This window comes from Neltuma alba, unplaced genomic scaffold (genome assembly GCF_004799145.2).
Source record: "Neltuma alba isolate B1F8T4 unplaced genomic scaffold, ASM479914v2 tig00012720_pilon, whole genome shotgun sequence".
NCBI classification, from domain to species: domain Eukaryota; kingdom Viridiplantae; phylum Streptophyta; class Magnoliopsida; order Fabales; family Fabaceae; genus Neltuma; species Neltuma alba.
The window spans coordinates 20,458-81,790 of record NW_021637145.1 but is presented as its reverse complement, the minus strand read 5'-3'; the positions used below and the strand labels follow the sequence as shown (position 1 = coordinate 81,790).

The window sequence follows — 61,333 nt, the reverse complement described above, 5'->3', positions numbered from 1 at the left end:
GCAGTGCTGCCTGATGCGTCTGATCAATAGAATAAGAGGAAAAAATTGGAATGTTCCAAGCTCAAACTTGTTAATTCAATCCTTCATAGATATATTCAATCTGCAATAGCTAATCATCCTATTATCATCGTAACTATATACCAGCCATTCATATAGGGTGATATACAAACGTGCAACAAGAAGCCAGCAACAAGCAGACACCTCATCTAAATAGCAGAAGGTACATCCTCTCTCTATGATAGCTGATTATGTAGAATGTATAGATAGAAAAACACAAGTTAGAAGTGTAAAGCTAAGGTGCAATGCATGATAGACAAGATCTACCTGGTAGACAGCTTCAATAACAATATAACGCCTCACTTTCTGGCTCGCTTGCTTCTTGTACTAATTTTCTCCAGAGTTTCTCTTAAAGAATTCATGTCATTGTGCTTGAAATACACCACTGTGCTTCTAGAAAGATAAAGCCCATTCTGTATCCCCCAGTGGACTCCTTCATCCCTGTAAAAGACCCCCTTGTATGCAAAAGTTAAACCCTCAATAATACGAAAACTAGCCAAAAAGCTTCAAATGTGTGCCAAAGGCTGCCTCAGATCATCAGGTTTACTGGGTCAACTACACTGCCTCTGCCTCTGAATATCAGAGAGTTTATCACATTGACATTTTAACTAGGGCTTTTAACTCATGGATAGACACAATCAAATACAGCTCTTGCTTTATTGTTATCAAATCAGCATAAAGAAGCAGAAGAATTGAGAAATAAGCACTTTGGCCCAACAAAAATTTTGAGATAAACGGCTCGGCTATCACATCAGCAGTGTTTGGCTATCACTGCTCTCTATAATTGTCTGAAGAGGAGGCAAAACTGGACAGAACCATATAGCCAATAGTCAGAGTTTATGCTTACACCAACAATATTCTCCTTTTTTAGAGAAAGCAGGAATTGCACTGAACATGGTGGAAAGTCCATAAGAGTAGAGAATTGAATCAGGGGTTCCCAAAAACTTTGCTATTCTGGCTTCACAGTCAAGGTGCACGTCTGGGGAAAAAAAGTAGCACAAGAGAACAATCATTTACCACTAAAGAACTTTGTTTTTAAATTTGAATCTACTTTAACAATGAACCTTACCAATTGTTCCATAAAACCCACGAGGACCACAAGAACCAACACCATATTTCTCAAGAGCAGAAGAGCAGGAGTCCTGAAATAGAAAGTTGCAATGAGTGCACTGTGTTATAGCATATAAAAACAGAAGAAATGTATCAGGGATGCATGGAAAGTTTTCTTACAAGCAGCTTCTTATGACCTATCAACCCAAGATAGTTTGCTGAAGCAAAATTCACAACTTCTTTACCATTAATTATGGCATGTGGCCCTGCAGCACTGCAAGAAACATAACTCATCTCAGCAGCAGGAAGATACAGGTAGATAATTGGCTGTTTTTTTTCCCTGATAATCCTATATGTAAACTTACATAACACAATGAATCCACATCATGACATTTATCTGTCAAGACCTTAAATCATCTTATACACTCAATCAACAAAGCAAACAAGAAATATAAATAAAATGTCCAAACATATAAAAGGATTAACATAAATCAGATTTCCCTCAAGAAAAATCAATCACCTCTCTAGCACCGGTGGTTCATACTGCATCTCTTTACTAACATGAGGAATAAGGGGTTCTGGAACCCATTCGTCACACAGCTCATCTATTTCCTGCAGATATTAGGCATGCTCCAATAATGTCAAGTAATAAGATGATAATGAGTAAAATTATTAGATTTCTGGAAGTTTTTCCGAAACATTATCTAAATGCACGGTTCGAGGGATTCAAATCATAATAGTCACCAAATAGGTTATGTTTATCCTGAAAAATAATAATATAACTAGGAATTCCCCATGGACCATAATAGCACGATCTACCAATGTCCATCTTAGCATTGCAGCATTTTTGTTCTAAAGAGTCACGAGTACCAACAATTCAGAAGCAGCAAGTGATGTACAAAAATATGCAATAGAAAGCACAAAATATGAACAGGCACCTTCTACAAGATGAGAAGAAGAAAAAATTACAAACCAGAAGTCAAAATAAAGCACATTGAACTATTGAGGGACCTGGCCAATGAAAGGAAAAATGTGAATAGGCAGGAATTTTGAAATAGAATCCTATTCAATTCCCCCTTCGAGCTCTCAATGTCTTCACAAATCCATCAATTGTATTTCCAAGTCAATAAAGAACAAATGAATATGGCATTCAGATCTACCAACCTTATACCAGACCTAAACCTCCAATCATAGTTCAGTACATACAGATAGATCATGTCATCTAAAAAGATCACAACTGCATGAACAACATCTCAAAGCCCAATGCAGCAGCAAGCAAATCTCTGCAACAAGTTAATCCCATACTTACAAGACTCAGCCATCAAAGTATTATATCTCCCAGATATTAAAAGCAATAGAACCCAGTTAAATCACATTAAAGTTAAAGATACCATTTCAATAAACTCTTAAGATCATAAAGACAAATCACGAGGGGCCAGTTCTGCAAAGCAGATTCTTTCACAAAACTGAAGATTATCAACCTAGGAAGTTCTAGAGATCACAAATAAGATAACCCCCTACACTAGATCACTAGAACACTAAAACCACATTAACCACTTCTACATAAACTTGAAATTATTTTGAAAAGTTTAAAGCTGATAGAACAACTATTCAAATATGCAACATACTGATCCTCGTTTTACATGAACATAATGGGAGAATTTCCCTACAGTTAGTGGAGTGGCCAAATTAAATTGTTATTGAAAATCACAATTTTTAATCCTCCAGATGTCAAAAATTTCGCACACAATAGATTTGTATGGCCCGTATACACTTTACATAACTGAAACTTCAGTGGTGAGTAAACATAACTGAAACAACATTGTTGATCTAACCTTTTCTGTTAAGGGCCGTTTAGGAGGCTTGTAACTTTTCTGCGAAAGCAGGAAAAGGATGACCACCAGAAGAAGACCTTCCACGAATAAATGTCCTTCAAAGAGAAGATGGTAATAAAGGCAAATCAATTGATCATGCACTGATAAGCCATAGGGTGAAGATATTTCAGTCAAGGATGTGAAAGATTACCGCCATATGAAAACCAAAACCACAGCTCGAGCAGAAGGAGCGTCTAAAGCCAATGTCATCCAATTTAACGTAGTGTTTAAAAAATTTAGGACTGGTGAGGCCATCGTATTCTCAATATCTCAAATATCGAAGAAAACCTTGAACGTCATTCTCAATACAGCAGTCCTGGGTCAACTTCCCAGACACTCAAAGCACTGTATTTTATGGATACTGCACCTATATGCTGCATACACCGAGACAATTACAAATCTATTAGTTTTTTTTTTCCCCGGTTGGAATTACAAATCTATTAGTTGATCATAAACACATTAGACAATCACAAATGCGGCAGTATAAAGAACAAACAAATGAGAAATTGAACATAATTTGCAGGTGATGTAATACAAATTCCAGTTGAAAAGCACAACTAGGCGAATAAACCATCTGATACCCAGAGCATTTCAAATCAAAATCCCTTGTCTCTCTAAAGGAAAGGAAGTCCAATCAGATGGAAGTTCACATATCCAGGTGAAAAGTTGCGTTCAAACCATTCAGAATAATAACTTAGATTTTTATCAACAGCTAGAATTAGAATGAATTTATAAAAAGAAAATGCTTCGTTTGGGGATAACATCTAAGCAGGGTCTGCGTGGACAGGGAGAACGACCCCAAAATTTGCAAAAACCGTGTATGGCATGACGGCACATAAGTTTCTCCAAAAGTCCACATTTTCACTAGCGCTTCAAAGTAATGCCTCCAAAAACGAGAGCGATAGGAGCATAGAACCAGCATTCCACACATCGAAGGCCAGATAGCGGCCAGCCAAGAACCATCCGCATTCATCGATATCATGATTGTCTCCATAAAACTCGAAGCCCCTATCCTTACTCAAATATGAACTACCCCAATTCAATCCATAACCATTTATCGCAATTTCATCCGAAATCGTAAGATTACGGATGTTCACGATAATCTCACGAGTTTATCTTCAGTGCGATGCATGCTACAGAAACAAGAAGGTTTAGGGATCCGCGCGACGGAACTTAGAACATACCAATAGCACGAAGCAAATGGAAACAATCCGCAATAGATCCAGTCGAACGCCGGCACTTTTGTCGATATTGAACTTACCTGGAGATTGTAATGTGTAAAACAGTGAAGGCGGCTGAGATACGAGGACAATTCGGAGTTTTCTCCTTCCTTCGATATTATGGCACTCCGATAACAGACGAGAGATCTGACCCAAAAAAAGATAACAAACGAGAGAGGAAGGGTCAAACGATTCTGATTTTGCATCCCCCGTGTTTTTCCTCCCTTAAATACGTTAAAATGTTGATGCTGATGAGGGAGGCCACATCGCCAATCCCTCAATGGTTGTCGCTGTCATGTCACCTTGCCGCTTTGTTCGCTTCAGTGCTGCTATTCAGAAGTTTGATAAGAATTCTCATCTTTTCTGGCCAAAAAAAAAAAAAAGAATTCTCATCTTTCTTTTCTTTTGTTTGGTCACTTCTGGGAAAAATTTGACATCTGTTATAAATATTAATACTTCCAATCTTTAATATAAGATCCTATTTAACTTTTATCTTGGTCCTAAATTTAAGATCTCAATCCACTTTGTCTTTCATATTTATATATATTTTTTTCAAAATAGCTTTTCTAGTAATAAGAATTCTAGTTAATACACTTGATTAACAAAGATATTTTAGGAAAAATCACCTATTTAGGACAAATAACTAACTCAACTTACTTTCTCAATCTCCTTAAATTAGTTAATTGGCTCTTATAATTAGAATCGGAGGTAATACAATATTAAGTATGGATATCCATAACTTTTTAAAAGTTATCTTTTGTCGTTTTACACTTTAACTAAATTAAAATCTTATATAAAGTTAAAAAACTAAAAATATATTTTAGCTTTTATTTTATCTCATAGGCATCTACACCTATTTTCCATGTGCTAGATGAAATTCAAAATTTATTAATAGCAAAATTTGAGATGAGCTTTGTATGATTATGATACATTGATATAGTAATAATTAATTAACAAGCTTTAATGGTGTTTTAGTGATCATTGACTTGTGAGCAGTTGATTTGAGAGCGAGGTTGGGACTTCGCGCTTGGCCTTCATTCTTGCATCGTCCTTCTCTGAGGGAGCTGGGATTGAATTTTTGCAGTGATATAGTGAGTATTATATGAAGGCTTTTATAAGAATACTTAATGATGTTAATCTCAGTGCATGGATTGATATCCACGTAAAATATGCGCGACCTTACCTTTCACGATCATTTTGTGATAAAAAATAGAACACATCATCTCAAAAGTGACAGAAACATATGTAAATTTATACAATACTTAATATACTTCTATTAAATTGAGTTAAATTACAAGTATTTTAAAATTGAGTTAATGTTTCGTCCAAAAAAAGTGAGTTAATGACAATAATGATAAAATTAATTATAAATAATGCATGAAATTACCTATTTAAAGGAACGGAGGATGGGACCAACTGTGGGTTTATCAATAAACTCCTCTGCTTTACTGCCTTGTTGACTAAGCGGAACATAGAAATAGAAATCTTTTGCTTCTCTATGTACCTATATATAAATCCTGATTGTTTTTCACTTGACCAGTTATACGTGCATGATTCAAATTCAAGTTTCCGTGGCATCATCCCCCATGGCGACAACTAATCGAAACAAATTTTTCATGGCCATATGTTTGAAATCATTGAAAACTGCTGTTTAAATTATTTTTCCATCTAGTTATTAGCAAGAGTTGAGTATTGTGAATCCTTTCAAATGATAAAAGCTTGGAGATCATGTGTCGCTATTTGCTGCCATCAATATCCAAGGTACTTGCTTTTGCTTATCAATAAGCTATTTCCTGGGATTGATCTTTCACGAGCCAACAGGTAATTATTAAACTGGACTGCTTGGAAGGTTACAAAACTCCTGTCTCTAAAAGACCTAGTTCTGCAATTGGATTTCTTTTGGCCAACCAAAAAAAAAAAAAAAGGGAGAAAAGAAAAAGGATGTCTCAAGGACTGCTCCAAGACCTCGTTCCTAACTCTGTCTCCCTTCGCAGCTTACTTTCTGTTTTGTTAAGCGTCCAGGAATGCTGCTGCAGACTGGGTTGATGCCACAGTTTCAAAGGGGGTGGACACTTCGCTCATCTCAGCTAGGGATTCATAAGCTTTTGTTTATGGTCAGCATCGCGTGGAAGAAGAAGACGGCGAAGGCAGAGGCCCATTTCTTGTTTGGCAATCAATGTGTGATTTGGTCACATAGGGTGATAATGTTATGGAATCATAATCATGGCTCTCAATGAAGCCAGAGCTCCACTTTGATGTGCTTAGAATGAGTGCACAAACACCCAAAAAAAACCAAAACAAACAAAAAACTGCTCTAAAGACAATCCAAGCTACCTCAGGTTTCCAATTGTATTCATAATAATAATGATTTTGCTTATCTTAGTTGCATGGCGAGGGATATGGCGGGAAAGGAGCTGCCACTATGCGGTAGCAATTGAAGACCAGGGCGATATAAAAATTGTTGAAAGCATAATTATTATTTACAGTATAATACATATTAGGAATATAAATTGAAGATGAGTGCAATATAAAAATTATTTAGATGTATACATGCCTACAATTCATACAAAATCCGCCACTTCCATTGCTTAAATCCTATCAATAGGATGCCATTGCGCTACTCGACTCTCTTATATCGTCGATCACTATGGTCTACAGGATTCAAGTCTCGGAAGGGGATAGAGAATGTCAAGCCGCTCCCCTAGTACCCCAGCATGACTGTTCCAAAGACCGAGGCAACGGATAGTCAAAGTACACTCGCAAGATGTTCCTTAAATTCCTCTAGCATATGCAATCATTAAAAAAAAAAAAAAAAAAACCGAAACCTTCCCCGCCTTAAGATGAAGAGACCAACTTTAGTACGGTGACGATGCACAGAGAAACAAGGCATCGCGAAGGTACCCTTTGCCAAAGAGTTAACAACACCAGTAAGCATAGTGCTCCTCTTTGCGATGGATGCTAACAAGGCCACCACACTTCAAACAAATGAAGCTACTCCCGTCTGAAACAGCATCCAATACTATTTGCGTCCTCCCAGTTTCCGCCAGTATAGATGTCTCGTGAACGTCTGGAATAATCGATGGACCAGAAATGTTATTTGCTGATGTTTCAATATTTACAGGCAAAGCTTCAGCAATGGCACACTCAGCAAACAAAGAAGCCAGTTGATCAACAACAGCATTGTCTCGCAGTTTACTTCTATACAGCTCACGAGCTCGGTCTAAGAACTGAAAGACAGCTTCATCCCCACCTTTTGTCTTCATGGCAACTACCACCTGTTCCAAAATAAAGTATTTATCAGCCAACGAAAAGACTTCCGGTTTTACGGCTTTAAGATGTGTTTTCTCTTTTGCCAAGCATTTTGCAGTTTTCATGGAAGAGTTTTGTGCTTCACGAAAGAGTTTTGTGCTTCACGAATTACAATAGGTAACCTCCTTTATTCATTTGTCTGAGTAGCTGATTCATCGTCATTTAAATTCTAGAGCATATGGGAGCCACAATAAAATTGGCTCATTCCCCAAGGCCGTTTATTGACAATGTCAAGGCTAGAGAAAGAAGACAAAGCGGCTCACAACTCATCACCAAGGTATTATATGTTTCATTTATTTGGCACCTAATTATATTTAGAGTAGAACAGGGATCTTGTAGCAGTAGTCACACACACAGCTAAAAGATAACTAGCATAATATTACTAAAATTGTTATCTACCCACAACATTTGAATAAAGCATTGGAGCAGATAGGCCCTCAGTAGGCATGACCTGATCATGCATCAGTTATTTGAATAAAAACGGTAAGTATCTAGTAGTTCTCCATCTTCAATGATGTAGAAGTTAACTTCTATAAAAGTTTAATTTTGTTTCTACTCAAAATCATATTCACGTCTAACATGTCTCATACATCTGGAAAATATGTATTTAATTAATGTTACGTTGGAAATTAAGAACTTTGGTATCTGCTCTAAGGTGAAGACTTTTGGACCCACAACAGATCACATGTATACTTAACTTTGTCATTCGTATAAGTATTTGGATATCGGTAGGTAGAATCTAGAATGTGCTATTAAGTGAACCAGAATTTTCTTCCATCCCAAATCAGAGTGTTTCCAAGTTCTCAAAATCGAAGTCTTTTGAAGTCCTCACGACACTATTTACAAGGTAGCCAGGTTACCTAAGAATGTGCTATTGGGTTCGTAGTCACTAGTCAGCCAAAATTTTGCACAAGGTTAGCATTCTAATGGTAGGCTTTCAAGATATTGCACCACATCACTTACGGCTGGCAAAACACCATCGTATCAAACAGCCTCAGACTTTTCTTGAAGCATTTTGGGCAACCCATAATTTAATAATTATTTTCGACAATTTTGTTGATATCGTAGTCACTTTTGCTCTAAATTTGTCTTGCCCGAGATATCAAACCATTACTCACGTACGAAGTCCAGTTACCAAGTTCCAAGGCTCCAAAAGCGGTGTGGTTGTATGAAGGCTATCGAAATCATAACGTTCAATCGCGAATTGAATGAAGGGGAAAAAAATCAATTCTTTGGGGAAAAATCAATTCTTTCTAACATGATAATCTACTTGAATGTTACAGCAACAAGAGCCTCGGATGTATGAAAACCCCTTCAACTACTGACTCGAAACAGCATACAAGAGCGCAATTGTTCAGCAAGAACATTAGAGATCAGATAAACAGAGGAAGGAAATTCTCCACTCTTATAATATATTGACATTGGAAGAGATAACAGAATTATAACCTCAAGAAAAAATCAAATTGAAAGAAAGTTCGAAACTACAAAAATTAAAATAAAATGAGCAGAACAATCAATCGGCAGCCAGCGTAGATTGAAAGAATAGGTAGAAAAGAATAAAGATTACCGCATGGAGAGCTTGGGAAGGCTTGCCCTGATCGATGAGCTGGCGTGCCAATGTGAGTAAATCTCGAATGAAGTCGTTCTGCCCGGAATTAGAGGGCACCGCCACCTCCGGGTTTGACGCCTTCTCCGCCTCAATCATATCGGTGTCCATTTCTGGTTTTCTAGGTTTCTCTTCAAATAATCTTGTTCCAGATGTGTGGCCTCCTCATTCAAGTTTCCGCAGAGACTGAATCTAAACGTTCTGCCCGTACATATGGTATTTTATAATAAATAAATATAATCATCATGCGCTTCGGACTAATGAGGTCATTCTAGCAGATTCTGCGCTGCCATGGCAGTTGGCATCTTCCTCCTTTTCCAGGGAAACGTGGACGATATGTATGGTTCCTTCTCCCTAGGCTTAGCCCATAATCTGGCCCAAAACTAAACCAGTTTAGCCCATAGTCTAGCCCATAACTACCCATTTTAAAAGGGAGATCAGTGCGAACCCTCACATTCAACGCATGACTCGGTGTCCATCCATGTCGCATGCCGTATTTGCGTTTGATAATCCGGGAGTGTGAATATAATTTGTGACAAAATTCTCCAACAATGGAAAATTCTTTTGACCCCCTGAAAGAGATAATTGTGGCTCATAAATTTAAGAAACAAACAACCACCAATAATTGCGTTGCATTTTTCAAGGGCGGTGCTTAAGTGGAATCAACTTACATGGGGAAAAAAAATGCTAGAGCGGTTTATATATTCACATATTCATGGTTTCCTTGGATAGTAATGTTTATAGTTATGGTGTATCGTTAGAGACAGTTAAATACAAAATTCTATTATCGGCAGCCTTCCTAAATCCTAATAGCAAGTTAGGATTATGTAATAATACCTAAAGCAAATGAATTTCCAGGAGACTAGTTTTTGCAAAGAGCAGCCACATCACCCACATGATTAATGAATAATAATATACTTCTACCCTGTATTTTTCTATATCCAAATCCAGATCATATTTCTCGTAGCCCTGGCAAACGAACAAAAATGCTCAAGCGTGAGTCAGAAGCCTAGCGAGTGGAATTGACAGAATAGAGCATCGCATGACTCAGGACATTTATGTCTATTCCCTTTGAATCTAACCATCGGCCTGCTTATACAGATCTCTTTCTCTATCCAATATTATATATCATGCAACTAAGCAAAAGCGGATAAAAAGATGACACAAGAAGACGTTAAGACGTGGTGGCGCGTAGGTCCAACGCACTATCCTCCAATAATACAATCTCTTTAATTTCGTGCAGCATCTTCAAGACCTGCCACATAGTGGGCCTCTGCTCAGGAGAGGTCAAGCTACAAGTAGTAGCAACCTCAACAAGCATGTCCATTCTGTTGTCTTCTCCTCCCTTATCTTCCCGCACGGATTTCACCCAACTCACCCTATCACTGGGCACCAAGAGAGGGTGTTCCGAAGGAGGCTTCCCCGTCAAAAGTTCCAGCAACAACACACCATAAGCGTAAACGTCAGATTTCGGGTTTGGCTGGTGATTCGGATTGCGGGTCTCGGGCGCTCTATACGCAGCGGAATCGGGATCTTCATGGAAGCTGGAAGGGTTGGCCAACATGGAGAGACAGTAATCAGTTATGCACGCTTCAAAATCAGGGCCCAGCAAAACGTTGGAGGACTTTAGATTGCCATGTACTAGTCTCCAGGCTTGGTGGATGTAGGACAGCCCTTGTGCGACGTCCTCTGCTATCTTCAAACACGACGTCCAGTGCAATGGCCTTGCCCTGCTTGATCTTGAACCTGCGTCCACCACACCGTTAGTCAACACTTGCTATTCCCAATTTGACAACCAGTCACCCGCTAATCACTAAGTTTTGGTACACATCGAAAAACCCTACACGTGCAGCAGAGATTTAAAGTCATGCGATGTATGAATAACTGAATATCATACACATGGGACCCAGAAGGATATGGGAATCCCGTTCAATGCTTGCTTGAGGACGTAATCATAATAAGTAGGCAAACTGGGTCCGCCCCTGCACCGAGGGTGCCCGTGAATTTAAAGCTCAACTCGTTGCACAGAGCTTGTCCAGCGACGACACCATTGGATGGCTCCAGTCAATGTTCGTACAATGTGAAGATTTAAGAAAGGTCCTAAGGCCATTTGTCAATGTAGTCAACAACCATGCACTAATAACTGGGAGCCCTAAGAGACAGCTTATCCTGTTTACTGGTAAGTGGTCAGGATTAGGGAATAAATTCTGACCGTGCGATAGTGAGAAAGAAACGGAGCAATCGACAGAACGATAGACGACAAGGTCCCGGAGTGACGCCTGAGTCATCTCATATAAAGTAACATTAGTCACCTAGCTTAAAATATATTCAAAAAAGCATTTGTTATGTAGCATGCAGCAAGATTCTCGGGTTTCAAAGCTCAGGTGCTATCAAATCCGAGAAATGGATCACATGTGAAGGGAATTTCAAAAGATTTTTCATGAACTCCACGTCATTACCTGTTTGAATTTTTTCGGCAACATCAACAGCACTTTTTTCAAAATTAAATAGCAACCCGCAAATCAAGGAAACAAACAAGTATGCTCTGGACTTGTGAGAACTAGTTCAATGTCGCCGAACCTTGTGATTGATTCATCTCACCGACCGGAGAAGGATGCACAGATAGATCATAGATATTTACTAAAGCACCCAAGTCGGAAATGGAGAAACTTACCGTGTACGAGGGAGAAAAGACTGCCATTAGGCTCGTAATCATAGATAAGAAGCCTCTCTTCCCGGGCATGAAAATAGGCCCTAAGGGGGACCAAATTGGGGTGGCGAAGCCCGCCTACTGATTCCATATGACTATCAAAGATTTCCTTGGTTGAGTCCGCAGCCATTTTAGTAGCATCGAGGCGCTTCACAGTGACAATCAAACGGTTATCTAAAACCGCTTTGTATGTAGTCCCCAACGATCCCCTCCCCAAAAGCTCCGCAGAGGCTCTCATAAGCTGATCCAGCGTATAGAGCTGCGCCTCCCCCGCACAGAACATTAAGCTCCCACTCTTCCCCACTTGCATCCCCTGCACCTTCTTCACCTTCTCCTCCAGCTCCTTCTCCTGCTCCATTTGCATCGCCGCCGCAGCTTCTGCCGCCGCCGCCCCATCAGAATCCATAAGAGTCCTCGAAGACTCCTTCTTATCTCCCTGTTTCCTCAAGGCCACCACGAAACAGACAAGCGAAGCGATCAGAACGCAAACCCCTGCGGAGAACCCAATAATAACTGCATTTCTGTTGTGCCTTTTCTTGTACGGTGGACGAATCAACCCGTCAACGCCGTGGACTTGGGCACTCTGACCAAGCTGCACCGCCGGCGGCGGCGCTGTCACGAGTGGTGCCGCTGGTGCAAAGAAAGGTGCGCTTGGATGGCATTCTTTGCGGATGATTTCGCCGCAGAGGCCTGGGTTTTGAGAGAAGGGGGTGGGTCCCAAACGCACTAAAGTGGGCGTAACAGGAATAGGTCCGAAAAAGTTGTTACCAGAGACGTCGAATGTTCGGAGAGAAGACTGATTGAAAGGAGGGATGGAGCCATTGAATCTATTCCAGCCGAGACGGAGGTAGTAGAAACGGTCTAGCTTGGTTAAGTAGGTAGGGATGGGGCCTGAGAGATTGTTGTGAGAGAAGTCCAACGTGCGGAGCCTATGGAGGGTGAGGATTGAGGGAGGAAAAGAACCCGTGAAGTGGTTGTTATCGAGGAAGAGGCTCTTGAGGTTGTGGAGACCGGAGAGATCAGGGATGGGTCCAACGAGAGAGTTGTTCTGCAAACTGAGCACCCGGAGCTGGTCAAGACGAGACAATGTGTTGGGAGCGAAAATACCACCGAGATCTAAACCCTGAAGAACGAGACGCTCCACTTTCTGTTTTGCATTGCATTGAACGCCCTGCCATTTGCAGAAAGCATCTCTGGAGGTGTTAGGGGAGAAAAGGAGGCGATCGTTGAGATCAGCTTTGGATTTGAATGACAGTAAGGCGGCAGAATCAGGAGGAAAAATCGGAGGAAGTGCAGGTGGAGGATGAGGCAAGAGAGGCCTAGAAGGAGCAACAAAGGAGCAAAGTGAAAATAACAGAAACGAAGACAGAAATAACAGCAAGTTTTGAACTTGAAGTGGAAAGGAGAAATGATCTTGTTCGAGCATTGCAGAAGACGGAGGGGTAAAAAGAAAAAATAATGCGAAGAGGAGTATATACTTCGCAGGAAGCAATCTGAGGGAGTCAGTATCCTCTGGGTTCAGTTCAGGAAGCAAGTGGGGATAGATGGCAAGTCCATAATTGTCATGGTTTACAGAGCTAGAGGACTAGAATAGGTTTTGTTGTTTTTCTTTTTTAATTTTTTAAGTTTGTGAAAAGCAAGATTACAGTTTACAGAGACCGAAGAGGAGGCTCGCGGTGACAGAAGAGAAGCGAGCAGTACGTGACAAAAGGGAATAGGAGCAGCTGTCTCGCTGCATTAGCTCAGAAATCACGTGACAAAGGATATCGGAGCAGCGTTCTAACCAATCAACTATTTGTATTATAATATATGGATATAATGCATTTTAATAAAACATCTTGCCGTGGGGAAGTTGCCTCCTCAACTGTCAAGCAAGTCTATAAAATTGGGAGAAAACCCACTTGATCGGGAGAAAAAGGTCTGGAGAAGACACGTGAGAGATATTTATTTAGAAAAACAAAATGGGAAAAATCCGGTCATTATAAAGATTGGGTTATTAATCACCAAACTTAAAAAGAATCTGAAAAAATTTAAAGTCTTGTAGCTTGAATTATTCCAACTACTTGAAATTGATACCTCTAATGAAAAAAAATGTAGTTTAGAGATAGAGGTGGCGTTTTAATTTGGAAAGATTGAAATGGGAATGGGATGGCAGCTTCAAAATGAACAAGATACAGTATGAGGTAATGTTGATGCGATGGTTGGTTTGGAAGGCAGAGTGTGGTTTTGCGTGAGGTTTGGAGGGTATGGGCGGTGGGGGCATGTGAGGGGCCATTCCCAGGGACATATCCTTCCAGGGCGCAGGGCGCAGTAAATTTCATGGCAACGATGAAAACTATAAGTTAACCACCCATGCTGTACGACTCTCTCCGCCCCATAACGTTTTCCCCCCCTGCCCAACGGTCAACTCCCCACTTCCCTCCCCACATATGTTCCTCTTTTCTCCTCTCCCTCTCTCTACACACAGTACACTGTACACACAGAAAAAAGAAAGAAGGGGGAGGGGGAAAAGGAGTCTGCCTAGTGTGCTACGTAAGAGGAGCACGATGTCTACCCTCTGCAGTTCCAGTCAATCATACTATTTTTTGGGACCGAAAAATCCTGACTTTGTTTTTTTTTTTTTTTTTTTTTGTTATAAATCCTGACTTTGTTAAAGATGCGTGATGCGTCCATTCACGAGAGCCACAGTTTCGAGGAAGGAATTGTTTATGTCCCATCGGTTTACTTGAGGAGTTTTGCCCTCTTCATATTGGTCCCCTTGCTACGAAAAATGTATCTATCTGGGACCTGTGTGCCCACCTTGTTCACTGGACCAAGTGATTCGCTGGGCTTTTCCCTCATATTACATCCAGCAACACTAATAAGTGAACAAAAATTAAAGACTACGGATCCCAGCTCAGCCCAGCCCAATAGTAAAGGAATAATGATGAGAAAATAACAGGAGATGTTCAGGTCAAAAAAAAACACACGAGATGTATAGCCTGCATTCGAAAGTAGAGATTGTGAAGAGATCTGGCAGTGCTGGGTGAAAATGTGTTGGAGCCGGATAGCCCACATGTGAGAGATTTGGTCTTAAAAGTGAAACCAAAAAAAAAAAGATGACAGGACCCAATGCGGCCTACTAAATGAATGCAGCCCATGGATACATGTTATGCTTGGCAATTAGTAGTGTGTTATAATCACTCGTCACTGCCTTGGGCCCAGTCCCCCAGCACCCCTCAGGCCTTCAGCCGCATATTTGGGTGAAGCTTTCCCCGATAGCTCCCGTAATGAGGAGAAGAGGAGAAATTTTCTTCTGAGCCTTAGTAAGATATATAAATTATAAAAGAAAAATTATTGTACGATCCCATATAAACAATTTAATCATTAAAATCCCACAACAAGTGAGCAGCATACAGTAACAAATTTTAAGTGAGCCGCATAATAATTTTTCTAATTGTAAATATGTTAAGTGGCCTCAAAATTCGGATCTCTGTGCTTGAGTAGCAATAAAGCATCACGTAACTTGGGCATCTTTCAGAAATTATTGCTACCGTATAATGAATTTTAAAGAAAGTCCTGCTCTTTAAAATGTATTTTTGCCCATACGTTCATGGGTCAGAGGTTTTATGTTCGCATCATTTGTAGATATATCCTAGCCGTGGGAAAAGGGCGCCAAAGTCAGGACAGGAAGGGGGGGGGTGTCAAAGTATCTTCTGAATCTTTAATCCCTTTGTCGCTATATCCTTCCATTAACACCTCTGATGCTTGATGATTTGATGCTTTCTAGAACCACATTAAGAAACCCAAAAAAAAAAAAAAAAGGCCGGAAACGAGAGGAATTTTGTTACTTGTCCATAAACATTAATCACAATCATTTCTCGATCGGCTATGGTTGTACGTAAAGGCGCCTGCCTCTAATCCTCGCAGAAATGTCATGAGGAACACGAGATAATGAAACTTTTAGTCCCGTGTCTTGGTTATATAGATTTGATCCTTAAAATTTAAGTTTTATCAATCAATTCTATAGAACCTTGTGATCATGCATAATTGATTCAAGCTGTTGAGGGTGAAAATCTCTGAGAACTGCGGAAAAAATTGTTGGTCTGACAAGATAAAATGTGAATATGAAGTCATGTTTGAAATTCTAGACACTCGATTGATAAAATAAACTTCAGGAGTGTTTCACCAAAAACAAAAAAATAAATAAAATAAAATAAACTTCAGGAGTGAACTGGTAAGTCTCTCTCTGTTTTTTTTTTTTATTATTTTTATTTGAGGGGAGGGGGGAGTTGTAGCTAAAAACGAGTATTGTGAACAAGAATTTTAGTTAGGAGCGGAACGGAAAGTATTTGAGGGTTGAGAAAGGAACCAGTGGGATGGAATGAATAAGGGAAAATTACAAATAAAGACCCCCCAATATATAAAATAGCAATCAGGGACCCTGAATTTGAGAAATTGCTCACAAGGACCCGGTCTCAATTTGCAATTATGAAATCATGGCCAAATTACCAAAATACCCCTCTTTAATTTTTTTTTTTTAAAAAAATAACACCACTACCTCGCCGGAATCCGGCCGCTAGAGCTCCGATGCCGACGGCCGGATTCCGGCCATTGCCGGCGACCTTCCTTTGTTTTATTTTTTTAAACTGCTTTTTTTTTTTTAAATTGGGGGGAAGTGAGGTTGGGGGATTTGATCCCCCAACCTAATGCTTCCCAAAATTAAGAATGACTATCGAGCCAACAAATTTTGCTAACATTATGATACAAAAAAAAAATAAGTTAACTCATTTACTCTTGTTCCAAGTGATAACAACAATACATTTAGAAATAACAAGTTCTGATTGTAAAATAACACGTCTGGAATAAAAATTTAACAATATGTTTTTTTTATAACAACACACTCTATTTCAGGTGATACCAACAATGCATTTGAAAATAACAAGTTCTGATTATAAATAACAAGTTTGGGATTAAAATTTAACAACACATTTTTTTAATAACAACACACTCTGTTTTAGGTGATAACAACAATACATTTGGAAATAACAAGTTCTGATTATAAAATAACAAGTCTGGAATTAAAATTTAGCAACATGTTTTTTAGAAAATTATTTATATTATGATTTTGGAAAATAAATTATTTATAACTTATAAAAATATTTTTAATATATTTATTTTTTCTAAAAAATAATTTTTAATCTATATATCTATACAACTCATTATAAATCAAACTACTCCTTATAAATTATAAAGCATTTATAATTAAGTATTTTTAATCTATAAATCATAGTATAAATTTTTATATTATTTCATTCTTCAAATATTAAAATTTATTATTAAGTATTTAAATAATATAGTATAATTTATTATTTCATTCTTTAAATATTAAAAATAGTTTTTATATTTAAAGAATAAAATAGTATTTTTAATTATAAATTAGAGATAAATTTCATTTATAAATTTAAGCAATCAAAAAGTATTTTTAATCTACAATAAATTGTACTCCTCCGATCCTTAATATAAGACCCATTTAACTAATTTGATTAGATTAAGGAAGTTAGGTAAGTTAGTTAATTATAAGAAAAGTGACACATTTTTCCTAAAACACCATAATCATCTTTCTTAATACCCCCTCTCTCTCTTCCACTTGATTATGGTTGAGAGAGCATCCATAGGGGTAATTTAGAGAAAACTGATAAATATGAGAAATGGGTCTTATATTTAGGACCAAAACCAATTCAACAATTGGGTCCTATATTAAGGACCGGAGGAGTACTATTTATAATTTATAAGAAGTAGTTTGATTTATAATGAGTTGTATAGATATATAGATTAAAAATTTTAAAAAAAAATTAAAAACGCGTGTTGTCATTTTCCCTAAATTTTATTTATAAATTTGAACAATAAAAAAGTTTTTTAATCTATAATAATTACACTTCAAGTTCTGATTATAAATTGGAGATAAAAATTATTTTTTAGCAAATTAAATAGATTAAAAATACTTTTTATAAGTTATAAATAATTTATTTTTCAAAAGTATAAAATAATTAATTGTTATAAAAAAACGTGTTGTTAAATTTTAATTCCAAATTTCTTATTTTATAATCAGAGCTTGTTATTTTATAATAAAAACTTGTTATTTCCAAATGTATTGTTGTTATCACCTGAAACAGAGTGTGTTGTTATAAAAAAAACGTGTTGTTAAATTTTAATCCTAGACTTCTTATTTTATAATCAGAACTTGTTATTTTCAAATGTATTGTTGTTATCACTTGAAACAGAGTGTGTTGTTATAAAAAAAACATATTGTTAAATTTTCATTCCAGACATGTTATTTTACGATCAGAACTTGTTATTTCTAAATGTATTGTTGTTATCACCTGGAACAAGAGTAAATGAGTTAACTTATATTTTTTTTGTATCATAATGTTAGCAAAAATTTGTTGGCTCGATGGTCATTCTTAATTTTGGGAAGCATTAGGTTGGGGGATCAAATCCCCCCAACCTCACTTCCCCTCAATTTAAAAAAAAAAAACAAAGGAAGGCCGCCGGCAATGGCCGGAATCCAACCGCTGGCATCGGAGCTCCAGCGGCTGGCAGCCGGGGTGGCAGAGCTCCGGCGGCCGGATTCCAGCGAGGCAGTGGTGTTGTTTTTAAAAAAAAATTAAAGAGGGGTATTTTGGTAATTTGGTCATGATTTCATAATTGCAAATTGGGACCGAGTCCTTATAAGCAATTTCTTAAATTTAAAGTCCCTGATTGCCATTTTATATATTATGGGGTCTTTATTTGTAATTTTCCCAATAAATAAGGGGAGGGGGAGTGGTTGAGGGAGTGGACAGATAGGAGTGGTTGGGATGGGAACAACATAGAAGCTGATGAAGAATTAATGCAAGTGGGTTGGGGGAGCAACATCAGCTCCCATACTGGTTGGTTGCTGCAAACAACCGAAAATACAGAATATATGAAAGAATCCTGGCAAACAAGTGACAAGGCAATTATCAACCCCATTCGATCCATAATATTTGCTCACCACCACAACATAATCTTGTTTCACGTGGTCTCACGTTCAACTATTCCCTCGTCTCCTTCAATCCCATTTAACTCACTTCACAATCACGATAATGATTCGTCTCTTCATGACCAACCCCCAGCATTATAAAAAAGCCGATCCATATAAATATATCAAGAAGATGTTTGGATAAAAACCAAATCATAATTTTAAAAGTGATTTTACAGTATACAAAGTAAATATGTGAAGGAGTTTATCTCAATTTACAGAAAAATACTTTTTAAAAGTACTTCTCATGCCATCCAAACACTTCTCAAGATTTGACTGGAAGGTCAGACATCACTATATAAATAATTGGTCCTTAGTTTATTATGGGTATTATATTGATATGATATCAAATATTGACATGAGTAATATATAAAGCTGTTATATCACTTTTTATTGTTCTCCTTTTTTTTTAAATGAATGCATTTCGCCTTTTAATTTTTGAAAAACTAATCTTAAACCTTTTTAATGAAGGGAGTGTTTGATTAGGACAAAAAATCTTTTAAAAAGTACTTCCACGTGAATAAACAATTTTTTTTTTGTAATTATTTTTTATATTATAAAATTATTTTTAAAATCATAAATTAGTTTTTCCTCAACACTCTTTTAAAAACTAACAATAATGATGCAGTTGTCAACTTGGCTCACCCTCCTTTCTCCCTGGACTTTTCCTCGATGGGTGAAGGTTGACACACTCACCGAGGCCTCACCCATATCTACCGGTCGTAAACTCCATTTATTTTCAACTGACAAGCGGGCACGGCAGCAACTTGTGTCGCATTTACTTTTAAAAAAAAAAAAATTACTACTTTTTAATTTATTATATTGTCATTCTCAAGACGCTATTTTCTTCTTTTTTTTATTTTGCCAACTCAAGACACTATATTAATTACCGTTATTTTTATAATCAGTCGCTCGTTTTTTACACTTAAGGAATGAAGATTTGAAGTCACTGTTACCAGTATACAACGCAAGCGCTCCCACAGTAACGAAAAAGACTGCACGAGAGTCGAGAAATGTGACTGACGCATCACATGCAAAATTAAAACGAGATGTACTATTTTACGATTTTTTAGCGAAAAATGTACTGTTGTGAATGTTTGTACGTGAAAGCAAGCATAATTTTTTCTTTAAAATAAGCCACAGTTTGTGACCTTGTGTTATCGATTTCATTGACTAACTTTTTATCAGTTATATAATTTTTAGGAAAAATTGTAAAAAAAGACCTTAGAATTGTAAAAACGCAGATAGGGACCCTTGATAACTTCACTTTGGGTTTTGACAACTTTAGGGCATATTATTCTTGTCAAAACCCAAAGTGAAGTTGTCAAGGGTCCCTATCTGCGTTTTTACAATTCCAAGGTCTTTTTTTACAATTTTTCCTAATTTTTAAGTCAACTCATAAAAAACCATTGATCAATCAATGCTGTTCTTTGCCTGTGGCCGAGGTTTAATTTTAATCACAGTATATAATTATGTAAACAAAATATAAGAAGTGTGCAATTTAATTAAATATCACGTTTTGTGATTTATCTGTGCCAACTACCATGTAGACATTTGCCTTCTCAATGAGTCCTGTACTTATTATTTAATAATAGTGGTTGCTCGCGCATTTTTAAAAAAATTCATTTATAAATAAATTATGGATCTGCCCAGCAATAGGAGTATGTACTAGTATTATTAAATGGAATAAAAGTCTAGGTGTGTGTTTGGACCAGATTGGACCAGGTTTGTTATTAACCTGAAATTTGGTCCAGTAAAGATGTCAGGCTAAAAAAGACAGCCTAAGGTCTGGTCTAGTCCAGTCCAATACTAACCCGAAGTCGAGTTAGACTGGACTTGGTCTTTTGGATTGCCTGGATCAGTCCAGAACCAAAATTAATTTTTTTTAAATTTTTTCTTCAATAGGAGGTAAGATTATAACTTATTATATAAAATTTTGCATATATTTTAATCCAAAGTTCATCTAATTTGATCATTCCCTTCCATTTTTCCAATAATGTCATGTTTTATTAATTAATCCTCATTAATATAGATCTTATATTGTAGAAAATATATACACATGCTTATTACTTAGGAAGTTAATTGATAAATCTTGATTATTTAAATAAACAAAAAACTTAAATAAAAAATTAAATCAAATTAAAATTATATAAATAATAATTAAAAAAAAAGGCTAGACTGGATTGGACTGGACCGGACCGGACCAACTGATCTGAGGGGTCAGTTCCTAGTCCAATCTGATCTAGTCTAGTATAATCTCGTTTCGAATCAATTTTTTCTACAGACTGAATCGGATTTGTTCGGTTTTTAGACAGCCCTATGAAAGTACATGAGCTGGCCAAGTGATATACTTTGCGTGCGTCAGCATCAAAGTCCAATTGATGTTTTCCCCGCTCCTCGGAAAACCTGGAGAAGGAGGAACGCGTACGCGTGGGGAACCAGAAACAATCTTGACCGTCCTTGGCGATCGCTTCCCTAATAATGTCACAGTACACATAATTAAATCTGTTATGGCATGTATTGATAATATTAATATTCCTCGCCCTTATTAAACTATGTCCTGATGTCTATGATTCGCACTCATCCTCGGCTTCTTGTGTTAGGTGGCTAGTGGATTATATGTACATTTTAGCAGGATTAAGTGATTAACCTCACGAAACCCATAATGATTATTCTTCTGAATTTATTTATAAGGCATTTTTAACATATTTTACACATATTAAGAAAAATTCTAAACTATATTAACTTTCTACTACTCCTCCGGTGTTAATTATAAGAGTCAGTTGACTAATTTGAGGAGATTAAAGAAGTAGAATTAAAATATATTAACTTTTCAATTTTATCTTTATTTAATATATACACATTTTTAAAATTATAATTATCTATGCTATAATAAATTAATGAAAAAATAGTGCAATAAATATCGCAAGCGAGGGTGTTCACATGCATGCTTAAGTCGGCGTTATTGGGAAGCGTGGCTTAGCTTGGCAAGGAATCCATCCTCATTTCTCCACGGACTATAACTCGATTGCTTAATTCGTTAGGATTCTTAATCTCTACGGAATTTGACCCTCCTCCCCAATATCCCTTTTCTCACCCCATGCGCCTATATTAACGCAACCTCCTTTCACACTTTGATCACCTCTAACCCCCATGCAAGGTCAGGACACCTTCGTCCAATTGGCTAGGTTCACGTCCACTTTGCTCGGTTTTCATGCCTTTGAATTAGTCACAGTGATTTTTTTCCATAACACAGGTCTAAAAAGTCAAAAAAGCTAATAATAGGTTTAAATTATAAGTTCTAGTCTCTCAAATTTTTTTATTTAAAATATTAGTTATTATAATTTAATAAAAATTTGAATCATTTTTCTCATTAAGAAACCAAATCTCATGATTTAAAATTTAATAGACTAGAAATAAAATGAGAATTAAAAAATAAAAAATTATATTAAGCCAAGTTAAGAAAGCTCGCTTCATATATAACTGCACAACGGGTAGCCTTTTTTTATTAAAAATCTTAAATTATCACATTTTGGGTGTGCGGGGAGGCAAAGACATTCTCGTTTCTCTCTCTGTGTTAAAAAAAAAAAAAAAAAAGAACGCTCAGAACAGCGTTCGATGGGGGTAGCTGAGACAAGCCTCACATGACTACCAGTTATTCTTATCAAGAAAAGACAATGAATGAAATTCGTAGAGATGCAATGAACCATTAATAATACAATATTCATTTTTGCATTTAACAATGACTTATATTTTTGTGCTCACGTCATATTTATAAAGCCATAAACCAATTACTTATATTTTCCTATTTTTGTATGATATACAGAAGTGTCTAATTTATGGGGCGTTTAAAAAAAAAAAAAACCGAGGTGAACGTGAATCTGTCATGGATTCGTGGTATTATTCAAGCGAGTGAATCTATTTTAAATTATTTTATCTTTTTGAGATAATGGAAGAAGGGCGGGGGCAGCGGTGAGGTTATGATGGCCAAAGGGGACCTATCTTTGATTTCAATGAATTAAAATTGTTTAAAGCTGCAGACTAGTGAAATATTCTCAAACTATGAAATACTTAATAAAAAAACTAATTTTCTTTTGATCAAACTATTTTTTAAAAAATGTTATACAAACTACAAAAATTCCAACCTCAAGTCCATGCGTCCTTGTAAAGCCCAGGCACAAGCAACGCAACAGAAGCATGGCGTGGGTCCGAACCCCACGTTAATAATGGCCGCAGCTCCGAGTCGAATCCGCCGAAAGAGCAAGTGGCCGGTCCCACAACCGCCCATTAAAGGTTATAAAATCCACGTGGCAAACCTTCCCTGGTGATTAACTCTCAATGTGACCGGAACATCGGATGACACGCAACTAGCTGTCGCTAGTAATAATTCAGTTCCTCCTGATGAAATTCCCAGTCTTCTTGATGGAACTGATGAGAGGATGGTCGTTGGGAATTCTTGTTGTTACTGGGAGTAAGAGCCCCAGTCAAATCACAACAAACATTGACTTTGTGGAATTTAATGTCTTTTTTTTTTTGGGGCCAAAGTTGTGGAATTCAATGTCACCCTAACAAAAATTGAGACTTTCAATGGGCCCTGAAAGGTTAGCAACTCCGCTGGGAAGGATGAAATCCAAAAAACTTCATAAATCCAGTTAAATAGTTGTCCTGTTTGTCACGTGCAAGATGCAGCAATTCCAATTCAACCAATAGAGCCATCGATATTCAGTCTGTTCCGTTCAAGGTGAGGTGGGAACCATCTGGAGTAATACTCTCTTTCCGTAATTACAGGGCAAGTCGACATATCTTTTAACCCAAGGTCGTCAATAATAGTCTGAATGCTTATGATAGCCATGTCACTTCTGGGGGTGTCCTGATTGGAGTAGAGTACGAATAGCAAGGTGCTTGACGACAACCCGCAGCTGAATGCAGATCTAAAGAAGGACACGGCAAAGAAACGAAGTGAGACAGGCAGGGTTGATGGCTAGTCAAGGAGACGGGGGATATTAAAGAGCGACGAGCAAACTTAATAGTCGGTGAAGAGGAGGGCACGGCGGATCGCACAAATCACTGTCCGCCTCCTTTTATCTTTTGGTGGAACAATAACCCAGAAGATTTAAAGGATCATCCTTCCATTTTTTACTCCCCAAAGCACTTTATCAAGAACATATTATCAAATATATATTTTTTATTCTAAATAAAAAAATGTTTGCTCTAAAAGTAATTCTATTTTGGTACAAAGGTAGCAGAGGGAAAATTTTTTTAAGAAGTTTGATTTAAAAATTAAAGAAATAAGGTTATAAATTTTATATAAACAGAAGATAATAGGATAAAAAATTAATTAAATTTTTCAATCTCATCTTTTAAATTAAATTTATTGAAAATTTACTCCTCTCCTGCTTCATTTCCCTCACGCCAAATCAAAGAGTAGGAAACCAAACTGACACTTCACTTTCTTTTTCTTCTTTTTTTTGAGTTAACGTAATCTTTAGTTTTTTAAGATTGTCTGTGTTTTAATTTTGATATCTTAAATTTCAAACATAGTTATGAATCAATTTTTCAGCAATTAGTGAGGGATGATTTATAGAATTTTGGGTTTGACGGGAGAGGGGAGGCAAACCCATTATATTGGGCCTTAATATAGAATTGCTTTTCGTGTACCTTTCTTTTCATGTTCGGCCATGGGGACATTATTTTATTGAAGCCTCCTTTTTCATTTATTTAAACTTTCAATATATACTCCTCCGGTCCTTATTATAAAGACCTAATTTAACTTTTTATTTGGTCCTAATTATAAGACCCAATCCATTTTCTCTTTTATATTATGTATTTTTTTTTCAAGATAATCCTTTTAATAATGATAGTTTTAGCCAATATACTTAATTAGCAAGGATATAGGAATAACAACACTTATTTATTACTTCCTTAATCTCCTCAAATAATCATTGGGTCTTATAATTAGGACCGGAGGAGTAATATATTTAAAATAATAACCCATCTCTGGTTTCTTAGCCACTGGCGTTGGGGTGCTTTCGCCTTTTCCTTGCTCTACCTCATGATATAGATTTTTGTTTTCTTTTTTAACGGGAAACGATAATTTCTATAACCAATCATACATTCGCATAATAACCTGACTAATCCGCACTATTATTATCTTTTTTTTTACCCCGTATGCTGGTATTATCTTTTATTTCTCATATCTTAATCTTAATATTGAAGATTAAAGATACAAATGTTTGAAACTCTCATGACAAGGAGTAGTTTAAAGATAAGTCTTAAATAAATTTTAAGAACGAAAACAAATAATATTTCAAAAATTATAAAATAATTAATAATATACTAAATATTAACGTAATATTTCTTTTTCCTATTGAATCAGATCCAGATGTACATCAGATAATTTCAAAATCATCCATACCTATTTTCCAAGGAAATTTTCAACGTAAAAAATAATTATTGGCCACCTATTTTAATATCCAATGGGTCGCTCCCTTTCCCCTTTAAATAGTCCGCCTGCCTTTCCCCTCTTCCACGGCTGCTCTCTGGATCTTCTTCCTCTTTCTCGGAAAATATCACAGCAAAATGGGTTTGTCTAGATCATCGTTGGCCATGATACTGCTGGTGTTCATGGTCTTCTCCGTGTCTTTGGCCTTGGACATGTCCATAATCTCCTACGATCGAACCCACCCCGATAAGTCAACCGGGAGGACGGATGATGAGGTCATGGCAATATACGAGCACTGGCTTGTAGAACATGGCAAGGTCTACAATGCCCTGGGCGAGAAAGAGAAAAGGTTCGAGATTTTCAAGGACAATCTCAGGTTCATCGACGAGCACAACGCTGAGAATCGGACCTACAAAGTCGGGCTGAACCGATTCGCCGATCTTACCAACGAGGAGTACAGGGCCAAGTACCTGGGAACCAAGATCGATCCCAAGAGGAGGATTTCCAAGGCCAGGAGCAACCGTTACGCTCCACATGTCGGCGACGAACTGCCGGAATCTGTTGATTGGCGGAAGGAAGGTGCGGTCGTCCAAGTCAAAGATCAAGGAAGTTGCGGTAAGTCCGTATTTGTTTTGTTTTTACTGAAATTTAACTTTTCCTGATTAAATGTATTCGCTTTTTCTTTCTATTTTTTCGCCTTTTCCTTTAAAATAAACGGGAGATCGCTCCCAAAACTCGAATGCAATCAAAAGTCAACGCTTGCGACGTTAGGATCATTAATTAATCCCAAGATATCTTATTCAGGAACTGTCTGTTTTATCACAAACTGAGATTCCTCCTGGTTGAAGGAAAAAAATCCTTGAAAAAATTAAAAAAAAAACGAGAGAATTCGTTACACGGGCAAAACTGTATGATTTGTGTATACAATTATCTCACCTTGATCTTTCGATGATGAAATATGTCAATTAAGTCTGTCACATGATCACTCTGTTCTATCTCTCAAGTTGATCCTTCAAAATAAAGCTGCTCCAGTTACTCCGACACATATTATAACTCTTCTTCAGCCAAAAAATAGAATCTCATATATTATATCTAGATTTCAGCGCTTTCAATATTTATTGGAGGAACATTTCCTACTTCTCTGATCTTACTTTTCGGCGTTCATGTTGGATATTTACACAACTTTGTTTCCAACGTATACCAGAAATTAAGTAAAGATAATTACATATTAGCCTTGCTACTTTCATGGAAGGAAAAAATCACTTACCTGGCGTGTCAGTCAATAATGTGATTTCTGTTTTCTTCTACTTGTAAGTAGCAATTAATGATTACTACATTTTGATTGCTATTTCGAAATGCGTTGAGTTATCTTTTGTGTTGACATGTTAAAGGGAAAAAAATAGAAAAGCTGCACAGTTATGAAGCTCAAAGAACTGTTACGCACAATGAATTTTATATGCATGGAGGATTGCTAGTAACTCATTGACTTAATTTTGAATGAAGGGAGTTGCTGGGCATTCTCAACCGTAGCTGCAGTGGAAGGAGTAAACAAGTTAGTGACAGGCGATCTAATTTCACTATCTGAGCAAGAACTGGTGGATTGTGATACAAAATATAACGAAGGGTGCAATGGGGGATTAATGGACTATGCCTTTCAGTTCATCATCGACAATGGGGGTATTGACACCGAAGAGGATTATCCTTACCGTGCTGTTGATGGCCAGTGCGACCAATATAGGGTCAGTCTACATTCAGTTATTATTCATGACAGAAAATTGTTACCTCTCCCATACTTAATTTGTTGCTGACATTTCTACAGAAAAATGCAAAAGTCGTGACAATTGATGGCTATGAGGATGTTCCTGCCAATGATGAGAAAGCCTTGAAAAAAGCTGTTGCAAATCAACCAGTGAGCGTTGCAATTGAAGCAGGCGGCAGGGAATTTCAGTTATATGTATCTGTAAGTCCCTCAACTATTTTTTTCCAAGAGCATACTTCATATATAGATGCATGCATTGTCCACTATGGTCACTTTAATTTTGACAAATGATTTGATCTGCCCATCATTTGAGGAATTAGCTACGCACAACATGTGACATCACATTAGTCATGCCGAGGCTATTTTAAAGAAACCTGTACTTAGGGGATTTTTTTGGGACAATTGCTTCTTGCTGTCCAGTCAGAGTCTGCACATTCTTATTAGGGTTTTCTCTATTTGGTCAGGGTGTATTTACGGGAAGATGTGGTACAGAATTAGACCACGGAGTTACCGCTGTTGGATATGGCACAGAAAATGGGGTGGATTACTGGATTGTGAAGAACTCCTGGGGATCGAGCTGGGGAGAGGAAGGGTATATTAGAATGGAGCGTAATGTGGCCACAGCCAATACCGGCAAGTGTGGCATTGTGATGGAGGCCTCCTATCCTACAAAGAAAGGCCTAAATCCCCAAACCCCGGACCATCTCCTCCTTCACCGGTGAAGCCACCCACTGTATGTGATAGTTACTATAACTGTCCTGCCAGCACTACGTGCTGCTGCGTCTATGAGTATGGAAAGTATTGCTTTGCCTGGGGATGCTGTCCTCTTGAGGCTGCCACCTGCTGTGAAGACCACTACAGTTGTTGCCCTCACGACTATCCCGTCTGTAACATTGACGCTGGCACCTGTCTTATGGTAACACACCTAAATTTCTTCCTTCATAATCAATTGTTGGCTACTATTGGATTTTTTTTGTTCATGTTAATGATATCTTAAATGAAACTCTCTGTATTGCAGAGCAAGGACAGCCTGTTTGGAGTAAAGGCAATGAAGCGTACTCCAGCTAAACCCTATTGGGCATATGGAGAGAAGAACAAGAGAATCAGTGCTTGAGCCAATGGATAAATAATGGAAGAGTGGATGACCTAGTCAAAGGAGGATGCAGGAGCCTATTACATATTCTTTTCCTTGGGACTCATCATCGTACTGCCCATTAGACGGTCATCTCTGACATTTAGATGCCAACTGATGAATGCTTTATGAAATTTCAGGATGTATTTTCCTGGTGTAAATAGCCTTCTATTTATGGTTGCATTGCTTTCGAACAAAATATTTACTTCGTGACCTTCGAACTTAAGTAGATTCTGTAATCAGTCACCGGCGGTCAATGAATTTCGTTTCCATGCACATGCTATTTTCTCTTTGCCTATAGTGTCCTTAAGGTTTAACCAATGGAAGCCTCAACCTCATCAGGTTAACTGTGCCGCCAATTTAACAAGTGACTTAATTAGTATGCCTCACTTCACCAAGGTAGTAACTGTTATAGAACATGGAGACATTGACAAATACTATTCAATGTAGGGACATCTTTTGTTTAGTGGCGTGCGTGTGGATAAGTCGGATTTCAGATGCGCAAGCCGATATGCGTGGTGCTTTAGATGAAAAGGCAAGGTGAAGAATTTTACTTATTTCACCTCCCTCCCATTCTCTTTCATTTTCTATCATGCCAGACGCTTAAATGAGGGATCCCGATGCTGAGAAACAAAAGCTCTTCCTATCTTTACTCAACCAAGCAAAACTCATTTCTATTTCCCCTGCGTGAAATGTATGGGTGGGACAACTAATCTTTATTCCTGAAGATAAAACAATACCAAGTCAGAAGTTCAAATAAAATATTACTTCCGGTCCTAATTATAAGAGTCAGTTGACTAATTTGAAGAGATGAAGGAAGTAAGTTGAGTTAGTTATTTGTTCTAAATGGATGTTGTTTTTCCTAAAATATCCTTACTAATCAAGTGTATTGACTAGAACTATCATTGTTAGAAGGGCTACTTTAAAAAAATATATATAAATATGAGAGACAAATTAGATTGGGTCTTATATTTAGGACCAAAATAAAAGTTAAAAGGATCTTATATTAAGGATCGGAGGTAGTATATTGTCAACGTCAAGACAAATTTAAACAAGATGAATGAAAATCACATTGTTCCCTTCAAATGATGTCTTAATGACGTCTTAAATTAAGGAAGTGGGCGCGCAAGAGTACGTATTCCTATGCCTCAGTTGTGTTGGGGGACCAGGGAGGGCTGAACTGCTCAAGTACTAATTGTCGCCCCAAACAACTTGATTCAGACCTCAGTTATATTTGTTTCATTTCGTTTTCTTCGCCCAGCCCACATGATGTATACCCCGCATTTCAGAGTGACAGATATTGGTGTCCAGCCCCACCATGCCAACCAGCTCATGTACGAACAAGATCTTCATTGAGGCAATATCTCTGCTTCGTGATCATAAGAGTCCATGGCAATTAGCTTATTTAAGCATGCCAACGTTATTATTTTTGGATTTTCCCGGTAAAGCTTTCCTAAACATCCATCATTCGGCCCTCCCTCTTTTTTTCCCCAATATATCTGTTTCAAATTATTAGCTTGAATGCCAGCATCAAATATTTTCTCTGCAAAGAATGATAGGCAAAGTTTGTGCACAGATTATATTGCAAAAAGCAACCGATTCGCAATACTAACATCCCGTTCACAGATGGAAACTAACGAGGCATCACTATGATAGAAAGTCTGAAACACACAGACATACCACCTAAACGCAAAAACCAGGTAGTGGGAGAAACATAATCTAACTTCCATTTCGATTAAGAGCCTCTTGATTAGGTCATTTTCGACTCGAATCCCGATCCTGCTGCCACTCTGTCTTGCTACTCTAAGTCAGCATTGAAGGGGCTTTTCTGATGACCTTCATTAGTGTTATAGAATACGCACTCTTCAACCTTCACTCTATGGCTTGTGCTATTAATCCCGGCATCATGAAGAAGTGTAATATAATTATAGGAAGGAAATAGAGAGGGGATCTTAGGCAGCAAGGGCAGGGTAGGAGGAAATGACCAAATAGGCTGCCCTGCTGTTCCATCCTGTGGGGAATTCCAGCCCAAGTTAATAGATTTCCTGGAAGCATTGTTTGGTGTTTCGTCAATCAGCCTTTTCACTCCACTCATTTGATTCATATTGTATACAGAGAGAACCGTTTCATTACTTTCCATCATCTGGATGTTAGGTTTGAGGACGTAAGGATGTTGGATGGGATATGGTCTCTGAATAGCGAAGCCGCCCGGTACGCTCTGAAGGAAGCTGAATTTTCTTTGTATTCTGATCACTAGACTGATATCTTCTGCAACCTGAACAACTCCATGAATCAATGACCCAGTTTTTGAAGGAACTTAGGAAGGAAATAGAGCAATACCTTGTTAAGCGAACCCATCTGAACTATGCCTTCTCTCACTGCAATGACGACGATGGTCTACCAAAAGAAGCAAAAAGTCTCGTTAGCATGCACTAGTAAGACTAAATGAACTAACAATTGTTATTTATTTTTACCCCTTATCGCCGAGGTGTTTCTGTGAATGGTTTTACCCACCTGAATACCGGAATTGAACTGATATTCCCACGCCCGCGGTCGCTGTAAGAGCAAGGAAAATATCAACCTTTCTATATTCAAGAGAAAGAATGAGCTGGACCGAAAAAGAAGAGCTATCTGTAATCATTTCTGTTCAAAGTTAAAATTCCTTACAGCTCAACTGACTCATTCCACGAAGCGATATAGCTAGGTTCAGACTCCTTTCGGTGTCCCTGTACACCCATTTGTGACTATTATCTGCAGCTACTTTCCCCAGTAATCTGCAGATATATTACAGACATCAAATGATCGAGTGAAGTCCCCCGTTCTTTTTTTTTTTTTTTTTTTACGTGAATATTGGTCATACTACTCCTCAAAACATAGGTAGACAAGCTAGATTAATTATGACAAGAAAATGTGATAGAAGAGCAAAGCCATATATTTAACCCTCATTACCCTTCCCCATAACTGTAGACCTCATGTGACATTTTGAAGAACACGTCAGCTCCAAACTTCCCGTTAAGGAGTCCACTCCCTGCCCTTGTGCATTCGTTAAAATCACAGAATCCATCTTCCCAAACCAGGATCCTACAGTGAACACCACCTAATAATTTAAAAACCATCATAACTTTTTGTGCCTGGTTGGATATGGTTTGCCTGTCAAAAGAAGTGAAACTAGTCCTGTAATTGTCATAATTACTTGACTATTACCAGTTTCTTTTATTTCCTTTGGAACGATCAAGATCAGTCCCTCCAAATTCCCACCTGCAACAGAGTAAACGGGTTTACAAACATCAAAACACACTACAATTTTTCATGAACTGAAGCATTCTTCTTCTACGCAGACTGAGAACTCTTTTTGGGGTATCAATGTGTTTTTAATTCTGAATTAGTTTCTTACCTTGGGGGAGGATAGTTTCGCGGCAGTATCCTCCAAAATACAGCATATACCCACTTAGAAGAAGTGGAAGAGTCTGAAGGTGAACATAAGCTTCTCAGAGTATGCTGCAAGAGGCAATTAAGCAAGGGCAGTCCAGTTTCCATTTTCCCCAGGCAAGCACACCCAAGAGTTACTGATGAAAATGGGAGAGGAAAAGCTTGATTAAAGGGCAAAATGTTTTCCAGGTGAGGGTACCCACTTGAAAGGCACCAAGTTAGGCGATCATGCTCCCATATTTAGAATTGTACAAGACAGTATGATATGAGTAGTTTTAAGTGGGGCCTCCATATTCACATATATTCGCATCTCAAAAATGGCCGATATGATTATGTCTTCTCTCCTTTTGTTTCCTATTATTTAGTCCCTAATAGTGGGAGTTGATTCTGCTGAAGCCATCCAAAAAAAGAAGGGGGGGGGGGGGAGGACTGCGGCAGGCTTGTTTGATATGATAATCGCCCTCAGTCTACCTAATAGAGCAAAGTCAAAACACCATAAAGGGAACATCTAGTTAATGTGTAATTAGGAGATCGGATTATATATCTGTCTCTAGTTGAAGTGGTCCTGTTGAAGAACCATCGACTTCATGACCAGTATTTGCTTTCTGCGGGGACCCCCATCCTACAGAACACACCCAACGTTTCTGTTCTTAATATTCAACATTATCACAAGTTAAGCTTTATAGTTGGACAAGACACTGGTGTATCGCAATCCCAGACAATTTCTATTGAATCAAACATCACTCGTCAACAGGTAGAAAAGAAAAAGGAAACATCAGTCATGAACCAAAGTATCACCTTACAAATGATCATTGGCTGAGTTATTTGCAACCTTTAGCTATCATTGTTGGTTTGCTGGGGACACGCCGGCTTGTCTAATGACAATGTTGGTGTTAGAGATTTGATTAGAAAACCATGATAAAAGGCAAGAGACCAAAACACAGTAGAGCTGGATGGAGTAGGACTTTCATAAGCAGTGGCCATTAAAGTAATGCGCACCATCTGTATCTCATTCACATCACAGGTACAGAACAATAAAAGCGTGAAAAACAAACAGTAATGGAGGAAGATGGCCGTGTCAATTCTAGACACGGACTTCAACTTTGTAGGTCTCACAATTTATTACAAATTTGATGGATCAGGAAAAACAATTCAACGATAAAGCATCAAGATACAAAGGCTGCTTTCAAAGGAACAAATATATTTGTCATTGCTTTGCTAACTAAGTTTGAAGCAAGTAAAATAGATAAAATGCAGGGAGGGAAAGGTGGACGTACTCAAGTTGAGAAAGGAAGAGTGGTCCAGGCTAAGCGTTGAAATTAGAAGAGGGGGTGGGGGGCGATGCATATGAAGATGCACCCTATGGGTTGGGCAACTAAATGGATTGACAGCTACGTTATGTGGGGCGCGAAAGCCCACCACTACTGCATTGGGAAGTTATTCAATTTCTCACCCCATTCCTTTCTTATCTCTATTCTCACGTTGCTTTCCAACATGAACTCCCTATTGGTGGAGACTCTTGTCTGATAGGCTTCATTATTTCTAAACTTATCAGATCCGCTCTTCCTTTGAGAGCTCCAGAAAGCTAAGGTTTGGCCATTGCGATGCCAATGTGAGCTTTGACAGCTTTTTTCTCATTAGTAATCATGACATATAACGCATTTTTAATTTGGGTCAATGCCAATGTGATTATATACTTAATGTTCCTACCCACTGTTAATCTATCCCGCACTCTGGTAACAACCGTAAATGCTCCTTCATTCTCTCTTTCTGTTAACCGTTGCTCTGAATCCTGTTTATTTTCGTACCAACATTATCATAACGGCTTCATCGTTATGGCCAACACAGATGAGAATATAAACTGGCTCTTCAACTCAAAAACAGCATCCTAGTCCCGTGATTTTTCAAATTGCTAATGAAATAAATAAACGAGAGACTCAAGTGATAAAAACGTAAGCTCGACTTAAGGCGATGCTCTGTAGGACTAAGTGGTCTTATTCTATTTACTGTGGATCATCATGCAAATGCATATATGATCTGATACGAGTAGGCCAACCATCCAATATGGTGGGGTAACTGATTTTCCAATGCTCAGTGGATAAGACTCTGGGCAAAGGCTTGAGGTCCATTCCTTTTAAACAGAAGATTAAATCCAGCGGTATGCTTCCTTAGCTGCTAGCTTGATTGGTTTTGTACTTGATATTAAATGATCAGGACAGAGTGGGTTGTGTAATATTCTGACTTCTGAGGACTGAGATGAGTTTGCCATTTGCTGCCAACTAGCCACCGTCAACTACCATCTCCAGCCACTACCGGCTACCACTGACCATCATCGGACATCATCACTGGTTGCCGCCTTGGTCGCCGCCACTAACCAATATTGACTGCTACCATTGGCTTTTGTCGGCCATCTTGGTTAACAGCCATAGTCATTGGTCAGCTATGATTGACCACCTCCATTAGCCATTTTTATTCGCAGCCACCGCTGCCCACTTCTTTTACCCAACTCTAAAACTGCTTTTAAAGTAACATAAACAGATTTTTTTTTTTTGGGGTATCATTTTAAAAAAAACAGCTTGACAAAAGTGGTTTACAAAATAGGTTTAAACAAAATCAAACAAGCCTTAGAATTCTTATTCTGCTTTCATAAAATAAGCTAGCACCGTTCATAAAGATCGACAAGTAAGTTGGATGATGTGTTAAAAACTTGCAATGGCATATCAAGAGTTCAACCGAGGGAGAAAATCTCCTGGTTGATCTTAAGCTCCTGGGGCATTTTAGTTGTGCGCTTTAACGGCCCATCTCTCATCCTAGCCCTTCGGGTATGAACTCATATATGGGCCTAATTTGGGCTTTGGTAGTGCCCTGCCTGTCTATGTTCTCGTTATCGTTGCTTGATGTTTATTTGTTTGTGAATCTTTGAGATCGTCGATCGCCGGCGTGGAAGAAGGGCGAAGATGAAATGATCGAAGCAGTGCTGCTGGTTTTTCCTCCGAGGCAGGGAATTTCAATATTTTTACTTTTTTATTTTTCTCGACATTCTTAGACTCACCATCATTACAAATTTCGTTTTTCAAATGAAAGTATTTTTATAACTCTTTTTTCTGATTAAAAATATAGGCAGTACTTTTATTTACCTTTGTTCCCTACTCTTCTTGTTCTGTAAAAAAATTTATAAGAATTTTTGTCATTCATCTAACCATAAGTATTTTTTTAAAAAAATAATTAACAGTACTCTCTAACAAGAACCAGAGCATTAAATTTGATGTGAGAGTTCATTACGAGGCTTGTCTGGCCTACAGGATAAAATTAAAATGTACGACTTCCAGGCCCTAAACAATTTACGTAAATTATTTCTTATAAATAAGTCTGAGTTGGTATTGCATTTTTTCCCGATAAATTTGAGTAGTTAATCAATTTTAACGCTCTTGATTGGTTAAACAATATTATATGTTGGATCAGAGGTTGTACATGCAATTATACCCAGTAAGAGTCAGGATTCTACTGGCTTCGAGAATAACTTATCATTAATTAATAGGAATAATTAATCTCTGAGTCTTTATAGTTTTATTTGATTTTTAATTAAATCTTTATAAATTTTTTTAATCAAATCTTTTTACTTTCACGTATTTTTAATTAAGTTCCTCTATTTTTTTTAATCATGTCCTTATAGTTTTACTTATTTTTTAATTAGGGGTGTTTAATTTATCCTATCCCGGTCCTGGTGAGTTTGGGAAGGGATGGGACAAAAAAAAATTTCGAGACAGGACAAAAATAGAACAGGACGACATAGTAACTGGGACGGGACGACGGTTTTTTTTTTTCTTTTAAAAATTATTTATAAATAATAATTATTAAATTATTTAATTTACTTATTAATAATAACTTATTTTTATGGTGATTTGTAGCTCTTAAACTGTAGTATTATATCAACAGAATCTCTTTCATTAATAAAATAATTCATAAAGTCATTATATAGTGTTTTTTTAGGGTTTTTTTTTACAGTATTAATTTTACACTTTTTTATGCTATATAACTGAGTTTTCTACATAATATTTTTTTTACAATGTTTTTATTTTTAGAAGCCCAATAAAAAATAAGTATTATAATAAAAAAATTCATATAAAAAATTATAATATTTTTTTTTAAAAAAAGGGGAATCGAGACAGGACTGGATATGGGACAAAATCTCAGTCCTGTCCCTATTCACCGAGACGGGACCAGGATGGGCCCGTCCAAATCCCATCCCGTTCCGTGAACACCCCTACTTTTAATTAGGTCATTTGTAGTCTTAAAAAAAATTATTTATTAACTTTATTCTTTAAACTTAATTTTATTTTTAAATTAATAATTATATAACTAGACAAAATAATTAATATAATCATTTAATAATTAATTATTAATCATAATAATCAATTATAATTAACTATAAATCATTTATAATTATATTCTAATTTTAAAATTTTTTATTATTATAATGTGAATTTTATAGCTATAAAAATCAGAATTGAAAAATAAATAATATATATGCTTAGCTAAAAATTTAAAATAATATTAACATAATATTATTATAATAATTTCTTATTTATAAAATCTTATTATTTATAGAATAAAGAATAAAAACAACAAGGACATAATTAAAAATAAGGTAAAACAATAAGGGTTTGATAAAAAAAAATTATAAAAACCTTTAAAGATATGTAAAATTATAAGGATATGGTAAAACAAATTATAGAAATTTGATTAAAAATTAAAACTATAAATACTTGCATATTAATTATTTTTTAATTAATATTCCTAATATTATGCTAGTTAATTTTTACGAGGGTCAATATTTCCGCGCCAATACATCCTTCTTTTTTTTTTTTTTTCTATGGGCCAAAATCTTCTTTCCAAATGGATTTCCCGGCACTAGGCAGATATTTGAGGCTTCGATAACCGTCGTCCGAAGCAATTCACAGGGCAAAGTAGGTGCTACAGTGTTAGATTGTTTGGGGGAATTGCTTGCGAGAGCATGGATTATCTGGGGATTGATGTGAGCTGTGCCGTGGGATCTCTCCGCCATGGCCACTTTCCAGACAAGGACTGCCTGCTACCTCTTATTTCCAAGCTTCTCGGCTATGCCATCGTTGCCGCTTCCACTACTGTCAAACTTCCCCAGGTACGCCCGTCTTTTTTCATTCTTCTCAGTAGCCTATTTTCACAGTGATCGGAAACCCTAGAAACCACGCTGATCCTCTTATTGGATCTCTTACAAGTTTCGCCGATGATATTTGCCCTTAACTTTCAATTGTGATTACTGAACGGTATGGACAACGTTGTGGCCTCTATTTCAGTAGTTAATATTGCGATCTGTTTCCTGAACGATAAATCATTAGTGGTATAGCGGACGTGTCTCTTAGAAACTGCTGTACTGAGCAATTATTTTATTCATTGCATTAGTGTATCTTTGTCCTTATTTGTTCCTAATATTGACTTGGTGCTGCCGGGGCGGTCTTTAGATTTTTCTGCTAAGAATTGCTTAACCAAGTCTAGCTTTTCCAGGCAAGATTTCCAACTTTCTTCAATATTATGAAATGCAGATCTTAAAAATTCTGAATCATAAAAGTGTGAGAGGCCTTAGCATGATATCTTTTGAGCTGGAAGTTGTTGGCTATACCATAGCACTAGCTTACTGTCTTCACAAAGGGCTTCCTTTTTCAGCTTATGGGGAGCTATTGTTTCTTTTAATCCAAGGTGCACTAACATTTTCCGCAATTTTACTTGCACATATTTCTCGTATATCCTTGCTTCCATTGATCCTGCCCATTACTATTTAATATTATGTATACACAACTCTGTCATGTAGTTATGATGTAATAATCTTAGAGACAGATCTGACGTTCTGAAATTAGTGTAGAATACTAGACTAGGATTCATGTCATGAATCAGCATGTTACACAACGTGCATATTTGGAAAGCTCTTCTTCGTCATGAATTGCTTTCTTGTGCATTGACATTGTCAATGGAATCTGACATGCTTCCTTCTATTCTTGTCTGATACAGCTTTAGTTTTGGTTGCTATAATCTACTACTTTTCTCAACCATTGGGTGCCAAAACATGGATCCGGGCGTTACTGTATCCTACTTGCCTGCAAAGGCACCAAGTTCTTATCTGCAAGATAAATGAATATGCTCAACCTTGTCCTTGATACATGGTTTTCAGATATTGTGCTGTAGCGCCCACTATCTTGGCTGGTCAAATCAATCCTCTTCTCTTTGAAGCTCTCTATGTGAGTAGTAAACGCTTATCTCTTCTCTTTGAAGCTCTCTATGTGAGTAGTAAACGCTTATGCACTGGAATTTTCATCACTTTAAAGTCGTGTGCTTACGTATTGTATAGTTCTCTACTTCTGTTTTAAATTTTTTATGTCCATATTTCCTAATGTGGATATGATGTTATCTGTTGCAGGCATCCCAGCATGCAGTTTTCCTCTTTGCCAGGATCCCGCAAATATGGAAAAACTTTTCTGTAAGTGGAGCCATAAATTGGAGAGCAATTTCTAGTTTCCATAAAATTAATTAAATAGTTTTAGTAATTATATGTTCTGACAACACTGGGGTTCTCTGCAGTTTCAACGACTTTTCTTTTTTTCTTTTTCTTTTTTTGGTGAAGTTTCACGAATGAATGCCGTCATTGTAGAGTTATCTGTATGATAAGTGACTTTATAACTAAGTCGAGATTATTTACTTTCTAGAAGCCACTATCTTCAATTTATATTACTAGTTTGTATTATCAGTTTACAAGTTCTACGATTCGTTTTGGGCTAATTGCAAACTGCTAAAGTATTATTATAAATGGCTTGGATTCTGTTGACACTGCTGAAGTTTTTATGCTGTTTAATATGATGTGTCCTTTTTTTTGGGGGGGGGGGGAATTGTAACATGATTTTTTTTGCTTCAAATATTTATTTGCAGAGCAAAAGCACTGGGGAACTCAGTTTCTTAACATCATTCATGAACTTTGGAGGCTCAATGGGTAAGACTGTATGGTTATTATGAGATTTGTTTTGCTTATTGTGGGTGTTTGCAAATTAATGTTCTTATCCTTGTTTGTTGCAGTCAGAGTCTTTACCAGCATACAGGAAAATGCGCCAACTAGTGGTATCCTTGCTTCCTTATTTTCATTATTTTTATGTCCTTTCCTCATTGTCATCATCAATGCATGTAAGATAAGATTTTTGGGGTTGATGATATTGAGGTGAGATCGGTTTCATCACACGCACGCACGAATATGTATATTCTATATTTGTTGGTCTAAATGTAGTTCCTTGTTTACTGCCCTTTCTGATGTTTCCAGCTAGCCAGTTGGAAAAGCTTTCTTTCTCATTTACTTCATGTCAGTTTTTTAGCTTCCTTCTGGTGAACCATTCACATTTTTTATACCATATTTTGCTAATTAAGTTGAACATTGGCTTTTGGAAATTGGCCCTATGGTGGTTTCTACCAAGTCTTCGATGTGCTCCAATGAAATAAATTTATTAGATTTGTGTCTATTCAAGCCTCATTCTTTAGTTTACGGAATTTTAAAAATTGTGTCCTCCTTTTAGACTTGCCTCCTTTTATTCAACTCTTTAGCCGTAATCCATATTGAAGTGACTACTTTTTTTATTTTTGTGATGTACACTAGTGTTGCTTATTGTGAATTCGTCTTTTAATATCTGAGATAATTATGACTGATTCCTTAATTCTTCTGAAGTCATACTGGGCTCTGTACTTGGTGTTGCAACAAATTTTACTATCTTGAGTCAGATAGTTATATACCAGAAACCTCGGGCTGGGAAGGAGAAGAAGACCAAATAGAATTCTATGTCATTTTATGCTGAGTTCTCAACTTTCAACGTCTAATAGGCAGGCAGGCTGTGTTTGGTTTCAAGGAGACTATTTTCGATTCTATTGTATTGATTGTACAATATTGGTTATCAGGCAGTAACTTAAAGGAATGATTCAGGTTGTTATAGTTTTCTTCCTCATCATAATCGATAATATTGGTTTCAGTTATTGTATTTATTTTATAATAAAATGACTTGCACAAAAAGTTCTTGATGGCTGTCCATTCGGGTCCGATTATTGCATTAAGCATTGTGTTTTGCTTTGATATTTACCATCACTGCCCCCTCTCCCATACTTTGTGCTTCCAATCTCCTCCTCCTGGCACATGCAGGCTTTGCAGATGAATGCTCAACTCTGGCTGACTGTCATACTGCTTCTCATTTTAGACGACCATGTGTCCATTGCGGGTGACATTTTATTTAGACTGCGCTAATGGTGAGGTTAGTATCATGGAAATTCTTTAAAAATATGGGGAAAAAAGGTAATGAGAGGAGCATTTTTATCGTGTTCGGTAGATGACAAAAATAATTTCATTTTTTAAAAAAAATATTCTCATATCTATGAGAGTTCTCCTATCTCCATAGCTCCATTCCTGTACACATTCTCTCACTCCCCCCTCCTCCCCTCTTTTCTTTTTCTCGCTTCCTCTCATACCCAATTTCGTTTCGCACCAAGCAGGCCTTTACGGTGTGTTTGTCTAGGCCACCCAAGACTCTGATTTTGATTGAAATAGATAACTAAATTAGTGCTATTGGCTTTTCTTTTTAAAATAAATATAGGCTAATTAAAGAAAATTACTTATTGGTATAATTCATAATTTTGTAATGATTTAATAAAAAGAAAAGGAAAGATGAATTAGATGGAGGGCTTTTCTCATGTATTTGCCCCCTTACACGTCACTAATGACAGTAGCGGAATATGTACTCCTACTGTTAGCTTTGACAAAAAGAAATGATTATCATTAGCCAACAATCATCAGTCATTTTGCCTGGTGTTCGCGTCCATTTCAAGTGCTCATCAAATTTGAATAGTTCAATTATTAAGTAGTTTGAACATGTACTCGATCAAAGCCAATGGAAGCCACGTCAACCTGAATGCCTAATATATACATCAATCGGGTGATTGAACAAGTTGACTTTCGCCTAAATAATTGTCCTGCTTACCAACATGACAATCGCAATTGCGAATTTTGCAGGCATCGGCAGTTCGGCACCTTCCCAACAAGAGTTGGTTAGGTGAGAACTGAGAATCAAGCATAGAAATTACAGGCATGTCCAGGACGAGCTCATCACAGTGAAGACAGCACAAAAAGACAAACGTCCAAGAGCACTTGATCACTACAGATTTTCTATTCACATAGAAACACAACCTTAATATTAACAGAACCAATAACCTGTGATCGTAAGGTTTTCTAGTGTCTTAAATACCAAGATTTAGCAATCCTCCTACTGATTAAAATTGGTCCTGAAATAAGTAACAGTTACCACAAGCCCCCATTCACAAGCAGCAAGTACGGCCAGAAAGTAAATAATAAAATTCGGAATTGCAGAGACATTAATAAATTTGAGTCACATCTAAAAGTACCTAGACCTTATACATGATTGTAAGATCAGTTCCTCCAAATACCTTCAATCCCAAATACAGTGATTATATTTTTGCACCAAACAAGCCATATAATTAAATGGCAGATAAGGAGGAAGGTGGATTTAAGACCAACAAAATAAAAAGAAAAGGTAGGTTATATCAAACAAAAATAGTAGTCCTGCTATATCGCCTTTTATCTTTCCAACTGAACATCGATTCTAGTAAATGCCACCACCTTCAGGCTTCAGCCGGGGGAGGTAACTCATGCCATACTCATGCAAAAACAGTCTATTAATCGTACAAGATATCAATTGCTTTGAAAAATAACCGCATAAATCGCGACGAAAAGGAAAAACCAAAAGGAAAAAGAAAACAGCACAAGAAACAGATGCCAACATAATTGCTAGAGCATCAAACCGCACGACAATAGTTTTTTTACCAACCATTCTTCTCGCCCGTGAAAAAGCAGAAGTAAAGTATATCTTCTCTCATTAGATACAAAACATTTAACAAATTGTAGCAATGTAACACTTTAAGACATCGATCAGCCTCAACCTCCATGACAAAGAGGGTGCAGCTTCCCATCTATCTAATTGATAAGATGTACTGTCCTTCGGCAGCACCAGCCACCAAAGAAATTTGGGAGTAAAAAAATGTGATTGTCACTTCCAGCTGTGAAGATTCAACTCAAAAAACAATCAACAGCACACAGCATGAATGAAATTTAGATATAACAAGAGAGAAAATCAAGTGATACAACACAATGATGAAACTGAACAAAGGTTAGGATTGCTTTTTGCTTTGGCATATTATTCAAGTTTCCGCGTTTAAACATGCCGGGAACTACTATTGCCACTTGCCCACCTTCTTAAAGTGCAAGCCACTAAACTCTTCCCAGACAAAAGTCCTAACCTTGACTTGAATGTAGATCGGCCAGAACTGCTTGATGCAATAGTGGCCGATGCTGCTGCTTGACTGGGGATTGGTTGAAATTCTCCGGCGTTATCCTGCGCTGCACCATCACTAGCACTGGCATCCTGCTGTTCAGTTTCGCCAGTATCTAGATTAACAGCAAGTGATGCCCTACTTAATCTCAACCAATCTGCACCTTCAAGTGTTACACCCTTACACTTCTTAACCTTCACTTTCACTAAATTTGGGCATCCACTAGCTAGTGCTTCCATGCCATGATCAGAGACGGGGCAGCTCTTAATACAGAGTTTCTTCAGGGCTATACATTTTGCAGCAATGCACGATATCTCGCCATCACCAACTGTATCACTTCCACATAGCGCCAGTCTCTCTAGATTATGGCAATTGGATGCCAGCATTTCCAAGCTCGCTTTAGTGGGATTAACACCAATAAGGACCAGTTCTTGCAGATTAGGGCAACATCTAGCAACTGCCATCAAACCTTCATCACCTATACGATTAGCCTTCCATCCATCGATATGAAGTTTACGTAGTAGCTTACACCGATCAGCTATGGCAGCAAGCCCTAAGTTTGTGCACTCAGGGGTCTTGACAAGATGCAAGATTTCTAGATTCGAACAGTTCGAGATTGCCACGAGGCCGATATCACTAATCTGAAGCCTCTCAAGGTGGACTTCAACCATACTTGGCACTCCGTCCGCTAGAAGTTTAAAAAGCTTATCCCAATCACCAGAGCACCTGAAAAGCTTCAAAGTCCTTAAATTCTTTGAGCCGAGAATAAGAGACCCAAAACACTGTCCATTGTAAAGCTCTTTTAAGCAAAGAGTTTTAAGGGATGACGCTGCGACACCGGGTCCAATTGGTTCAGCAGCAGCTGCATCGGTAATTCCACGGAGACGCTTCACTGATAACTCTTCGAGAGCCGGACAATTATCGAGCACTGCGTTCATCCCCTTGGATCCGAAAGTGCAAGATCCACAGGAAAGCTTCTTCAAACCCTTGCAGTTCTTGGCAAAGGCCCCCATGCCAGCATCCGTGAGTTCACGGCAGGCCCGGAGTTTTAAGCGGGTCAGATTAGGGCATCGTTCAGAAATGAGGAGAAGCGCCTCGTCCCCAATGCTCACAGATCTACGGTCGCATTTTAAAGCGAGCTTCGTGACGGAATCGAAACGAGAGAAAAGTGAAGGAATAACGGGGAGGAGATCCGATGGTGCGTTGAGGGAGAGACGGTGGCGGCTCTGGCCCTCGATCCTGAGCCACCGCCGGCATACCAGAGAGCAGCGGTTGCGGTCGGCGGAGCTCAGCGACTGAAAAATGCAAGCCAGGCACTCATCGGGAAGATCAGAGATGAAGTCAGGGACGGAATCGACAACCTCATGAAAGGAATCGTCGCAGTCATCGGCGAGCATCGGAGAAACCAGGGCCGTTGATCTGGTCTTGGAGCGGGAGCCGTGAGAATTTTGGCGACGGCACGCAATTGCGGGCGTGGACGTTGCCTGGCCCATCCACGGCGATTTCTGGGAAAGACGGAGGAGATGAGCAGCCACAATCTCAGTGGAGCTCGGCGGAGGGAAAGGCAGAGGTTCTCATGTCGCGGAGCGCGGGTTCCAAATTTTCCGAGACGGACATGAACGCAGATTTCATTCCGCCTTTCTGGAGTCTGTCAAGCTTTCGTCGGTCTTGAAATTTTTCAAAAAAGCAATATCCCGTGCGGACCAGCTCACGGGACTAATGACATGGCCCCTCCCTCACATTGGCGACTTCTATTTTTATTTTTAATTAAATATGAGGATATTTGTGGTGAGTACACGTGTAAGTATGAGAAAAATTTTCCAGATAAGGAAGTGGGTAATCAATATGGTTGTTACGCCGTGCAGGCACGTCATTCACTGAAATAGACCATTTTATATGTACAAATAAAAAAATATTGAAACATAACACAGGCACGTAATGCAGGTTGGATAAGCCTTGAACGTTGAACTTTCAAATCAGCCCTTCCCTTGTTGAAGATCACACACGTTTCTGCAATCTTCTGCGCACAAAACAGATCATCATCGCCTCTTACCATCAGTTTCAATATGCACGATAACTGACGTCCAATATTGAATCTACAGCAAGATGTGAACAAAATTTGATCTTCGGCAAGTTTGAGGCCCGAATTCTACCGTAGCATGCAGCTTTCATATCAGTTGCAAGCATCAGCGATGATGTTGAGGATGATGCTTTCTTTTTTAATGTTAAAACGACACTAATTCAATCTTATCAGATCATATAATAATCATCGCCTGCCTATTTTTATGTCGTTATTTAATCTGTAGTCAATTAATGAGACAGGCACGCATTAGGAGATCCCTAAATATGGTACCTGTTCATCCTGTTTAAAACTAGAGGTCCAGAGGCACTAAAAAGGAGTCCAGAGTCAAGCTAAATGGGCCTAGCCCAGAATAGTTTGGTCCAATTTTCAGAACCGAAAGCCCAAAAAATATGAATAAAATGGGGGAGATAATATTTGGTGTCTAACCGATTCCTCGAAGAAAATAAACTGAAATGGCAGCTTGTCTTCTTCTCAGTGGAATTCAGGGGCTTAACTACCAAGGGATCACCGGCGGAATCGGTGCGAGACCTCATCCGGTATGCCGCAGTATAGCATATTGGCGACAAGCAGAAGAGAAAGTGAGTGGTGTTAATATGGGGAGTCTGAGAGCTAACTCGCCGACGCCAAGCCCAAGGGAGGCGACGTGGGATTATCGGAAATGGAGAAACAAAGAAGCGGAGATCCTCAGGGACATTGAGCCTATCCTTCTGCTCACCAAGCATATTCTTCACTCACCTAGGTAGGTAAAACATTCCTCACGCCATGATGCCTCAATCATTCTCCTTTCTCAATTCCCTCTCCCTGACTTCTCAGTTGATTTCCTTAGTTAGGTACATGGATGGGGAGAGACTGACTGTTGAGGATGAGAAAGCTGTGGCTGATAACCTTCTTGCCTACCATCCACGTTTCCAAGATAAAGTTGCATGTGGCATTCAATCCATTATGGTAAGCTTTTCACTGCAATAGTATAACTTTGCTTTCATTTCCTTGTGTAAGCCACCAAGCAGAAATAGCCATGCTCGTTTCTTTTTAATTTTATTAATTAATTAATGCCACGTCACTGATTACTTTCCAATAGATTATAGAATGTCGGTTTATTTACAACCTAGTTGCTTGTATTTGGTTCAGAATATGCTAGCTATGAGTAACGTTACCACTTCTATAGGAACATCCACGGGATCAGCTGTGCCATCTTTCTCTCTGAATACTTTCAGCTTTATTTAATTCCGAGGCCAACTTTGGTGGGACCTATAACATTCTCATTATGGTGTGCTTTGACTCTACATTCCAGTGCAGTGACTGAATTTTTGTTATTTTTATTTTGTTGTCTCGAATTGGCCCAAGTATGATTTTATATTTCATAGTTTGAGTGATAAAGCATATAATCTGCTATAATGCTGATACCCGGTTCTACATGGTCATGCTGCCAGTAAGTATTAGATGTAGGCCTTACCTCTGCCTTTGATGACTGTATATTAAGGGGGGAAAAAACTTCATCTTATGAACTCGAGCTACAAAATATGCCGAATGCTCGTTAGCGTCTCTTGGCATTAGTCCGTACTTTATCCTTGATATTGATGGGGAAATCTTTGTGGACTATATTCTGTATGGTTCAATCGTTCGATGTTCTTCCTTTCTGAATGAACCCTCAAAATGTTGCTAGTAATGTAGGAAAAGGCAGAAAAAATGGCGACAATCATGAAATTCCTTTGTTGCAAATTCTGCAAATTGGATTAAATGTCATCAAACGAAACTAGGATGTCTTCAGAAATGATGCTATAATGAGCAATTTCATGACAACACCAACTAGGTATCACTTCTATTAGATTAAATGCATTGAAATACGCTGCCTATAGACATATCAAGAGAGGAAAGTAATTGTGCGTAAAAATATGTAGCTATACTTAATTGCATTGAGGTTTAAGCCGTCACTGATACATAGATTACTCTCTCGGGCTATTCTAGGAGTTCTACCATGAACTTTTCTGGCGTTAACCGTAATCCTTGTTTTCCAAATATCATATACTGCTCATGTAGTTTTACATCGAGTGGCACCCCCGCACCAAGATTATTGAGCTTGAGCAAATCCTTCTTATTATATAAAAGAGTTGCTCTGTTTCTTTTTCAAAGTGGCCAGCAAGTGCAGTGGTATATTTGACTTGTGTTCTTGCAGGTTGATCGACATCCGCAATATCAAAACTCAAGGTGTCTTTTTGTTGTAAGAACTGATGGTGGCTGGATAGACTTCTCCTACCAGAAGTGCCTTCGGGAATACATCAGACTTAAGTACCCAGCTCATGCCCAAAGATTTATTCGGGAACATTTTAAGCGTGAGAGTAGTTAATTACGTATGTATTGCAACTTGACTACTAATTAGAAATTGGCGAATTGTTGACTTGAAGTTTCAGGCACGGAAACCAGAAAATGATGTTTAAGCGCCAATGTCATGTTTTATTCTGCGTTGCTTTTCAGTTTCTCTTTCGCTCTCTGGAGGCGCGAGGCTTCCGAGTTAACAGACTTTTCAATTTGCCGCTGCTATCATTTGTTATTAAGAACTAATTAAACCGCTCTTCAAATTTTTTTTTTCCCCAGAGGTTTTGGGGGGGGGGGGCTGGGGGAGCCGCTCCTGATTTTGGGTGCACGTCTTGGCCCAAATACATTAATTGCCCATTGTAATTGGAGGTATTGATCGTAATTGCCTATTTCAATACAATCTGAAAATTTAAATTCTTATTGAAAGAACATTCACATTTACTATCTAACATATTGCTCTGTCCTCCCAGTGTAAATATGTCCTTCGTCTTAGCCGCTGCCCAGAGTGAGGACGAATGGCTTAGCATTACCATTCCCGTTGCTAACAACCATGACGCACAGGAGTTCAGCGCCATCACTGAGATGATTCAATTTCCGTTACGTTGCTAGAAACTCAAACTCCAGGCCCTCTTTAATGCCTCTGTTGCCACGTCTTATCTCTCTTCGAGAAAGTCAGTTCTCAGTAGCAACGTGGCCATCATCAGTGGCCATCAACGTAACACATAGCAAAGCACAGTCAAAGGGTAAAATTTTTATCATCATCATTACGGCACGCTCTCCGGCGCAGACTCTTGAAAATTATTGAAGTGGCAAGATTCGTTAGCATTATTATTTCTAAAAAATTTATAATTATTTATCAAATGCAAAATGCTGTCAAATCATGCATGGACAGGAAGTATTTTAATACACGCTTGTCTATATGCCTACATATCCCATATTACTGACTCGTATTTTTTTTTTCAAAGGAAACCCCCCCCCCAAGCGGGGGTTCTTCAGAGAAGAGCTTTCTGGTATGCGCAGTGCGCTTTGCTTCCTCCAAGTTCCGATGGGGCCCATAAAACGTTCGCGGCACATGAGTGCGCCAACGCCTTTCAAATTCCATTGAAGCCTCCCTTCCATCAAAAGGACATACATATGGATCTAAAGGGTAAGCCATTAATTAATATTGGATGGTAATAAAACGATACTAGGATTCGAAGAAGAAGAGAATTGATGTTATTGAGAAATAGAATGTTGCGAGACTCAACTTTCTTGTTGGGGACCAGTATATTTGGAGTAGAATACTGTATATACATTAAGATTTGCAGATAGAGAGTTAATGTCTGGTCATTCTCCATTGCAGCTGGGAAGTAAATAGAAGTAAGTTCCACATCCCCGACACCTTACATGATGATGGGATGCGAAAAAGGCCGTGGGATCCTAAATTCCCTGTCATATGCCTTCCTCATAATGTAATTCCCCCTCGCCGTCCCCTGTCCATAATAATCACGAGTTCCACCGAGTTTCACCATCGTCAACTCCCTCAAACGCCCCTACCATTACCGTTCCCTCAACGCGGGACTTGCTGATAAAAAGGGGATGGATGCTAGCCTACGGGGCTTATGAAGGTAGTAAAGTTGGAATGGTACATTATCATCCCCACATTGGCAAATACAGGCGACTCGTACATTAAGAGGTGGAAACTAGTTAGTGTTCTGATGCTTTAGTCAGCTGGAATTCAGCTGAAAAATGGGATCTTGCAACTCAACTTGCTTCGTGGCGACCAGCATCTTTGGAGTAGAATACTGCATGTACATTATGATGTGCTAATGCAGGATTAATGTGCGGTCATTCTCCACTGCAAGTGACTGTAGTACATAGATAAGTCAGGTCCAGTAACTCAGGAATCCAGATATGCAGATATGGACAAGGACTTGAACAAAAGCGAGTCCTGCTTTTCCCTTTTGGTTCAGATATATAATGCTCTCGCCGGGACCTTACATACGATACCTAAAACAAAAGGCCATGTGGTCCTAAATTAATTAATTGTCTGTCTAATATGTACGTGCGTGTGTGTGTGTGTGTGTGTGTGCATGTCTTCCTCATAATTTAATCCCAACGGCCCCCTCTGTCAGTAATGATCGCACTTCTCTTCAACCTCATATTCCGCACAGGTGGCTGTCTTTCATTCAACTAGGGACCAATCATCCGCCACTATAACCCCTCATGCCCCACTTTCTCCCTTCTATGATACAATATACTGTTGCGGACACATTTTGTATATATATTTTATTTTAACCGCATACAATTCACTAAGTTTACCTACCATGATCGTGTTTATTGTTGCATGGTGAGAAGTAACAATTCTTCTGCTTTCATTTTTGTTTTCCTCAAAAAGAGAGACGTTTTACAGCTATACTTTTCATAGACGAAGTCTTGTTGCGTAACGGAATAATAGTAAGAAAAATCACAAGGAGAAAGGGAGGGGGAAAGGAGTAAAAGAAAACTGGGATGAAGAGAAAAATTAAGAAGGCCTTTGAGGGGGAGGGGCCTGGTTAGGGTGAGGAGCTTGAGCATGCGATGGGGTGGGTAGGAAGCGAAGGAGTGCGTCGGCCATCATCTGACCCAGATGGACCTGGGCTGGGGTCGACAGATGAAGCTCATCAGACTTGAGTGCCAAGCCCTTGGCGTCAACGGTCCTCAGGTTCAGAAGGTCCATCCCTAATTGGGCTTCTCTCACCGTCTCCACGTATGGGCCAATACCCGACGCCAGAGCCACCTGTCAACCCAAAAACACTGTTATTGTTATTGTTATATCATTATCAGCTAACTACCCCGTGAAAAATACATGTTACTTAATTATCAATACAACCTACAGTAGTGCAGTTGGTGTTCCACATTAGTCTCTCTCTTTATTAGGAACGTTCAGCTCATCCATCCTACACGTTTTCTTTTGTAACATTTTAAAATGTTTGTTATTTCATTCTGTTTATGATTTATGAATTGTGTGGTTTGTCTAGTATTTCTATGTCGATGATGGTTTTTATAACACAATAATACATCTGAAGAAGTCAGCACCATTGGTTGACTAATAAGAATCAGGAGTAATGCCGTCCAGGAAGGCGCCATCAACAAGACTATTTCTATAAAAACTATGAATTCAAAATACAGGCGGTGATAGGCTAACTTTATTTGCAATCCACTATGATGAAATCTGGTCGGATTATATTACCACATTTAATTTGGCTATATTACGGTCTAGATTATATTGATTTTCCTATATTTCATTCTGGATTTCTGAAATTCTCAATTGTTATACCTCTCCTGCTTGACGTAAATAAGATAATTCAATTAGTTATATCCAATGTTTTAAAAGCCAGACCAGATATTGAACTGGAAAACCTAACGGGTCACAATTCAAACAGTCGGATTGGTCGAACCGTTCGGTCAGACCGGTGACGTAATAATTAAATTAAAAATAATATTATATACTTATATAATAATATAAATATAAAAATAGATATAGAAATTATTGTGTGACTTGAGAATAAAAATAAATAAACTCACATATAATAATATATATCCTAATTCTCAACTCCCAACACAATAAAACTATTGAAATAAAATTTTTTTAGCATTGTACCCTTTGAATATGATATTATAATAGTACTGTTTTTAATTTCCTTTCAGCGAAGTTTTTTTTTTTCAAATCATTTCACTCCGGTTTTTTGGGCCAACTCTTTCACTGCAATTAATACATGTCAGATGGCCTTTTTTATCCTCACAAGTAAGGATGTCGTTTCTTTTCAGTTTTTACTTCTTCATTTTCCAACTGTGGGGCATAAAAGTGATGTCATTTTTGTCAGTTTTCTTTTAAATTTTTGACGGTTTCAACCCCTCGATTTGCAGAACAAAAGTGACGAGCTTTTTTCTTCTTCTTTCATCATCTTCTTCTTCCAACAAGCATGTCCTGTTCTCTTTTTCAATATTCTTCCTTTTCTTTTCTTCTTCGTATTTCAGGAACAGATCTTGAGTTGGTGTGTGAGTGAGACTATATACAATTTGTTTTTTCAAACGTTCATAGTGAGAAAGAGTTTGGCCGTTCAGTTTTTCCAAAACCGTCTCGGCTCTTTAATTAATATCGGCTTCCGGTCTAAAAGGTGGCTGGAAGCGGCTCAAACGGTAGAATGAGCTAACCAGTTAGGACGAGCCGTAGTGGGCACGGGGTGACGGTCTAACCGGCCGGTCCGGTCCAAGTTTTAAATCATTGGTTATATCATAAAAATTAAAATAAGATACTGCCGTTGAATCTGTTAGCGTGGACTAGGGTGAGGGAAGACCCCATCCCTGTGGATGGGTGTTCGTACTTAGCAGGGACCGCTTCGTTGTCAGTATCGTATTATTATACCTAGTGTGTAACATACGCAAAACAAGTGGCCACGGTTGAAATTAAGACCTGTCTCAATCAAAACTATGCCTTCTTTTTCTTTATTTTTTAGGAGTTGTTTGTGTTATGCTAATTGCTAAAAATACTTTTAAAATTATAGTTTTGTTTATAACAAAACACTCTTAGTTTGTTAGTGGGAGGGGTGGCTGAAAATCTCTTCTCAGCACCCTAAAGATCTGAGCGTCTTAATTTCCTTTTCGGTTTCATATATACCAATTTGCAGTATGATCATAATTAATAAGCAGGGCGGACCTATGAATGCCATGCCTATGTGTCGAAGGCACGCCAAAGAAATTGTTTCTAAGCATACTAAAAGAAAGAATAAATAAATGAAATTAATGGGGAGATTAAAAGAAATAAAAATAAAATAAAAAGAAGACCTGGACGATAGGAAGCAACGGAGACTGGAGGTCAGCACGAACGTCGGAGAAAAACTTGCGGAGTCTGGAGCCGTATGCCTGAGCATCTGTGAGATTGATAGTATCAGATTCGCCTTGATACCACAGCAACGCACTGATACTTCCGCCACTTCTCACCGATGCCTTAGCTCTCCTCATCATATGATTGTACAGCTTTCTTCCTCGTTCCCATTCGCTTATGTTTGTGCCTCCTACGGCGCACGGCACCAGCCCCACCACCGCCAGTTCAGGCTTCTTCTTCAAGATCCGATTTGCGAATGCCATCCCCGGCCCGATCCCGGTCGTCTCCGTCGCCTCTATGTCCCGATGCAGCGGCTCCTTCGCCTCCACCCACTCCAATCCTGCGCTCAGCCGCAGGATGGACGGGTTCTCACGGCACTGCACCGGCACCACCCCGTCCCAGACGTTCGCCACGCCTCCCCTCCCGGCCATGTTGCTCTGTCCCGCCAGTATAAATATGGTTTTCTGCGCTTCCACTTGAGGCCTCACTACCCCTCCCTCTGTTGCAATTATTACTCCCAGCAACCATAACAAGATGGAAGGCATCCTCGTAGGTACGAGATGGTCACCTGCTGTATTCTGATCTGTTGCCGTTTCTCAAATCTAAGACGCTATTTAACTGAATGGAAACTATATTCTTCGCACCTCTCGAGACGGCAACGCGATCCAATTTTTATTTTTGACAGTTATTATTACACGATAAAATGGCGATTTGTTTTTTAGCCTATTTTGTGGGGCATTTTGTTACTGCTGTTCGGTAGTATCAAATAGATTCAGGATTTCCCACACAATTTGGCTGGCGTCTTCTTTATTTTATTCCTATCTTTAAATATATATTTGATTCCCTTTAAGATACATGATGAAAATTAGTTATATTAGATTTCAACATATCAGAGTAACAACATTTAAATTTTAATATTTATGTGCTCTAAAAACATCATGTCATCTGATTAATTTCTTAAACGTTTACTAATTAAAACATTCCACATTTATAGACAATAAAAATGATTATTTTATTAATTTTATCAGAATTGGTATTTTTTTATTTTGGATTTTGGATCACCGTAAAATATTAGTATTTTATCATTAAATTTTTGTTATCCACTTTCTTTGAATTGCATAAAATTTATTAATAATAAAATCGGAAGTGGGCCAATGTTATCTAAAAGTATAGTTTCTTGTACAATGTTACCTAAAATTCTGATGAAAATAATATGTGCATATCACTTCTGCCGAGAAAATATGACTTATATAATTATTTTAAAAAATATACTCTCTTTATTATTATTGAATTAAAATTGGTAATAAAGTTGTTCTCCCTCGTCTACTATCTCTTTTGTCCCCCTGCCCTCCGATCCTGTTTTACGTCATTAAGGCATCTTCATTCAATGGAGACCTGACAGCCATAAACGCACACGTCGTTGTTTCGTGGAAGAACGTCCCGGTGACCCGGAGGAGGGGGCGTAGAAGATATTTCTGGTCGACGTAGTAGTGGGTCGCGTACGGAAGAGACCCGTATCATTACCCTTGATTTGTCTCGTTGAACGTTTCTTTTGGCTGAAGGCCCCCCTTCATTTCCCCCCCCCCCCCCCTAGGCCCCAAATGCTTGAGTTGTATGGTTGAGTTTTTATGGCTGAAAGGATACTCCTTCCGTTTCTTATTATAAGAGATAAATAATCAAATTATATTGATTAAAAAAACAATTAAAATTAGTTGAGGACAATTAATATGTAAAAAATATAATGTTTTTTCTAACAATACCCCATTAATAAGGAAAAAGAGTATGAGAGAGAATAATTAAATTATTAAAAGAAAGAAAAGTGGGAGGGAGAGAGAGTATGAGTTGGAGACAAAATAAATAGGGGTAAAATAGGAAATCAATACAAAAAAATAGAGACAACTTTTAAGTGTCTCTTATATATAAGAATATACTATAAGCATCAAATGTCTCTTATAATAAAGAACGGAGGGAGTACTATATAATGATTTTTAAAAAATCTAATGTCAAAGGAAATTTGAGTACACCCGTAAATATTTCTTCACTGCTGAATAGTTTGTTTATTTTCATATTTTCACTTCTTGAACTGATTAAATAAAAGAAAAATATGACTTTCAGCATTATAACACATTTTTAGTTCTATTTACAAGATATTTTTAGCACATTTTATACAGTCTAAGAAAAATTTTAAACTATATTAATTTTTTTAAAATATAATGACAATCTATTATTATAACATAGTACAAATAATCCACAAGAATTATGGTCTCTCAAAGCCAAAAAGTAAATACGAGCTTTCTGCTATTTTGTGCCTTCACTTAAACGTTTACTAATTAAAACATTCCACATTTATAAACAATAAAAATGATTATTTTATTAATTTTATCAGAATTGGTATTTTTTTATTTTGGATTTTGGATCACCATAAAATATTATTCTTCCAGTCCTAAATATAATACTCCTCCGGTCCTTAATATAAGACCCATTTAACTAATTTGATTAAATTAAGGAAGTTAGGTAAGTTAGTTAATTATAAGAAATGTGACACATTTTTCCTAAAACACCATAATCATCTTTCTTAATACCCCATCTTCTTCTTCTACTTGATTATGGTTGAAGGAATATCAATAGGGGTAATTTAGAAAAAATTGATAAATATAAAAAATGGGTCTTATATTTAGGACCAAAACTAACTCAATAATTAAGTCCTATATTAAGGACGAGGAGTATCTTTATACATATAGGAAGTGGGCCGATATTGATTATACCCACATTCAGGTGGCCCTCAGACCTTATGGGGCAATGGCCATGCGCATGTGGAAGAGGCGCATATCCACAGGCCTGCTTGGAATAATGTAGAAGCATTTTTTTTAATTGTGATTTATGAAAATAAATATGTGAAAAAAAATTTTTATCTTACTTATAAGTCGTTAATCCAAACAAGCATGAGAGCCGAATCAGCGATTACGTCACCATGTATTGCTCCTCCCGCAGCTATCCTTGAAAACCTCCCCTTTCGCCTAACTCACTCACTTAAGTTGACGGGTCGCCTCAAACAAAGTCAATATCCATCCAGATTAACTAATTGATTCATGAATTTGTGCCCGCCTTGTCATCTGTATTAAGATACTTTAATCGAAACTAAACAAACCTCATTCGTCAAGTTACCAAGAGTCTATTTACTTTGAGAGGGTAGAATATATGTTCTTCAAACACTTAATTAAAAACATCTATGTTCACTCAATCAATTAAACTCATCTGGTCTCCTTGCTTTCTCCTCAATTCCATATAACCCGTTTGTAAGTTGTAGGAAAGCGGACCTATAGAAATGATAGTTGACAATAGCAAAAGGTCCCAGTTTTGAAGGCTACAGGACTCACAGCCAGTCACCAGGTGAATGGCGCACGCAAAATTTAATAGTTTAACGTAGCTCTACAGGATCGCATCAACACATGATTAACTGAAGCTAACCAATCAGTAAAGCCACGCCCACACTTTTAATTTAAAATTTCACACGTAAACGCCAAGAATGTCGTGGTTATAGTCCAGTAATATTTAAAAGCACACGCAACATCAAAAGCCAACACAGTATTATTGACAGGAGATCAAATAACCACCATACCCATTAATTCATTGTTACCATCACTGTGAATCAGTTTCATGACCCCGAAGCATCTCCACAACTTGGCTCATTGTTGGTCTTGCGTCTCTATCTTCCTCAACACAGTCTAGAGCCAACCTAGCCAAAATCTCCATCTTCTCGATCTCATAATTCCCCTCTATCGTAGGATCTATATATGATTTGTTCCACCCACGATGTCGTTCCGTTTCCTCTATTCTTTTTTTCCCTCAACCATGTCACCAGCCTCCCGTGAGGTGACTCTACTCCTTCCACCATGTGGGAGCCCCCAAGGCTTTTTCCAGTTATCATCTCCAACACAACAATTCCATAGCTATAAACATCCACCTTCGATTTAATTGGCAAATTAAACACCCACTCAGGTGCCATGTAACCTCTTGTTCCTCTTATCCTTGAGAAGCTTGAGTTGTTGGTATCATTTCTGTTCAGTAGTTTAGATAACCCAAAATCTGAGACTTTGGGTTGATAATCTGAATCCAGAAGTATGTTTGAGGCTTTATATCGCAATGCAAAATCCACTCCAAGCATTCTTCATGGAGAGATGCCAAACCTGTGGCTGTACCCAAAGCAATGTTGTAACGCTTCTTCCAATCGAGCGAGGAGCTATTGGATGCTAGATTTTCTGCCAACGAACCATTCTCCATGTACTAGTATACTAACAGCCTGTGCTTTCCTTCTGCACATACAGTACCCCCACATGTCGATTAGGTTCATGTGATTAAGTCTTCCAATTATGTTTACTTCAGCTAGAAATTCACTTTCTCATTGGCTAGCTTCATTGAGCCTCTTGATTGCCGCAACTCGTCGATCCGTCAACACACCCTTGTATAGGATTCCACTGGCACCCCTTCCAATCTCTTCACCGAACCCTTTTGTTGCTTCTTTCAACTCAGAATAATTATAGCTTCTGAACCCAGTGGTAGTGAGATGATAGTCGTGTTGATCTGTACCCAACTTTCCTCTCGTCCTCATTAATAGACACCAAACACAAAAGATGCCCACAACTCCAAAGGACCCAATGGCCAGTGCTAACCAGAAAAGCACCTTAACCAAAAGTCTGTCGGGTCTTAAGCCATACAATCTTTCAAGCACTATAGAGCTAACATGATTACACTTCTTCACAATAGATTCTTCAAACGTGAAAGATTTGGGTTTTGGTAGTCTCAGGTAAATTGATCCACGGAAACCAGGGGAAACATACCCGTTGAGCAGACGTGTCTTTCGGTAGCAAGTGTAGGAGCCAGCATCCGGGTTCCAAGTATATCGGAATCCTCTGCAGTTACAAAATTCCAAGCATGCATCCTTGCATTGTTTATAGGTATAATTTGGGAAGTATCCCTGGTCGTAGCCTTAGAACTCGGTGTTGTTTATGTGTAAAAAGTGAGACTCTATTGAGATGCAAGACAAATTGAAGTCTGGCTCCCACCCAAAAGACCAGTCATTTCCATTCTTGACCTTGTAGCCTGGAAGACAAGAGCATTTTCTCCCAGAATAAGGATCATTGATGCACACACTGTTGGCTCCGCATATGCCATGAATCTTGCAAGGTTGTGATTGGGCTTGCCATGAAACACTCTATTTCTCTCCCCAACTTTTTCGACTGTAGACTCGAAGATTGCCATCTTAATCAACAGTCAATCTTCTCTGAAGCACATGGCCATAGTCTGATGTCTTGAAAGTAAGGTCGTCAGTTAAGCTAAAATTACCATATAAATTGAGAATTGCAATGCGACTTGCATTGTACGTGGACCTTTTAGCTTCCCAACTGACGAGCCATGGATCTGGCCAGTAGATACTTGAAACATCGGGCCCATCATAGAGAAGGCGAAGAACATTATCATTGTCAAAAAACAACTTATAAAAACCAGAAGAGCAGTTAGTTTGAGTTCTCGAGGAGCCAAGTTTTGTGTATCGAGTGAAGGTTGTTCGGGCACAAGTGTATCAGTTGGAAAATGAAAACTTTGCCACAGGATTGCACCGTTTGATTGAGTTGGAATAAGATTTCCATCATCATTGAGAACCAATTTTGGAACGGGGTGGCGGAGGTGGTGTTGGTGGCCCAAACATCAAAGTGACCAGCATCATTTAACACAAGATTACCAGTGTCACGGAGGGTAAGCGTTGAGCCATGCCCATTAACAGGTACATCGCGATTTGCATCCAAATGGCAGTCAACTCTTTGCCGTGAGGTTCTGTGAACCAGATGGCAAAGGTAAAGGCATTCTCGCGGACATTATAAAACCCAGCAGTAAATGCTTGGTTACGTGATTTTAGAATGTTTTCTGGTTTCTGCACCGATAGGAATAAAGCAATGCCAGAGGATGAAGATGAACATTGGAGAGACACAGCCGAAATGAGAAGGATTAACAACACAGAAAAACTTACAAAAGCCATGAGAGCTCAGACTGGCTATGGTGGTGGGGTGGGGTGATACTGGCGCGGCTTGATCTTCAAGTTAAAGCATACTAATGGTGTTCGGTGTCTGCCGCCTCTGAAGTCTAAACACTGAAAGACGAGTAGAATACGCTAAAGTCAGTGAATGGTCAGTCTTCTTCTTCTTGGTTTGTGAATACACAATGGCCTGAGTCCTGTCATAATCCACCATTCCAACTCCCTCCGGTGCAATAAATTCGCATCACATGATATGATCTAAGTGAATGAACTTTTCGGATCGCCCGCAGACCAAATTAGAAACACAAGTGGCTGGATCTTTCTAATCTAACAGTTTTCCCCGCAATTTCGGAATAAATTCAGCAATCCATTTTGGATTTTTCGTCCTCTTGCAAGTAACATTACATTATCCCTCAAACATTATACTGTTTTTATAAATTAGAAGTATAGTTTCTTATGCAACGACGTTATCTAAAACTCTGGTGAAAATAATATGTGCGTATAACCTTTGCCAAGAAAATATGACTTATATAACAGTCGGTTAAAAAAACTTATATAATTATTTTTAAAAATATATTCTCTGTATTATTATTGAATTAAGAATTGGTAATAAAATATACAACGAGAATAGAAAAATCAGAGTTGTTGTTCTACCTCGTCTACTCTCTCTTTCGTCCCCTTGCCCCTCCGATCCTGTTTTACGTCATTAAGGCATCTTCATTCAATGGGGACCTGACAGCCATAAACGCACACATCGTTGTTTCGTGGAAGAAGGTCCCGGTGACTGGGAGTAGGGGGCGTGGAAGATAATTCTGGCGACGTAGTAGTGGGTGGCGTACCGCTGGGACCCATATCATTACCCTTGATTTGTCTGGTTGAACGTTTCTTTTGGCCGAAGGCCTTTTTTCATTTTTTTCCTGAGACCCCAAATGCCTGAGTTTTTATGACTGAAAGGATATTATATAATGATTTATGGGGGAAAAGAGTTCTATTTTTAAAAAAACCAAAAAGCAAAAAAAAGAAGAAGAAGAAAACAAGTATGCGTGTAAATTCCAACATAGAATTAATTTCGCGAAATATATCGGTGTGTGTGTGTGTCCGTGTGACACAAAAAGTGTCGTATACGGCAGATATAGATAAGCAGAGAATAAGAAGTCAGAATGATAATTACACATGCGCCCTCCAACAAGTTGATACTTTGAACGTCCTTGATTGGCAGCAGTTATGGGTCCATTTAAAATTACTTAGAAATAGTTTTTTAATTTAATCATAATTTACAGGATACAAGTTAAGCATGTGAGAGAAATTTTATTTTAGTTCATATGAAACATGTTTATAAGTAATTTATATCGCGATGTCAAACATACCTATGTCTTTTGTTGATGATTTGAGAAGGATGTGAAGGTTTTTGACGCCACTACCATCAGCATGAAAAGAGAGAATTCAGAAATTACTTTTAATTAGGAAAAGAAGCGTGCACAGAAACTCTCTTGCATAGAAATTGTCAGATGGAAAAAGACGTACGGATTAAAACATCAAATTAGAATTCAGCTAAAAAGTATCAAATTAGAATACTTAGCACAACGAAATCATCGTAGCTTAATTAAAGAATACGCCTTTTTATGTAGGGGCTCAGATTCATTACATGTGAGGATATATAATTTCAGAGGGGTAAAACAAATTGGTGATATTTACATATATATATATATATATATATATATATATGAGGAAGAAAAAGGAGTGATGAAGAAGGGAAGTATGTGAATCGGAATGCAGTGGGATTTGGTGGGATTGCTGGACAGAGGAAGGAAGGACAACAATGAAAACATGATTAGCCAGCAAGCATCATCATTCTCAGAATAGTGAAGCTCTTGTGGAAGCGCAATGCAACAACGTGTTAATGTTTCCCAGGGATATGCATTATGGTATTGAATTATTGATCACGTACGTACCATTGCCATTTCTGCGGCATATTCTTGGAATATTCAGTTCACCAACTTGGAATGGCCACTCACCACTTGAAATTAAATCCTTTTCTTAATTTTTTTTCCTGATAGAATAAATCCTGACTCGTGGTCTTTTGTGTCAGCAGCAACACACACACACACAGCATGTTCTTGATGCTTCCGGCAGTTAACGTCCCAAAAACCCACCCCAGAGTTCATAGGAACTTCTATATAGATGTGTGCACCTCTGTGTGTGTGTGTGTGTGTGTGTGTGTTAGATTGTCATCATTGTGTCGTCTTTCCGGAGGATCTCGGCAAACTGCGATGGAGCATGAATTATAGTAACGGCTGAACGAAATGATGTGCCAGAATCTATTCCCGACGCAGTTTTGTTAATTTAGTCTGTTAGATTTGGGAAAATCGTCTATTTTTTAATTTTAAATAACTTTGAAGTATTTTTCTAAAACATGAAGATGTGTTTAATCTACCTTACGGTATGAATCACTCGGATCAATATGTTACACACAATATTGCAGTGTGAGCTGTGGGAATAAATTTGTATTGCTTGTGCTGTCTATAACTTGCGTGCCAAACAATTCGTTTTTAAAAAAGAATTATGTGCAATTGATATATGGGACTCGCCTAGTTTTTTTTCAGCGCCATATAGTTATAGACACCGGTGTTAAAAGAAGCGATGTCAATTAAATTCAGACCGAATAATATCTATAAAATTAAGCATGAGAAATATATTTACGGGACTTAAAAATTAGCAAAAGGGCTGGTCATCGAGTTAAGAAGATTAGAGCGCTGTTTGGAATTGTAATGGGAATAAAAAAGAATGAAAATATGTTTTGTAAGTGAAGAAGCGAGCCAACAAGAAGGAGATGGATTGATATGGAGGGGGGAAGGGAAAAGAGAGTGGGTTTGTGGTGAGAAGTTGAGGGCGCCAGAGGACAAGGAGGGGGGGGGGGGAGCGAGAGCGGCTGGAAGAGGACAAAGAAACTGACAAGAAAGAGAAAGGGCATATGGCCACGGGAACAGAGGGAGGGATCAGGAACACGTGACGAGAATCCACTGGAAGGCACAAAAACAAATGGCCTTGGGAAGTGGTGGGCACGGGCATGGCCAGGAATCTCCACGAGATTCTCTCATCTCTCCGACTTTTGTGGATGTCTCTAACTCAGCGCCTCTTGATGCGACCTTCACCGATCCCTCCTTTTCATGCCCCCACCGCCCCCCTCCTCTTCTCCTCTATTCTCCGGTTCTCCCTGTCCTCCTGATTAACCCCACACATCTCATTTTCTCCCCCAAATAATTAATCACTTGTTCAATTTTCTTCACTGATGATTATGTTGGTTATTACAACCCCCCCAAAAAAGGAAAAAGAAAACATAATCTCTTCTTTATTTCCAACTCAATTTACAGACTCATATCCCACACACACACATATGTATGCTACTTTTGGCATGGGGTGTCCCTTAGAATATCAAGTCTGCTGCGCTCATTATCTTCTAAGCCAAACCTTTTTAAGGTTTAAGGGAAAAAAAAGATACTACCTCCGATCCTTAATATAAAACCTTGTTTAATTTTTATTTTGTTTCTAAATATAATACCTCAATCCACTTTGTCTCTGATATTTGTGCATTTTTTTAAAAGTAGTCCTTCTAATAATGGTAATTCTAGCGAACAAACTTAATTAGTAAGGATGTTTTATGAAAGACAACACATATTTATTACAAATAACTAACTTAACTTATCTCCTTAATCTCTTTAAATTAGTTAACTAATTCTTATAATTAAGACTGGAGGTAGTACATTATATTGAGCATCACTGGCCAATTTTAGGCCCCGTTTGCCATTACAATTAAAATCAGTTATAAACACGTTTCATGTAAATTGAAACAAAACTCTTTTCACATATTTACCTCATATTCTATAAATCACAATTAAAAAGCTGATTATAAGTTGTTCCAAATGGGTTCTTAGTACTCTGCATGCACATGGGTCATGATGAGCTGTTTTTTTTTTTTTTTAACGAGTTCAAATAGGTCTGGCTCCACAACGTACGGTTGTCCGTATCTTGAAT

At 38.1% G+C, this 61,333-nt stretch overlaps 8 protein-coding genes and 2 pseudogenes across 11 annotated transcripts; 3 read left to right on the top strand and 7 right to left on the bottom strand.

The window, feature by feature from the left end:
- Positions 1 to 768: 768 nt before the first annotated feature.
- Positions 769 to 3,281, bottom strand: LOC114730240 (long chain base biosynthesis protein 1-like). The gene is made up of 7 exons (XM_028917286.1): positions 3,270 to 3,281; positions 3,133 to 3,175; positions 2,943 to 3,037; positions 1,628 to 1,719; positions 1,288 to 1,381; positions 1,127 to 1,199; positions 769 to 1,036 (listed from the first exon to the last, which is right to left on the bottom strand). The coding sequence occupies exons 1-7, from the start codon at positions 3,279 to 3,281 to the stop codon at positions 888 to 890; spliced, it is 558 nt and encodes a 185-aa protein (XP_028773119.1). The 3' UTR covers positions 769 to 887.
- A 3,675-nt stretch (positions 3,282 to 6,956) lies between these two features.
- On the bottom strand, positions 6,957 to 18,196 carry LOC114730242 (uncharacterized). Its single transcript, XM_028917288.1, has 3 exons — positions 18,189 to 18,196; positions 9,078 to 9,229; positions 6,957 to 7,476 (listed from the first exon to the last, which is right to left on the bottom strand). The coding sequence occupies exons 2-3, from the start codon at positions 9,225 to 9,227 to the stop codon at positions 7,117 to 7,119; spliced, it is 510 nt and encodes a 169-aa protein (XP_028773121.1). The 5' UTR covers positions 9,228 to 9,229; positions 18,189 to 18,196; the 3' UTR covers positions 6,957 to 7,116.
- On the bottom strand, positions 10,012 to 13,684 carry LOC114730241 (probable inactive receptor kinase At5g67200). Its single transcript, XM_028917287.1, has 2 exons — positions 11,791 to 13,684; positions 10,012 to 10,862 (listed from the first exon to the last, which is right to left on the bottom strand). The coding sequence occupies exons 1-2, from the start codon at positions 13,250 to 13,252 to the stop codon at positions 10,291 to 10,293; spliced, it is 2,034 nt and encodes a 677-aa protein (XP_028773120.1). The 5' UTR covers positions 13,253 to 13,684; the 3' UTR covers positions 10,012 to 10,290.
- Positions 18,197 to 25,404: 7,208 nt separating the features above from the next.
- LOC114730231 (cysteine proteinase RD21A-like) lies at positions 25,405 to 28,477 on the top strand (annotated as a pseudogene).
- Positions 28,478 to 29,778: 1,301 nt separating this feature from the next.
- On the bottom strand, positions 29,779 to 31,796 carry LOC114730233 (protein RICE SALT SENSITIVE 3). The gene is made up of 8 exons (XM_028917278.1): positions 31,596 to 31,796; positions 31,406 to 31,459; positions 31,151 to 31,282; positions 30,890 to 30,975; positions 30,816 to 30,832; positions 30,716 to 30,757; positions 30,542 to 30,598; positions 29,779 to 30,476 (listed from the first exon to the last, which is right to left on the bottom strand). The coding sequence occupies exons 1-8, from the start codon at positions 31,736 to 31,738 to the stop codon at positions 30,000 to 30,002; spliced, it is 1,008 nt and encodes a 335-aa protein (XP_028773111.1). The 5' UTR covers positions 31,739 to 31,796; the 3' UTR covers positions 29,779 to 29,999.
- Positions 31,797 to 36,522: 4,726 nt separating this feature from the next.
- On the top strand, positions 36,523 to 39,700 carry LOC114730238 (mannose-P-dolichol utilization defect 1 protein homolog 2-like). Its single transcript, XM_028917283.1, has 8 exons — positions 36,523 to 36,791; positions 37,213 to 37,366; positions 37,676 to 37,748; positions 37,836 to 37,902; positions 38,082 to 38,141; positions 38,588 to 38,648; positions 38,732 to 38,773; positions 39,369 to 39,700. The coding sequence occupies exons 1-8, from the start codon at positions 36,645 to 36,647 to the stop codon at positions 39,470 to 39,472; spliced, it is 708 nt and encodes a 235-aa protein (XP_028773116.1). The 5' UTR covers positions 36,523 to 36,644; the 3' UTR covers positions 39,473 to 39,700.
- Positions 39,701 to 41,486: 1,786 nt separating this feature from the next.
- Positions 41,487 to 43,738, bottom strand: LOC114730230 (F-box protein At1g47056-like). Its single transcript, XM_028917276.1, has one exon. It carries the CDS (start codon positions 43,522 to 43,524, stop codon positions 41,914 to 41,916), a length of 1,611 nt encoding a protein of 536 aa, XP_028773109.1. The 5' UTR covers positions 43,525 to 43,738; the 3' UTR covers positions 41,487 to 41,913.
- A 795-nt stretch (positions 43,739 to 44,533) lies between these two features.
- On the top strand, positions 44,534 to 48,734 carry LOC114730239 (protein DCL homolog, chloroplastic-like). Of its 4 annotated transcripts, none has more exons than XR_003738820.1 (4): positions 44,534 to 44,853; positions 44,945 to 45,059; positions 45,280 to 45,381; positions 46,288 to 46,366. XR_003738820.1 is itself a non-coding variant. In XM_028917284.1 (4 exons), exons 1-3 carry the CDS (start codon positions 44,567 to 44,569, stop codon positions 46,456 to 46,458), a joined length of 573 nt encoding a protein of 190 aa, XP_028773117.1. In that variant the 5' UTR covers positions 44,534 to 44,566; the 3' UTR covers positions 46,459 to 46,489; positions 48,482 to 48,734. The 4 variants fall into 4 exon arrangements, 2 of the variants coding, with proteins under 2 accessions (XP_028773117.1, XP_028773118.1); XM_028917284.1 differs by lacking the exon at positions 45,280 to 45,381 and adding an exon at positions 48,482 to 48,734 and having other exon boundaries at positions 46,288 to 46,489; XM_028917285.1 differs by having other exon boundaries at positions 45,243 to 45,381.
- A 23-nt stretch (positions 48,735 to 48,757) lies between these two features.
- On the bottom strand, positions 48,758 to 51,965 carry LOC114730236 (probable carbohydrate esterase At4g34215). The gene is made up of 2 exons (XM_028917280.1): positions 51,234 to 51,965; positions 48,758 to 49,185 (listed from the first exon to the last, which is right to left on the bottom strand). The coding sequence occupies exons 1-2, from the start codon at positions 51,816 to 51,818 to the stop codon at positions 48,931 to 48,933; spliced, it is 840 nt and encodes a 279-aa protein (XP_028773113.1). The 5' UTR covers positions 51,819 to 51,965; the 3' UTR covers positions 48,758 to 48,930.
- A 2,835-nt stretch (positions 51,966 to 54,800) lies between these two features.
- LOC114730228 (putative receptor protein kinase ZmPK1) lies at positions 54,801 to 57,304 on the bottom strand (annotated as a pseudogene).
- Positions 57,305 to 61,333: the final 4,029 nt, after the last annotated feature.

What these genes read in the sequence shown, in the direction of transcription:
- LOC114730230 (XM_028917276.1), bottom strand. Translation starts at nt 43,524, where the DNA reads ATGGGCCAGGCAACGTCCACGCCCGCAATTGCGTGCCGTCGCCAAAAT.
- LOC114730240 (XM_028917286.1), bottom strand. An exon ending in GAACCACCGGTGCTAGAGAG is followed by an intron (nt 1,382 to 1,627) that starts GTGATTGATTTT and finishes TGTTTCTTGCAG; the next exon opens with TGCTGCAGGGCCACATGCCA. An exon ending in TGGGTTTTATGGAACAATTG is followed by an intron (nt 1,037 to 1,126) that starts GTAAGGTTCATT and finishes TTTTTTCCCCAG; the next exon opens with ACGTGCACCTTGACTGTGAA.
- LOC114730233 (XM_028917278.1), bottom strand. Translation starts at nt 31,738, where the DNA reads ATGGAAACTGGACTGCCCTTGCTTAATTGCCTCTTGCAGCATACTCTG. An exon ending in GTCTACAGTTATGGGGAAGG is followed by an intron (nt 30,976 to 31,150) that starts GTAATGAGGGTT and finishes ATATATCTGCAG; the next exon opens with ATTACTGGGGAAAGTAGCTG. An exon ending in AGTTCAATTCCGGTATTCAG is followed by an intron (nt 30,599 to 30,715) that starts GTGGGTAAAACC and finishes TTCTTTTGGTAG; the next exon opens with ACCATCGTCGTCATTGCAGT.
- LOC114730238 (XM_028917283.1), top strand. Translation starts at nt 36,645, where the DNA reads ATGGATTATCTGGGGATTGATGTGAGCTGTGCCGTGGGATCTCTCCGC. An exon ending in ACATGGATCCGGGCGTTACT is followed by an intron (nt 37,749 to 37,835) that starts GTATCCTACTTG and finishes CATGGTTTTCAG; the next exon opens with ATATTGTGCTGTAGCGCCCA. An exon ending in TTCTCTTTGAAGCTCTCTAT is followed by an intron (nt 37,903 to 38,081) that starts GTGAGTAGTAAA and finishes TATCTGTTGCAG; the next exon opens with GCATCCCAGCATGCAGTTTT.
- LOC114730241 (XM_028917287.1), bottom strand. Translation starts at nt 13,252, where the DNA reads ATGCTCGAACAAGATCATTTCTCCTTTCCACTTCAAGTTCAAAACTTG. An exon ending in TCTTTTCTCCCTCGTACACG is followed by an intron (nt 10,863 to 11,790) that starts GTAAGTTTCTCC and finishes TGGTGGACGCAG; the next exon opens with GTTCAAGATCAAGCAGGGCA.
- LOC114730242 (XM_028917288.1), bottom strand. Translation starts at nt 9,227, where the DNA reads ATGGACACCGATATGATTGAGGCGGAGAAGGCGTCAAACCCGGAGGTG. An exon ending in CTTCCCAAGCTCTCCATGCG is followed by an intron (nt 7,477 to 9,077) that starts GTAATCTTTATT and finishes ATTTTGGAACAG; the next exon opens with GTGGTAGTTGCCATGAAGAC.
- LOC114730239 (XM_028917284.1), top strand. Translation starts at nt 44,567, where the DNA reads ATGGCAGCTTGTCTTCTTCTCAGTGGAATTCAGGGGCTTAACTACCAA. An exon ending in CATATTCTTCACTCACCTAG is followed by an intron (nt 44,854 to 44,944) that starts GTAGGTAAAACA and finishes TTCCTTAGTTAG; the next exon opens with GTACATGGATGGGGAGAGAC. An exon ending in GTGGCATTCAATCCATTATG is followed by an intron (nt 45,060 to 46,287) that starts GTAAGCTTTTCA and finishes GTGTTCTTGCAG; the next exon opens with GTTGATCGACATCCGCAATA.
- LOC114730236 (XM_028917280.1), bottom strand. Translation starts at nt 51,818, where the DNA reads ATGCCTTCCATCTTGTTATGGTTGCTGGGAGTAATAATTGCAACAGAG. An exon ending in CGTTGCTTCCTATCGTCCAG is followed by an intron (nt 49,186 to 51,233) that starts GTCTTCTTTTTA and finishes TTGGGTTGACAG; the next exon opens with GTGGCTCTGGCGTCGGGTAT.